The sequence below is a fragment of the Mauremys reevesii genome, unplaced genomic scaffold, assembly GCF_016161935.1.
Source record: "Mauremys reevesii isolate NIE-2019 unplaced genomic scaffold, ASM1616193v1 Contig30, whole genome shotgun sequence".
NCBI lineage: Eukaryota > Metazoa > Chordata > Testudines > Geoemydidae > Mauremys > Mauremys reevesii.
This window is the reverse complement of record NW_024100841.1, coordinates 260,008-331,419: the sequence shown is the minus strand read 5'-3', so window position 1 is coordinate 331,419 and position 71,412 is coordinate 260,008. Positions and strand designations below refer to the sequence as shown.

Genomic DNA, 71,412 nt, shown 5'->3' with positions numbered 1-71,412 from the left:
AGAGGTTGCACCCATAGAAACAAGTGCTCACCCCACCCCCACCAACACACAAATGAGTCGTTTCCTGATATGCACATACAGAGCAGGGAGCAAATGCATGTTTCTGTGGGCCTAATGCTGGGACACTCTGAAACCAACAATGACTCCAAAGATACTTTTTTTTTTAAACAGAAGGGGAGCGGCTGCCTAGCTGGGAAACATTGATTGGTACAGTGTATGAGACATCAGATTTCTTGGGCTCAGAGTTTCCCTTTATCAGGGAACAAACAAGAAAAAAATGGATGATTACAATAAATGTTGCTTAGCTAGAAAAGTTTCTGCTACGACCCTGGAAATGCCTGGGAATCATAGAATTATAGAATATTAGGGTTGGAAGAGACCTCAGGAGGTATCTAGTCCAACTCCCTGCTCAAAGCAGGAATGTAATCATAAGGAAGGTGTCTTTAACATACCTGAACTAGCACACGTCACATTAACTCACCATGCTGACAGACACCGCACCTTCACAAGGAAACCCATTACACTGGTCACTGGAAAGAAACCAAAATATATGCATGACCCTAAGGACCGGTCAACAGACAGGTTTTGTAGTGATTCAACTACACTGGCTTAGAAACCAATATTGTTAACTCAGGGCAAACCCCTTTGTGTGGATGTTGTTACACTGATATAAAGGTGTTTATATTGCGTAGAGTATTTTCGTAAATATGGGAAATCTAAACCAATAGAGTTAAGCAGTACAAAACCTGTGTATACACCAGACTCACTTCACCCAATAATGCAAAACCCTGATACCTGCCCCGGACTCTATCCATGGAGATGTAACACACTGTTGTGGGCTGGATTAAACCTTGTTTTTGTGAGGTGGGCACAGCTGCCACCTGACATGCAAGATAAATGCTTAGAAGTGGCCTTAGCAGTAGCACCAAAGCCATAGACACTGCAGGGTGTGTGTGTGTGTGTGTGTGTGTGTGTGTGTGTGTGTGTGTGTGTGTGTGTGTGTGTGTGTGTGTGTGTGTGTGTGTGTGTGTGTGTGTGTAAAAGAGAAACAACTCCCTTAGCTGGACACTCCCCTGCTTTTCAGAGTTTGTACTGGAAGGTTTTACATGTGAGCAACTTGAACTGTAACCAGAAGGGATTTTGTTTGTTCTAATGTAGAGGCACATAAGGGGAAGTGATGTACGAGCGTCTGTGTGGTTAATTCTCCTGTGGGAGCAGAGCAGGTGAGCAGGGAGATGGAGGAAGGGGCAGAGGGTTGTGGACAGCTGTGGGCAACCTAAGGAAATAACAGAAACGGAGGAGCTCTGAGCCTTCCCTCCATGTGCCCCTTAATGCCCAACCTGAGCAGTAGCCACTAGCTTGCATCCGAAGAAGTGGGTATTCACCCACGAAAGCTCATGTTGCAAAACGTCTGTTAGTCTATAAGGTGCCACAGGATTCTTTGCTGCAGTAGCCACTGGAGCTACCAAGAACGTGCTCCAGTTACCCACCTGCCGTCCATTTCTGTTGGAGCAGCTAAGCTGTCTCAGCAGTGCCCCCTGTGGCAACAATTACTAGTGTTATTACTGTAGCACCCAGGAGCCCCAGTTGTGAACCAGGACCCCATAGTTCTGGGCACGGCACAATTTCAGAATAAAAAGATAATCCCTGCCTAAGGAGTTTATAATCTAAGACAAGAAACAATAGATGGAGACAGACAGGGGAGCACAAGGAAACAATGAGACAACACTGGTCAGCAAGATCAGCTGTGACAACAGGACACCAGCAACCTCACCATAGTCAGGTTACACCTTGGAAGGATTTGAAGGAGGATAATAAGGTAGCTGTGTGGGTGTTTATAGGGGGCTTCTTCCAAGTGTGCGGGGCAGCATGTGGGATGGGAGTTACAGCTGTGGGGTTAGCTGAGAATTCTGAAAGACTCAGCAAGATTTGGACATCGCCTCGATGTGAGAACCTACAGAGAAGTCCGAGTCCAAAATGACACCCAAGTTATGGGCCAAAGTGACAGGCAAGATGCTGGTGTTGTCCAGAGTGATTGAGAAAGGTGGTAGCAGGGAGAAATGGGGACGGGGGTGGGGGTAGATTAGAAGCTGTGTTTTAGCCACATTGATCTTGAGCTGATGACGAGACATCCACAAGGAGACAGACATAGGCCAAGATATTCATCTGGACAGAAGGAGACAGATCACGAGCAGAGGTAGATCTTTGAGTCATCTGCACAGTCTTGGAGCATATCAAGTGCCTCTGCCTTTTCAAAGAAACTCGGGTCACTGCTGGGACAGAGCTGGGCAGTGCCTGGACAAGGGGAGCAGCCCACGGTATGGGATGAAGGGCATGTCTACACCATAGCAGCTACAGGTTTACAGGGGGTTTTCTTTCATTGACCTAGGTGCTTCCATTGGGGGTTAGGTCAGCCTATCTGTCACACAGGCCATGAACGCTTTCAGAAGCTTAGGTTGATCTAAATTTTAGGTGCAGATCAGGCCTCAGAGCAGGTGATTTCCCCGAACTCTGCAGAGAAGCAAGGTGAAAAGGCTGCACCTAGAGCTAAAGGAAGGACAGGTGTTGATGTGGCTACTGCAGACACACAAAGAGACAGAGAGTGAAGATGGAGCTGAGAACTGCCTGGCATCTTGGGTCCATTGCTCCTACCCATATGGACTCTGCCTTAAGCTTCCCTCTGCCACACGAATCTAGGAACCTTCTCTGCTGAATTCCAGTGGATTAATAAATGCTCCCTTGTTCTGAAAAGGCTGCTTTGTGTCACTGCAGAATACTAACTGGGTTCCTAAGAAAGTGGATCCAGAACCTCAAAGGGATTTAGGTGCCTCATTCTCATTGAAATGAACAGGAGCTGGGAGCTGAAACATCACTGAGGATCTGGGTGGTAAAGTCTGCGCAGGAATCTAAACAAAGGTGGACTCGCTGTAGGTGTAAATGGTGGGAAACAGGAGGTGCTGGAAGCCAAAGGCCCAGTCCCAGAGTCATTCAGGCTGCATGGCTGCCCTTGTGGGTCAATGTGAACCCTTGGGGCCTGGCACACTGACAGGTCACTCCCAGGAGCCTGGTTAAAGGCAGAGCAGAGCACAGAGCTTGTCAATCTGTGACAGATGAGCATGTCAGCCCCCTCATCCATCCATATCCTCGTTCACATTCCCCTTCTCTAGAAATACCCCTTCCCCGACCTGCCATCAGAGCCCCCGTGCACTTAACTGTCCCCAAGTGCCCTGCGCTGGGGGAGCCCCTGGAGCGCTGTAACTAGTTCACTGTCTGGGGGGTGGGCAAGGGAGGGCACAGAGCTGTTCACTGCTGCACCCACACAGCGTCCAGCTGCATCACTTCCCCTCCCCCCCATGTTTGGGGGTGGGGGAGCGTATGGAGACCTACATGAGGAGAGTAACTGCCTGCTGAGATGTTCCCACAGCTTCCCTGCCAGTGAACCATCCAGTTCACTGGTTCCTCTCACTGGCCACAGACAGCTCCCCATTCTCCCCATCTTGCAGCCCATGGACCCCTATGTCCCAACGCCCCCCTGCCATGGTGCCGAGCCTGCCTCCCTAGGGCCTTGTCTTTACTAGGAGAAGAGATTTATTCTTGCCATGTGTTACTCAAAACACAGTGACTAACATCTGAGTGCAGGTGAGGTAGGTATCAGTTTAACATGAGTTAGCAGGTAAAGTTAAAGACAAGGCTCCCCACTAGGCTGTACCTCGACCTGTTAACGTGAGTGGAGATTACACATGGCCTTGTCTTCACTAGGATTTTAGTACATGTCCCCTGACACACTGTGAGAAACATCTGTTGTCTAGTGTGGACACACTCTAAACCACAGACTGGCTGTGCTGAGTCAGGCTGAGAGTAGTGGGGGCAAAAGACATACCTGGCTTTAAGACTAAGCTTGATAAGTTTATGGAGGGGATGGTATGATGGGATAGCCTAATTTTGGCAATTAATTTGGCAATTGATCTTTGATTATCAGCAGGTAAGTATGCCCAGTGGTCTGTGATGGGATGGGATCTGAGTTACTACAGAGAATTCTTTCCTGGGTGCTGGCTGGTGAGTCTTGCCCACATGCTCAGACTTTAACTGATCGCCATATTTGGGGTCAGGAAGGAATTTTCCTCCAGGGCAGATTGGCAGAGGCCCTGGAGGTTTTTGACCTTCCTCTGCAGCATGGGGAGCGGGTCACTTACGGGAGGATTCTATGCAGCTTGAGGTCTTCAAACCACAATTTGAGGACTTCAATAACTCAGACATAGGTTAGGGGTTTGTTATTGAAGTGGATGGGTGAGATTCTGTGGCCTGCATTGTGCAGGTCAGACTAGATGATCATAATGGTCCCTTCTGACCTTAAAGTCTATGAGGCTATGAAAGTAGCCAGCCGTGCGATAGCTATTGGTTTCCCTTTGTGTAGAATAATGAATTACTGTCATGGATCAATTTCCCACTAAATCATCCTAATCGTCCCCAAGGCAAATCCCACAGCCTTGCAGACTGAGCTCCAGCCATATCCATCTCCAGCTCAGTCCTGCAGACGGTTTCGCAGGAAGTTCAGTCTGTGTTCTTCACTGGCGATCTTATCAGACCACTGAGGCCTTTGGCCACTCTGTGTAGTGCCATCCCTTTGTAAACACACTTTGGGATTTGTTGGTCCTCTATCCTAATAGATCCATACTAGAAAATGGCTGAAACCAAACCAGTGCTGATGAAAGAGATTGCTGGGATCAGTGTCAAATATTCTCACTGCTGACCTTGGTGGTCACTTAGTACAGAGCAGGTGATGAAGGCAGGTTGCCCCCTTCGTGCTATTTAGCGTCACATTAAAATAAATAAATAAATAAATACAAATCAATGTGGCCAAATTAGGGTTAGAATGAACAAGTGGTTACTAACGTTTCAACCTTGCACCTTTCCCCCAATTCAAAGATGTTAAGGACAGAAGGCTCCATTCTGATCATCTCACCTGGCCTTTGAAAAAGGCTAGGTTAGGAAACTGAGACACGAGGGGATATTTTAAGAAATGATTGGGATTTTAACCCTATATTTAGCCATTTTCTCCCCAGAAAATTCAGCTGCCTTTGAAGTGTTGTTGTGCCAGAGCTGGAGTCTCTGTGTAATGATCACATTGTGGTAGAGAGCAGTGGCGGCTCCAGGCACCAGTGCTCCAAGCATGTGCCTGGGGTGGCAAGCTGCGGGGGGCTCCCTGCCAGTCCCTGCGAGGGCGGCAGGCAGGCTGCCTTCGGCGGCATGTCTGCGGGAGGTCCACCAGTCCCGCGGCTTCGGCAGCAATTTGGCGGCGGGTATGCCGAAGCTGCGGGACCAGGAACCTCCTGCAGGCAAGCCGCTGAAGGCAGCCTGCCTGCCGTGCTTGGGGCGGCGAAATAGCTAGATCCGCCTGTCTCGAAGTGGAACTGTTTTTAATGTTTCCTCTGAATACTGTGTGGGTGCCTCAGTTATGGCTGACCCTCTGTCGCCTGGCAACTAATGGCCTGGGCCCTTCCCCCTGCAAGGGGATGCTAAATGTGTGGGAGAACAAAGGAATCAGGTGACCTCCTGGCCCGGGGGGAAAGAGAAAAAGCCCAGAGAGGAGGGGCTGGAGGGGGCTTGGCAGTTTTGGAAGCTGACTGGAAAATGGAGGGGAGTCCCAACGAGACTGTGGCCTCCCTGGGGCCCCAGATGGACCTAACTAAAGGGGGTCCTGTTGTCTGTACTGGCAAGACCTGTTTTGAACTGTGTTCCTGTCATCTAAATAAACCTCTATTTTACTGGTTGGCTAAGAGTCATGTCTGACTGCAAAGTCGGGGTGCGGGACCCAGTGGCTTCCCCAGGACCCCGCCTGGGCGGACTCGCTGTGGGAAGCGCATGGAGGGGCAGAGGATGCTGAATGCTCCTTGGAGAGACCCAGGAGGTGAAGCCGTGTGAGCTTCTTGCCCTGAAGACAGGCTGCTCCGAGGGAGAGGGGGCTCCCCAAAGTCCTGACTGGCTTGGTGGGGAGCAGTTCCAGAGCATCGCCCGGGGACTCCATGACAACTGGTGGCAGGCCTGGGATCTACTGCACCCCATGGACAGCGCTTCCTGCAGTAAGTGACTGAGGACCAGTAAAACAAAGGGGGATTGACGGGGACCAGGCGTGCTGAAGATTCAGAGAGAGATGGTTTCAGGGGGCAATTAACCCCTGGGAGCGTGTGACCAGAGAGGAGGACTTTTGCAGTAACAGGGTCCCCCGGGGGATTGCAGTGAGCGGTCCCAGGGGCGGAGGAGCTCCTGCAACTGCTCCACTGCTCTGTACAGCTGCACCCAACACGGTAATTCAGGATGCTGGCAGAGCTTGTGTAGAATAACCACCCTCTGCCCCGAAACCCCCCTGCTCGCTGCTTACTCCTCTGCCCCCTCCCCCAATGTCCCACTGCCCACCACTTGCACGTTTTCTCCCCCTTCCCCATTAAGGCCCCGATAAGGCCAAAGAATTTCATCTAATCACTGTTGCATCCAGCTCAATGATTTGTGGTTAAGCAAATCTTTTAAAAAGACTTGTCAGGCTGAAAGTCTCCAAGTGATGGAATCTAAAGACTCCAAGTGATGAAAAATCCACTGCATCCCTAGAGAAGTTGTTCCCATAGTTAAATACCCTAAATAATTATTCCCTGAGATTCAACCCACATTTTCCCTTATTGTCATTGCATTCACCCTCATTACTCATCTCACCCTAATAAAATTCCCCCTAAATTAATTCTTCTCCCTCCATTGTGTTCACAGTTTACAGGTATATAAGAGCCAAATGGGGTAGAGAGGCATCTCCTGTTCAATACCAGACAAAACCAAAACCAGTTTTGTCCCAGTACCAGAGAGGAGAGAAACGGCTCAATAAGAGAACTGTCTGGTTTAATACCAGATGAGTGGCCTTCCTACGTGGTGTTTAAGGTTTGGGTTTTGACATACAAAGCCCTAAATGGCTTGAGACCTTCCTACCTGAGAGACACCTCACTTCACATGCCACAATACCACTCCACTAGAGGTGAATGGAGACACTTGAGCTTTGTGTAAAAGAGGGCCTGCTGACAGGATGTTCCTTGGACTGAAATTATCTGAATCTGTTGAACTTCTGGGCACTTTGCAAAGCCCAACTTTTTGAGCAGGAACTTGTAAACAGCTGAGACAGGTGGATGGCTTCAGTGGGGAGACGCAACAGATGGGGAGATTTTGATTTGTAATGTATGGAGAAGTGGAAAAATGCACTGCTATATTGCTTTGTGCGGATTTTTGCACTGCATTGTCTAACGAATGGTTATGCTGTTTGAGATAAATCCAAATAAATGAATACAATACATGCCCATGACATAATTAAACATCACAACAACTCTCAGTGTATGGTGTTCTAGTGCCGTGACTGCTCTGTCATCCCATTGTTTATCAGTAAGTGTAATTCGTGCCTAAACCCCAGCAGGTTCCAATGCCTATTGTGCCTTTGGGGCTCGATCTGGCAGATGTACTAAGAGCATGCCTAACAGCACAAAATGCCCAGAGGAGGAAGTGACCCCCATAACTTCTGACCCGTTGTCTATGGGATTCACCCAGGATGTAGGAGACCCAGGTTCATTTCCCTCTACTCATAGACTCATAGACTTTAAGGTCAGAAGGGACCATTATGATCATCTAGTCTGACCTCCTGCACAATGCAAGCCACAGAATCTCACCCATCCACTTCTATAACAAACCCCTAACCTATGTCTGAGTTACTGAAGTCCCCAAATTGCGGTTTGAAGACCTCAAGCTGCAGAGAATCCTCCAGCAAGTGACTTGTGCCCCATGCTGCAGAGGAAGGCAAAAAACCTCCAGGGCCTCTGCCAATCTGTCTTGGAGGAAAATTCCTTCCCAACCCCAAATATGGCAATCAGTTAAACCCTGAGCATGTGGGCAAGACTCACCAGCCAGCACCCAGGAAAGAATTCTCTGTAGTAACTCAGATCCCAACCCATCTAACATCCCATCACAGACCACTGGGTATATTTACCTGCTGATAATCAAAGATCAATTGCCAAAATTAGGCTATCCCATCATACCATCCCCTCCATAAATTTATCCAGCTTAGTCTTAAAGCCAGATATGTCTTTTGCCCCCACTATTCCCCTTGGAAGGCTGTTCCAGAACTTCACTCCTCTAATGGTTAGAAACCTTCGTCTAATTTCAAGTCTAAACTTCCTAGTGTCCAGTTTATATCCATTTGTTCTTGTGTCCACATTGGTACTAAGCTTAAATAATTCCTCTCCCTCCCTAATATTAATCCCTCTGATGAGAAGGGATTTGGACAGGGTCTCCTACCAGTCAGGAGAGTGCCCTAATCACTGGGGGGATTGGACTCTGGATCTCCCACCTCCCAGGTGGGTGCCTAAACACAGAACTATACAGTCACTCTCACACTTTTCTTGTCTCACTGTCTATGTAATTATTCATACACAGTGGGACAATTCCAAGAGGAGATTATGAGGGATCCCATCTCAGAATACGATTTTAACAGACTCAGAAAACTGGTGGGTAAGAACCCCTATGGGAAGAACACCCTAAGGGAAAAGGAAGTTCAAGATAACAGGCAGTTTCTTAAGGAGACAATAATAAAGGCACAACTGCAAACTATCCTGATGTGAAGGAATGATAGGAAGAATAGTGAGAGGACAATATGGCCCCATCAGGAGCTCTTTAATGACCTGAAAATCAAAAAGGAATCCCGCAAAAAGTGGAAAGATGGATGAATTGCTAAGGAGGAGTACAAAAGAATAGCACAAGCATATAAGAAAATAAGACAAAACAAGACAGGCAAAAGCACAAAGTGAGTTACACCTCGCAAGGGACAGAAGACAATAAGAAGAGATTATTCAAATACATTAGGAGCAAAAGATGAAGGAAAGTGTAGGTCCTCTAGCAGGGAAGGAGAGCTAATAACTGATGATCTCAAGGAGGCTGAGGTACTCAATGCTTATTTTGCTTCAGCCTTCACTAAAAAGGTTGATGGTGACCAGTACACAACACAATTAATATTAACAAAAAGGGGGAAGGAACACATGCAAAAATAGGGAAAGAACAGGGTAAAGAAAATATTTAGACAAGTTGGATGCATTCAAATCAGCAGGGTCCAATGAAATTCACCATTGGCTACTTAAGGAACTAGCTGTAGCAATCTTGGAATCTTTATCAGTTATCTTTGAGAATTCACAGAGGATGGGTGAGATCCCAGATGACTGGAGAAAGGCAAACATAGCACCTATCTTTAAAAAAGGGCAAAAAAAAAAAAAAAAGCTCCTGGAAATTATAGATTGGTCAACCTAACTTGGATACCTGGTGGAAAAAAACATTAAAGAAGCAATGGGTAAGTACCTAATGAATAATACAGTTATAAGGAATAACCAGCATAAGAGGAAAGGGGAGGCTAAGGCTCTGCACACAGGATGTGGCACACCTCCCTCTGCAGGTGTGCTGGCCCAGGCGCACCACCCCAAAAAGGCAGGCAGTTGCCCCACCCACACTCTGCCCCCAGGGCCTGCTCCTGCTCATCCTTTTCCCCGTGGCCCCACCCAGAGTGCTCCTCTTAAGCCTCCGCTCTGCCTCTTCCCCCAGAGGTCCCATCCTTGCTCCACCTTTTCCCATGAGGACCACCCCATCCGCCACTCACACCTCTCCAGGTGAGCAGGGGGGCCTCGGGGGAGGGGGCTGTGACAGTGCTGCCCATGGGAGCCAGCTGAGGTCACTCAATTAGGGTGAACTGCAAACAAAACGGGGCAGACAAACCCCAAACACTGGTGGATATTTCAATACTTAGTTTACCAAGCCAGCACAGAACAGCTTCTCTAGTACCTCACTGGTTACTCAGAAGTTCAAACAAGGCAGTTACCTTGAAGTACCCAGCCTCAGGCCTCCATCCCAAACACACGTTAGATATGATGATGATTACTGAAAATCTTATCTAATCATATAAAAGAAAAAGTTCTTCCAATCCCAAAGGATCAGCCACATACCCAGGTTCAATTATAACTTAGATCTTACCCAAAATACATGCTTATAACCAGTTCTTATTAACTAAGCTAAAATTTATTAAAAAAGAAAAGAGAGAGTGTGTTGGTTAAAAGATTAATATACTGTGGAAACCAGTAAATAATTAACAAGGTTTTGAAGAGATCTTAATGAATGTTAGTTAGCATGAGTTAGGTTAACTGTGACCCTGGTGACGTGAGGAAGCAAGATAATGTAAGACAGAGTGAATTGTGTGAAAGTTATTACGACCTTGCAATATGCAGTCTTGCAGTCTTGTTTTTCTAGTGAGATAGCAGAAAAGCTTATGTATAAACAAAATGTATTTGTTGCTTTTTACTGTCTGTATTATTGCTAGAAATTGTCTGAAACAACGGTATAAAGGCTTGATGTAATTGTTTACCAGTTGAGAGACCTGTCCAGGACCCTGTGTCCTATGGCACTCTCTCCCTCCATGGTAATTACTGGAGAAATAATAAAGTATTTAATTTTGCTGCACCCAAACAAAAAGCGAGAACTGAGTTTTCTTCGACAATTTGGGGGCTCGTCCGGGATGGCAACGCCCACGGACCCACAGACAACTCCTACGGATCATTCCCCTTCGAACCCCATGGCGCCACATGAGAGGTATGAGACCTTTTGAAATCTCTATTGGGGTATCGGAGGAGGACTGTCCCTGAGGACGTCTGTCTCTCTGTTGGGCTCACGCCATCTGAACTTATTGACTGTGCAGCAGGATCAGATGCAAAGTGGTATTGGGGAGAGGCCCCAATAAGGTTAGTTTATAGCAGTACTGGGAACTGCTGAGTTGGCCAAGGAAATGCATAAGGTAATGCATAAGGTAATGCATAGGTAAATGCATTAGAATGCACCGGTGCTGAGGGGTTTTTACCGCCTCAAGAGGGGTTGTCATACCGCCTCATGGTATTGGTCCGGACCAGGTAAAGATGCATCATGGTTAAAAAAAAAAAAAAAAAAAAAAAGATAAAAAGTTGAAAAAGGGTTAAAGAAAAAGAAAAAGAAAAAGGAAGAAAAAGAGGCCTTGGTGTGTGTGTGTGTACACCAGTGTGAGTGGCTGTTACCGGGTTAGCCCGGTAACTAGTGGATCTTTAGGAGATCCGACCCACGGTGGGCTGACTCAGCCTGGCATAGTCCGGCAAGGAAGCTGCCTGGGTCTAGGGGTGTGTGAACCCATCTTCCCTCCCCTTTCCCTTCCGTGTGGGCTACTGACAGTCTGATCATCTCCTTGGTTTTTGAGCCGCTAGCACGGACAGGACACCCTCTCTGTGTGTGTAAGTGGAAAATGGGTAAGGGACAGTCTAAATATTCCACCTTACCCCCTAAGGGTGCCCCAGCATATTACATGTACGTACATTATGGTCCTAAAACCTGCAGGTATTTAAATGATTGGAATCTGTATACGCGTGAAAATTCATTTAAACAATGCCCATTAGAAGGTACCTTCAATCTAGATAAGATCATATATCTCAGTGGAGCTTTAATCACAGAGAAAAACCTCTGACACAGTGTGAGCAATTTGTCTAGGAACGGGTTAATTTGAAATTCGGCTTAGCCCTGAGATAAAGGAGAAGTTGTTTTGTCTTCAAGGTCATGAATTAGTGCGGACTATGCTAAGTGCAAAGAAAAACTGCTTTCAGCCCCAGCTGCTTGTGGAAAATAGAGGCAAACCAACAGCAGGAGTTACAGAATTGGAATTATATTTGCAAAGCTTAACTTCCCAGTGAGACATGTGTGAGTATTAAAGTGGTTTAAGGCTTGGGGCATTCATATTTTTCCCGAGTGATGTGGGAGCATTCCCAACACTCTCCATTGTTGTTTTATTATTTTAATGAAGCTTTAAAATTTGATTATATGCTCTGTCAGTCTGATCACCTGACATGAGGGATAAATTAGTAACAGGAATTTGTCACAGTTTGGTGAGCAATTGCAGAATTTACACCATCTATCTGTTTTACCCTTGTTAGTTTATGTTTGCTTTGTTTGGTACTGTTGGTGTTTTGTGTTAAGAATAGCTTGATTATAGGTGAGATCTAATAGAATAAGGAGACACTATTTGGTTTTGGTGCACTATTTAGCTTTGGCTCTGTTTTGTTTAACCGGTTACTGATGTTTTTCTGCTCTGTTCATATGGGCGTTAGGTGTGTGAGCGGAACTGAACTTCTCGTTCGTAATTCCTCAGGGTGGAAGCCATGTGTGCGATGAAGCTCTGAGGTTGTCCTGAGATTTTTACAGTCCCGCCCCCCCGTAGCGGACAATATAATAGAAGTAGAAAAATTTGGCTTAGACTGTAATTTTCTTTGCTTTTTGTGTAATTTTCTTTTCTGTTTAAGTGTCAGCAGACAAATGGGTGGGTCTCTGGGTAGACCCCCAAAGGGGTTTGGATTATGTGTTAAGTGAATGGCCATGTATTTTTGCCCAGGTGGCAAGCCTTACTAGGAAGGACTCAGGTAGTCTTGTGAGTAGAAATGTTTTGGGAACAAGACCAGAAGGGTGGGGGCTAGTTGTGAAGCCCACCATCCTAGCTAAGAACTGGTTGTGGAACAAGCTCGTGTCCATGGACGGGACGATTCAGTGAGGAAAAAAGGATCGGGCCCAAGTGGGAAGGCAACAGACAAAGAGATTTGGAAAACAGGTTGGAAACTTTTGAGGGTGTAGTGGGAAGAAGGAGTAAGTAAATATAAGCATGAGGATTTCCAATACTCAGAAGGATATTTGGAATGGTGATTTGCATTGGTAAAGTGGTGTTGGAAGGAAAAAAGCAATTGATTTTTAAGGGAAAATGAAAAATTGACTCTGTGTTTGCTGGGGGGAACAGCACTTGAACTTTGTGAAAAAGCTAAAGAGAACAGTTTTTTGGTGTCTTTGACATGTTTGTGAATGAATTCAGGCAAAGAAATTATTAGATTGCACTCATTTGGCTATGAAGGATTTTGTTAAATCAGTTGAAGAATGTATACAGTGCTATGTAATGAAATTTTATTAGGCCCTACAGGCACTATACGTGGGGATGTTTTCTTTCAGTGTTTAAAAGCAGGAGTTAACAGTAAAAAAAAAAAGCAAGCCGGAGAGCATCTGTGTTAATGCAAATTAACTAACTGATAAGGTAGAGGCCGCTGAACCAGGGCTGTCTAAGAAGCACATACGAGAAAATATGGGGTAATTCCTCTGTTTTGCCTAGAATCAACAAGAGTATTTGTATATTTTAAGTATTTAACTGCCCCGAAGGGGTGGACCTCTGTTTTTGTCTTTCAGATAATCAAAGAACATTAATGCCAGCTGCACAGCATTCAATGTACTATGATTTACTGGCAGTCACAATTATGTTGTGTGTTCTATGTTCTGTTTTGTGGTGTTTTGTCTCGTGGAAAAAAAAGGAATTGTTGTGTTTAATATTTTCATGAGATGGTCTGATTTGATATCAAGCGGAAATGTTGGATTGAGATGCAGATACTTGTTTTGTTCAATTTAGAATACAAAGTGTTTGGTTACATCAGAAAATGTGATATACTAAAGTCTAATACATTTTCTTCAGTAAGAGAAAGAAACTACATTGGCCAAATCTTTTAATTGAGAATTGTTGTTAAAATTTGCATACTGACAGTCTTTGGAAGCAAGGACATGAAAAGTTAACCCACTCCCCATATTGTACGAGGGATCCTTCTGGCTACCTCAGACTTTTAGCCAGAGGGCTGGGGATGGTGGATAGCTATTGGACTAGAAGTTATATTAAGTGAACTTCTCAAAGTGGGTGTGCTTGTCCTGGCTTGTTCTTCCAAAGTTCTGTAATAAGGTTATTTTAGTGAAAGGGTATATGTGGCATACATTGAATGATAATACTTCTGTACTGTATAACAGTACTGTTTATGTGTTCATGGTATGAAAAAGGTGTATAATTGAGGAGTAAAAGTTTCCTTTGTAGGTTAAATGGAAAAAAACAACCAGAGAATGGCTAACATGCGCTGGCCTCAGTCAAGGACACCGCTTGGCTGCCTACCAAGGGAAGTGGGGGGGGGGGAATGGTTGCTGCAATTACACGAGATTGGTTTGCAGCGGCCAGCCCACTCTCCTCCTTGGGGACCTTTTGTAGATATTCAGATTGATTTTATTTAAATCTCTACATTTTGTGGTTATGGATATGTATTAGTTTTAGTTGATGTATTTACCATTTGGGTTGAAGCTTTTCCCTGCAGGGAAGCAGGTGTCAGGACTGTTGTGACATTTTGCTTAAAGATTTTGTGCCACGTTTTGCCATCCCTGTGGGTATCAACAGTGATCGTGGAATTCATTTTTACTGGACAGATTGTAAAGGAGTTATGTGCAACTCACTGCCCTCACCACCCACAGTTGGGACAGTGGAACGCCAGAACGGGATTTTAAAGAATAAATTGGCCCAGATTTGTGCTGAAACGAACTTAAGGTGGCCGGATGCCCTTCTTTTGGCACTGAGGTGTATGAGAGCCATTCCCAATCGAACGACTGGACTCAGCCCTCATGAAATTTGACAGGACACCCAATGCTGACTACCAACTGCACCCCCACTAACCCATGCTCAGATGGACATTCATTTGCTGGATAACATAACGCTTAAATATTGTCAGGCACTAATGAAATGTGTTAAGTCTTTTTATACACAGGTGATGGAAGCACTACTAAAGGATCCTGTGCAACCTTGCCACTCGTTGGAACCAGGAGCCTGGGTCTACATAAAGATCCATCAGCGAAAGACTGCCTTGGCTCCATGCTGGAAAGGCCCTTTCCAAGTCCTGCTGACTACCGACACCGCTGTGAAGTGCCACAGACTGACTGCTTGGACCCAGGATTCTCACTGCAAAAAGACCCCTCCACATCAGAAGAATTTTCCTATTGATGATTAGCCTATTCTTTCTTCTAGTTCTACTGTGCTTCTGGACAGCAGGGAAAAAGCTCCCTTGTCCACTGACAGACCAACTGTGCCTTTAGACTTTTCTAGAAAAAAGCACAGCTATTACAGGGTGATATGTGCTGGGAACCTCTCCCCTGTAGGATGCTAAACCTCGATTGTTTTGGGAAAGAAGAAGACACACTCACTCCACTGACATTGCCAAAGTCCAGGAATTCCTGACTGAACAGGACATTGAGAACTGACCCTGGTGAAGAAACAAAGAATTGTACACTGGCAGGAGGAAATTTGTGGGACCCATGCTTGGGACTGTGGTATTAATTGGATTTTGGGGTTTATTCTACAGGCTGCGCCCTGTGTTTTGGATAAATCCTTCAGTATGTATTGCCCTCCCTAGTTGGATTTTACCTGACATTGCCCTTATCCAGTTTTCTACATACCCAGATTGCTCACAAGGGGCTACCATTAGATTAGCACAACAAAAAGGCCTGGGTTATTTCCTCTGGACAAAAAGGGAATTGACCAGATCCCTGTGGGCTGGGGCCAATAGTGTAGTAGCCATTTGGACTATTCTTAAAGGCCAAGAATATGATAAGAAATTGGGGCAACTAGAAAAGGCCACTAGTCTTATTTTTGAAGCTCAGCTATCTTCAAGTATCAGAGGGGTGGCCGTGTTAGTCTGGTTCTGTAGAAGCAGCAAAGAATCCTGTGGCACCTTATAGACTAACAGATGTTTTGCAGCATGAGCTTTCGTGGGTGAATACCCACTTCTTCGGATGCAAGCATCTGTTAGTCTATAAGGTGCCACAGGATTCTTTGCAGCTATCTTCAGTACAGGCTGGTGTTGCTGAGTTACATGTAATTTCCACCCTTAGTTCTATGACCCAGAAGTTATTGACAGAGATGGTATTGAATATCACTGAGGCTGGGAAGGCATTGCAGTGGGATCTAGACTAGACTTGGCCCACTGCCCTTCCAGACATGTCAGGAGTACCATCTGATCTGTGGTCATGAAGACATACTTGGACACTTTCTGGATGGAAGTGTGGACATTCACAGTGCTCCTTCCAAGCATATGGACCGGTTAGGGTGGTTGTGGGCTCCCACATACCGAATCCTGCTGGGTCCATGGGGAGGATGCCTGTGGGACTGTAATTGTTTACCGAGACATCTGGGGAAATTAGACCACCTGGTATCTCCAACTGATTTCTAGACAGTACCCCTAGAATGACACCTGACATTTTGGATAAGAATAGAGAGTCAATGGACATTTTGGCCGTTAGAACCACCACAGCTCAGTGTATCTATAAACTGAAGCTAGGGGAAGTTGTCACTGTTTATGACAATATTTGTTGAGAGGGTGGAGGTCAAGGAACTACCCTGACGGGACACCCATTTTTTTCAAGCTAATGATAGCTGTGTGTGCGTTAATGCCACCACTATACAAGATATACATATTGATCTTACTACTGCTGCAGGCAATCCTATCATTTCCTGGCCTGCAGATAGAATGTTACATGTAGCTCTTAGATTTTAGGTATATTTTGATTGGACTAGAATAATGCCTGATCAGTTTCAAAATTTGCTTTCATTGTTACCAAAGGTTCAAAGAATCTCTGAATTGCAAGGGCAAATTCCCATGCTTTAGAATATATATCAAGATGGAAGGAATGCCTTTCATACAGCTTATAGAGTGTTTCCTTTATGTACTAGGTATGATGTTTGTGCTTTGTGTTCGCAATTGTACAACAGCCCCATTATATTATATTATTCCTATGGGATTGTTATTGTTTGTGGTATTGTTAGTTAGTTTAGGATTATGTTCTTGTTGTTGTAAAGGATATAATGCTAGTAATGATACCTTTCATGTTCGTGCTGAGCATGCATTGTCATTACATCCCATGAAAACCCTAAGATTGACATATTTGCTGTAGAATCTGACATCCATGGTTTGATGCAAATTGGGATTTGAAATGTTTGTTGTACTAGAAGTACAAAAGGGGGGAGTGTGGAAGCCAGTAAATAATTAACAAGGTTTTGAAGAGATCTTAATGAATGTTAGTTAGCATGAGTTAGGTTAACTGTGATCCTGGTGACGTGAGGAAGCAAGATAATGTAAGACAGAGTGAATTGTGTGAAAGTTATTACGACCTTGCAATATGCAGTCTTGCAGTCTTGTTTTTCTAGTGAGATAGCAGAAAAGCTTATGTATAAACAAAATGTATTTGTTGCTTTTTACTGTCTGTATTATTGCTAGAAATTGTCTGAAACAACGGTATAAAGGCTTGATGTAATTGTTTACCAGTTGAGAGACCTGTCCAGGACCCTGTGTCCTATGGCACTCTCTCCCTCCATGGTAATTACTGGAGAAATAATAAAGTATTTAATTTTGCTGCACCCAAACAAAAAGCGAGAACTGAGTTTTCTTCGACAATACATACAGACTTGAATACAGACCACTGGGCATATTTACCTGCTGATAATCAAAGATCAATTGCCAAAATTAGGCTATCCCATCATACCATCCCCTCCATAAATTTATCCAGCTTAGTTTTAAAGCCAGATATGTCTTTTGCCCCCACTATTCCCCTTGGAAGGCTGTTCCAGAACTTCACTCCTCTAATGGTTAGAAACCTTCGTCTAATTTCAAGTCTAAACTTCCTAGTGTCCAGTTTATATCCATTTGTTCTTGTGTCCACATTGGTACTAAGCTTAAATAATTCCTCTCCCTCCCTAATATTAATCCCTCTGATGAGAAGGGATTTGGACAGGGTCTCCTACCAGTCAGGAGAGTGTCCTAATCACTGGGGGATTGGACTCTGGATCTCCCACCTCCCAGGTGGGTGCCTAAACACAGAACTATACAGTCACTCTCACACTTTTCTTGTCTCACTGTCTATGTAATTATTCATACACAGTGGGACAATTCCAAGAGGAGATTATGAGGGATCCCATCTCAGAATACGATTTTAACAGACTCAGAAAACAGTTGGGTAAGGTCCTATGGGAAGAACACCCTAAGGGAAAAGGAAGTTCAAGATAACAGGCAGTTTCTTAAGGAGACAATAATAAAGGCACAACTGCAAACTATCCTGATGTGAAGGAATGATAGGAAGAATAGTGAGAGGACAATATGGCCCCATCAGGAGCTCTTTAATGACCTGAAAATCAAAAAGGAATCCCGCAAAAAGTGGAAAGATGGATGAATTGCTAAGGAGGAGTACAAAAGAATAGCACAAGCATATAAGAAAATAAGACAAAACAAGACAGGCAAAAGCACAAAGTGAGTTACACCTCGCAAGGGACAGAAGACAATAAGAAGAGATTATTCAAATACATTAGGAGCAAAAGATGAAGGAAAGTGTAGGTCCTCTAGCAGGGAAGGAGAGCTAATAACTGATGATCTCAAGGAGGCTGAGGTACTCAATGCTTATTTTGCTTTAGCCTTCACTAAAAAGGTTGATGGTGACCAGTACACAACACAATTAATATTAACAAAAAGGGGGAAGGAACACATGCAAAAATAGGGAAAGAACAGGGTAAAGAAAATATTTAGACAAGTTGGATGCATTCAAATCAGCAGGGTCCAATGAAATTCACCATTGGCTACTTAAGGAACTAGCTGTAGCAATCTTGGAATCTTTATCAGTTATCTCTGAGAAGTCACAGAGGATGGGTGAGATCCCAGATGACTGGAGAAAGGCAAACATAGCACCTATCTTTAAAAAAGGGCAAAAAAAAAAAAGCTCCTGGAAATTATAGATTGGTCAACCTAACTTGGATACCTGGTGGAAAAAAACATTAAAGAAGCAATGGGTAAGTACCTAATGAATAATACAGTTATAAGGAATAACCAGCATAAGAGGAAAGGGGAGGCTAAGGCTCTGCACACAGGATGTGGCACACCTCCCTCTGCAGGTGTGCTGGCCCAGGCGCACCACCCCAAAAAGGCAGGCAGTTGCCCCACCCACACTCTGCCCCCAGGGCCTGCTCCTGCTCATCCTTTTCCCCGTGGCCCCACCCAGAGTGCTCCTCTTCAAGCCTCCGCTCTGCCTCTTCCCCCAGAGGTCCCATCCTTGCTCCACCTTTTCCCATGAGGACCACCCCATCCGCCACTCACACCTCTCCAGGTGAGCAGGGGGGCCTCGGGGGAGGGGGCTGTGACAGTGCTGCCCATGGGAGCCAGCTGAGGTCACTCAATTAGGGTGAACTGCAAACAAAACAGGGCAGACAAACCCCAAACACTGGTGGATATTTCAATACTTAGTTTACCAAGCCAGCACAGAACAGCTTCCATAGTACCTCACTGGTTACTCAGAAGTTCAAACAAGGCAGTTACCTTGAAGTACCCAGCCTCAGGCCTCCATCCCAAACATACGTTAGATATGATGATGATTACTGAAAATCTTATCTAATCATATAAAAGAAAAAGTTCTTCCAATCCCAAAGGATCAGCCACATACCCAGGTTCAATTATAACTTAGATCTTACCCAAAATACATGCTTATAACCAGTTCTTATTAACTAAGCTAAAATTTATTAAAAAAGAAAAGAGAGAGTGTGTTGGTTAAAAGATTAATATACATACAGACTTGAATTCAATTCTTGAGGTTCAGATACATAGCAGAGATGAGCTTGTAGTTGCCAAAAGTCCTTTCAGAAATAGTTCATAGATTATAGTCCAATGTCCATATTCAGGGTGACTCCAGTCAGTGACTGGGGATCTCAATCCTTATGGCTTAAGGTTTCCCCCTCTTGAAACCCAAAGCAGATCTGAGATGAAGAAGGATCCTGTCCCAGGGTTCTTCATTTCCAGCAGCCTTTTGGCCTGAGAAAACAATAGGCTTAACTCTCCTTCTCCCAAACATCCTGGCAATTAGCACAGGGTAATTTAACCATTAAACAGTTCAGGTACAGGTTAACACAACCTTCAAAAAGACATATCGACAATAATACTATTTCACTCAAATGTCTTCCTAAATGTTAATACCCCTTTTTTGATCTTTGAATCAAAGCTATTGTGATAGACAAGACTTGTTTGCTTACATCACAAGACCTGAGCAAACATCTACCCTTCTACCTCCAACAATGCAGACTTGCATTTCAAAGCTGTATTCATTTACATATCTTCCTAACCAGTTTCTAAAGTTCGGCCATGGGTTAGGTCAGTCTGTGAGTTAATTAACTCTTTCTAACCCTGTCACCTTTCAATGAGATAGGTTAGGGTTTAAGCTGGATCTCAAGAAAGCCATTCTTGGTGCTTAATCCTTTTAATTGCTCTTTTACTATCTAGCAACAGCCTGATTTTCCAGGTGTGTTTTCTTTCTTTCTTTAATTTATTTATTTAATAACATTTACTGTTTTTAAGAACATGCTTAGATTTCTGTGTCTTAAGAGGTCTGTGCACATGTTTTTCAATTAGCTGGTGGCAACAGCTTATTTCTTTTTATTTCCTTCTCTCAGCTCTTCCCCTGGGGGGGGTGGGGGGTGAAAGAGTTTGGGGGTCCCCCACAGGAAGGAATTCCCAAGTGCTCCTTCCTGGGCTCTCAAAGGGGTTCTGCACTAGGGTGGTGGCAGCATTTACCAATCCAAGGCCAGGGAGATCTGTAAGAGACAGTTACTCACCGTAGTAACTGTTGTTCTTCGAGATGTGTTGCTCCTATCCATTCCAGTCAGGTGTGCGCGCCGCGCGTGCACGGCATCTCAGAACTTTTTACCCTAGCAACCCCGGCGGGCCGGCTGGCGCCCCCTGGAGTGGCGCCGCTATGGCGCTAAATATATACCTCAGCCGGCCCGTCCGCTCCTCAGTTCCTTCTTGCCGGCTACTCCGACAGTGGGGAAGGAGGGCGGGTCTGGAATGGATTGGAGCAACACATCTCGAAGAACAACAGTTACTACGGTGAGTAACCGTTTCTTCTTCTTCGAGTGATTGCTCCTATGCATTCAGTCAGGTGATTCCCAAGCCTTACCTAGGCGGTGGGGTCAGAGTGAGACGTGGCGGAGTGTAATACCGTGGAGCCGAAGGCTGCGTCGTCTCGAGACTGCTGCACCAACGCGTAGTGGGAGGCGAAGGTGTGGACCGAAGACCAGGTGGCCGCTCTACAGATGTCCTGGATGGGAACATGGGCCAGGAAGGCGGCAGACGAGGCCTGCGCTCTCGTCGAGTGAGCGGTGAGGCGGCATGGTGGCACGCGAGCAAGCTCGTAGCATGTCCGGATACACGCAGTGACCCAGGAGGAAATCCTTTGAGAGGAGACCGGCTCGCCCTTCATGCGGTCAGCAACCGCTACGAACAGCTGGGGCGAACGCCGGAAGGGCTTCGTCCACTCGATGTAAAAAGCGAGGGCCCTGCGGACGTCGAGGGTGTGAAGCTGTTGCTCCTGAGGCGAGGCATGCGGCTTCGGGAAGAAGACCGGGAGGAAGATCTCCTGGTTGAGGTGGAAGGCTGACACCACCTTGGGGAGGGAGGCCGGATGTGGTCGAAGCTGCACCTTGTCTCGATGGAAGACGGTGTATGGTGGACCAACCGTTAGAGCACGGAGCTCAGAGACTCGTCTCGCTGATGTAATTGCGACGAGGAAGGCTGTCTTCCAGGAGAGGTAGAGCAGGGAGCACGTGGCCAAGGGCCCAAAGGGGGGACCCATCAGCTTGGCCAGGACGAGGTTCAAATCCCAGGTCGGAGCAGGACGCCGCACCAGCGGGTACAAACGGTCCAGGCCTCTAAGGAAGCGGGAAACCAGCTGGTTGGAGAAGATGGAGCGACCTTCCACAGATGGGCGAAAGTCGGACAGTGCTGCCAGGTGCACCCTCAAGGAGGAGACCGCAAGACCTTGCTCCTTAAGGTACCAGAGGTAGTCCAGGACGGTAGGGACAGGGACTACGAATGGATTGAGTTCTCGTTGGTCACACCAGAGCGCGAACCGCTTCCATTTTGCAAGGTAGGTGGAGCGAGTGGAAGGCTTTCTGCTCTCTAGCAGGACTTGCTGTACTGCTGCCGAACAGCCCCTCTCTGCGTGGGTCAGCCACTCAGGTACCAAGCTGTAAGATGGAGGGACTTCAGGTTCGGATGGCGGAGTCTGCCGAAGTCCTGTGTGATGAGGTCCGGCCATAACGGAAGGGGGATGGGATCCCGAATGGAGAGCTCGAGCAGCAGGGTGTACCAATGCTGCCTCGGCCAGGCCGGAGCCACGAGTATGACGCTGGCTCTGTCCCTCCGAAGCTTCTGTAGTACTCTGTGCACGAGCGGGAACGGAGGGAAGGCATAGAGGAGGTGAGTCTTCCAGGAATACAGGAAGGCGTCCGACAGGGAATCCGGCGAGTGGCCCCGGAACGAGCAAAACAGGTGGCACTTCCTGTTCGCCTTGGAGGCGAATAGGTCTATCCGGAGAAACCCCCACCTCCGGAAGATTGTGTGCACGACGTCGGGACGGAGAGACCACTCGTGGGAGAGGAACGACCTGCTGAGATGGTCGGCCAGCGTGTTCTGCATTCCTGGAAGAAAGGACGCTTCCAGGTGAATCGAGTGGGTTACACAGAAGTCCCATAGGAGCATAGCTTCCTTGCAGAGGAGGGTGGAGCGGGCCCCATCCTGCTTGTTCACGTAGAACATTGCCGTTGTGTTGTCCGTGAACACTGTCACGCAGCGGCCTTGCAGGCGGGTGCGGAAGGTGTGACACGCCAAATGGATCGCTCACAGCTCGCGGACATTGATGTGGAGAGCGAGCTCTTGGGGCGACCAAAGGCCTTGGGTGTGAAGGTCGCCGAGGTGAGCTCCCTAACCGAGCGCTGAGGCATCCGTGGTCAGAGTGGCGGATGGGCGAGGAGGGTGGAACGGGACTCCCGCACACACGACCTCCGGGTCGAGCCACCAGCGGAGGGACTCGAGGGTCGGCTTGGTGACCGTGACCACCATGTCGATGGGATCTCGATGCGGCCAGTACACCGACATGAGCCAAGACTGGAACGGGCGGAGGTGGAGCCGCGCATGACATACGTGCATGATGCCATGTGGCCCAGGAGGCGGAGGCAGGAGCGCACCGTCGTGGTCGGGAAGGTGACGAGGTCCCGGATGATGGAGACCATCGTCTGATGCCGAGATTGCGGTAGGCAGGCTCGGGCCAACGAGGAGCTGAGGACCGCTCCAATGAACTCCACCCGCTGCGACGGAATCAAGGTGGACTTCTCTGCGTTGATGAGAAGACCGAGTCGCTGAAAGAGGGACAGGATTTCTGTCATCTGGCCCATTACCAGCTGTCGAGACTGTCCGCGAACCAGCCAGTCGTCGAGATATGGGTAGACGTGTATATGACAACGGTGGAGGGCTGCGGCAACCACTGCCATGCATTTGGTAAACACCCTCGGTGCGGTGGAGAGCCCGAATGGTAACACGGCAAACTGGTAGTGGGCGTTGTTGACCACAAAACGGAGGTAACGTTGATGAGGAGGGTAGATCGCGACATGGAAGTAGGCGGCCTTCATGTCGAGGGTGGCAAACCAGTCTCCCGGATCCAGAGAGGGAATGATGGTCCCCAGGGTGACCATGCAAAACTTGGGCTTGAGCAGGTACTTGTTCAGCTCGCGAAGGTCCAGGATAGGACGTAGCCCTCCTTTCGCTTTGGGGATGAGAAAGTATCGGGAATAGAATCCCCTGCCCCGCCTGTCTTGAGGCACTGCCTCTATGGCACCCACGCTCAACAGAGTCTGGACCTCTTGTAAGAGGAATTGCTCGTGAGAGGGGTCCCTGAAGAAGGACAGGGAGGGTGGGTGGGAAGGTGGGGGCAAAACAAATTGGAGGCGGTATCCCGACTGGACTGTTTGAAGCACCCAGTTGTCCATTGTTATTTGGGACCACGACGAAAAGAAACGGGAGAGGCGGTTGTAAAAGAGAAGGGCAGGATCCGGTAGGGAGAGTGATGGGCCGTCCTCGGGCGTCCCATCAAAAGGCCTGCTTGGAGCCCTGAGGGGCCTTGGAAGGGGCCTGGGCCTGGTTGCGCCTGTTGCCGGACGGTCGACGGCGATTTAGGCCCGGTCGCCTGCTGCTGTACGGGCGGTACCGTTGTTGAGGGAAAGACCGGGAGGGTTGCTGCCGGAAGGACCTGCGCTGCGGTGCCGGTGTGTGCATGCCGAGGGTGCGGATGGCAATGCGACCGTCCTTCAGGGTCTGGATCCTGGAATCAGTTTTCTCAGAGAAAAGACCCTGGGTGTCAAAGGGCAGGTCCTGCAATGTATATTGCATCTCCGGTGGCAGGGTGGAGGACTGCAGCCAGGAGATGCGCCGCATCGTCACCCCTGAGGCCAAGGTCCGAGCTCCTGAGTCCGCGGAGTCAAGGGCGGCCTGGATGGAGGACCTGGAAGCTTTCTTCCCCTCCTCCAACAATGCCGAGAACTCCTGGCGGGAGGCTGTTGGTAGGAGCTCTGTAAATTTCGCCAGGGACGCCATGATGTCATACACGTACCTGGCGAGGAGGACCATCTGGTTGGCAATGCGAAGTTGCAGGCCGCCGGCCGAGAAGACCTTGCGGCCCAACAGGTCCATTCGCCGCGCGTCCTTTGACTTTGGTGCAGGGGCAGGTTGACCATGCCTCTCCCTGTCGTTGACCGACTGAACGACCAACGAGTCCGGGGTTGGGTGAGTATACAGATACTCGTAGCCCGTGGGGGGGACTGAGTACTTGCGCTCAACGCCACGGGCCGTAGGAGGGATGGACGCAGGCGTCTGCCAGAGTGTGGTGGCGTTCTTTTGTATCGTCTGAACGAACGGTAATGCCACACGCACTGGAGCCTCCGCTCCAACGACATTTGTTATGGGGTCCTCGTCCTCCTGGACCTCTGCCACGGGGAGATCTATGGCCTTCGCCACGCGGCGAAGCAGATCTTGGTGCGCCCTTAGGTCTATCGGAGGAGGATCCTTGGCAGATGCTCCGGCCACCGCCTCGTCTGGTGACGACGACGAGGACAAGACCTGGACGACCACCTCCGTCGATGGACCTGCTGACTGCTCGTCGGCTGTGTTGGGCTGCGTGTGCCTCTGGGGGTCAGGCGGTATGGAAACCGAGCCCGGTGGTGAAGGGGGCGGTCGACTGACGGTCGCCTCTGGTACCCTGCGCTCGGAGGCAGGGGCTCTTGGAGGGAACGGCACCCCCAGAGTCTCACACTGGGCCCAGGGAACCCAGAAGCCCCACTGCTGTGCCCCATGAGGTTGGCCTTGTGGGGTAGGTGGCAGGTGCCCGTTGCTGTCCGCCCCGGAAGCGACCGACGCGGGGCGGGATGGCCATGGGGGTGCCGAGGCGCTGACGGATTGCACCGTCGAGTGAGGCAGTCTGGCCCCAGATGGTGCCGAGGATCGGTGCCGGTCTTCACGGTACCGGGATGGTGACCGAGACCAACGTCCGCCGCGGTGCCGGGAGCTCGACCGGGATCCGGACGTGCGGTGCCGGGAGCGGCTACGTGAGTCACGGTGCCGGGAACGGTGCCGGGAAGCAGACCTCCGTCGGTGCCGACGCGAAGGTGATCGGGACCTGGAGCGACGCCGGGGGTGCGACCGGTACCGCGATGTTGAACGATACTGGGACTGCGACCGGTGTCGAGATGGTGACCGGTACCGCGATGGTGAGCGGTGCCGAGATCTCGAGCGACGGGACGGTGACCTGCGGCGGGACCGGGAACGTGACCGGGACCGGGAGCGTCGTCCGTGCCGTCTGTCCGGAGAGGGCGGCCGGATCATCATGGCTGGCTTTCCCGCCGATACGACAGCCCGCACCGGCGGTGCCAGGGGCCGGAGGCTCGGTGCCTCTGTGAGCTCTATGAGCTCGCGCGCCGTGGAGAAAGTCTCCGGCGTCGATGGCAGCTGGAGCTCAACCGCGGTCGGTGCCGGGGAGCATGGCGGTGCCGGACTCGATGGCCCTTGCGGCGCCGGAGTCAATGGCCCAGTGCACGTCCTGTGCACGGCCACAGCGGGGACCGCAGGTGGCGCAATTGTCTTGGCTGCTGTGCCCTCAGCGTCAGACTTGGCAGCCGCCTTCGCCGGCTTGCGCCTCTTTGATGGTGACAGGGAGCGGTGCCGGGTCTTCGGTGCCGCTGGCTGAGGTCGCGGAGCCTCGGTGCCGGAGCGGCTCGGGGCCGCCGATGCGCTCTGCACCGATGAAGCCTTCGGCGCCGGCGCGGACGGTGCCGGGGGCCGGAGCGACGCCTCCATTAGGAGCTGCTTTAACCTAATGTCCCGTTCCTTACGCGTCTGGGGTTTAAAAGAGGAACAGATAGGGCACTTATCTGTCCTGTGACCCTCTCCGAGGCAACGGAGGCAGGAGTCGTGCGGATCCCCGACCGGCATAGGCCGCTGGCAAGATGCGCAGGCTTAAAGCCCGGTGCCTTGGGCGTGAACCCGCACCGGGGGAGGAAAGGGAGGGGGAACCCCCCCCTTTAACCTTATCCTAAAACCTAACTAACTAACTATCAGAAAACTATCTATACTAAATACTAAACGAACTATATACACGAAAAAGTAGCGAGAGCTAGGGTTGTGGAGGACAGAGAGCACTCCACAGTTCCAACTGGCCGTCACGGGCGGTAAGAAGGAACTGAGGAGCGGACGGGCCGGCTGGGGTATATAACAGGCACCACAGCGGCGCCACTCCAGGGGGCGCCAGCCGGCCCACCGGAGTTGCTAGGGTAAAAATCTTCCGAAGAGCCGTGCACGTGCGGCGCGCACACCTAACTGGAATGGATAGGAGCAATCACTCGAAGAAGAACCTTGAGTTTAATACAAGGCTGGAGTGGCCAGTATTAATTTTTAGAGTCCTTGTGGACTCCCACCTTCTACACTCGAAGTGCCAGAGTGGGGAATCAGTCCTGACAGCATCCCAGATGGGGAAGTTTCCCATTAGCCTGGCTCCCCAGACCAGGAGAGACCGGCCCAGGACAGTATCCAAACCCCAGCGACTGTACTGCATCATGGGGCAAACTTCACAGGCTCCAGAGCCTTGGTACCTCCTCTCCCCCCAAGAGGAGGAGACTAACCAAAAATAGTTCCCAGACATGATGTAAACAGCCCAGTGACATGCAAAATAAAGGAAAATACAGGGGTTAGGTCATGGTTATCTCCTGTGCTTAGAGCAGGGGGCTGGAGCCAGGACTCCTGGGTTCTATCCCTATAGTTGCTGCTTCACTGGCAAATCACTTTCCTCTTCTTGTGCCTCTCTAACCAGCCACAGACTGGGGGTGCCGATGCTGTAGAAGTGCCAGGGATTATGGTGGTATCACTCACGGCAAAGGGAGAGTGGGAGGAAGGGCTTAATTAGTTAAATTCATACAGGGCTTAAAGTTCCTAGCCTGACAGGCAAGTTACTGAGCTCCATGAAGGCATCGTGGCAAGGTTTCAGGCCTGGGGGCTGCGGGAGGTCAGACTAGGGTGCTAGGGCGCTGCTGGGACAGTGGGGGGTGGGTGGGTGACGAAAGCCCCTGACCTGAACTGTAACCCCTTCATCTAATCATAGGCACCAAGTTATATGGGCTCCAGGTGCCCCAGTGCCAGGAATATTCAGGGCTGTGGGCTGTGCTCCACCAATATCTGGAGCTGGGTTTCTCCCCTGGCCCTGCCTGGAGCAGGCAATGCCAACCACTCCCAGCCAGGAGGTGCTGTAGCCAGTTCCAGCCCCAGATGCATGTAACAACTAACTGCATAGAAGAGGGGCCGGAGACGGGCGGAGCTAATCGCTGCTCTGTTAATTAAAGCCCCGAGGCCAATTTCTCCGAGGCGCCAACTCTCACCCTGTCCCCCCAACCCCCCAGCTCAGAGTTTCGCTTCGCTTCGCCTTCCCCAACCTGCCAAGACGGGTTCTGCCCAGCGACCGGTGACGCAGGCGGGTCCGTGCGTCGCTATTGGTGGGCTGTTCCCCGCTCAGCCAATCCCCGCAGCGCAGAGGTTCCGCGGCCGGTGGCGGGGTCTCGGGCGCCGGCAGCGCAGCGAGGTTCCCGGGGCCGGGCCGGGTCCATGGGCCGAGTCCTGCCGCGCTGCGGGGCGGCGCTGGGCCTGGCGCTGCTGCTGGGGGCTGTAGCCCTGCGGGGGGGCCACTCCCGTGAGTATCGGGGGGAGACCCCGGGCCGGGGGGGCAGCCGGGCCGGGGAGTGCGGGGAGACCCCGGGCCGGGGGCAGCCGGGCCGGGAGGTGCGGGGAGCTGGGTGTCGGGGGCAGCCGGGCCGGGGCGCTGGGTGACGGGGGCAGACGGGGGTGCGGGAGGAGACCCCGGGCCGGGGAGCTGGGAGCCGGGCCGGGGTGCGGGAGGGGAGCTGGGTGTCGGGGGCAGCCGGGCCGGGGGTGCGGGAGGGGAGCTGGGTGTCGGGGGCGGCTGGGCCGGGGTGCGGGGAGGGGGAGCTGGGTGTTGGGGAGCCGGGCCGGGGTGCAGGAGGGGAGCTGGGTGTCGGGGGCAGCCGGGCCGGGGGTGCGGGGAGGGGAGCTGGGTGTCGGGGGCAGCCGGGCCGGGGTGCGGGAGGGGAGCTGGGTGTCGGGGGCAGCCGGGTCGGGGGTGCAGGAAGGGAGCTGGGTGTCGGGAGCCGGGCCGGGGTGCGGGAGGGGGAGCTGGGTGTCGGGGGCAGCCGGGCCGGGGTGCGGGGAGGGGAGCTGGGTGTCGGGGGCAGCCGGGCCGGGGGTGCAGGGAGGGGAGCTGGGTGTCGGGGGCAGCCGGGCCGGGGGTGCGGGGAGGGGAGCTGGGTGTTGGGGGCAGCCGGGCCGGGGTGCGGGAGGGGAGCTGGGTGTCGGGGAGCCGGGCCGGGGGTGCGGGAGGGGGAGCTGGGTGTCGGGGGCAGCCGGGCCGGGGTGCGGGAGGGGGAGCTGGGTGTCGGGGCGGCTGGGCCGGGGTTGCGGGAGGGGAGCTGGGTGTCGGGGAGCCGGGGGTGCAGGAGGAGCTGGGTGTCGGGGCGGCTGGGCCGGGGTGCAGGAGGGAGCTGGGTGTCGGGGGCGGCTGGGCCGGGGTGCAGGGAGGGGGAGCTGGGTGTCGGGGGCAGCCGGGCCGGGGTGCGGGAGGGGAGCTGGGTGTCGGGGGCAGCCGGGCCGGGGTGTGGGGAGGGGAGCTGGGTGTCGGGGCGGCTGGGCCGGGGTGCAGGGAGGGGAGCTGGGTGTCGGGGGCAGCTGGGCCGGGGTGCGGGAGGGGAGCTGGGTGTCGGGGGCAGCCGGGCCGGGGTGCGGGAGGGGAGCTGGGTGTCGGGGGCAGCCGGGTCGGGGGTGCAGGAAGGGGAGCTGGGTGTCGGGGGCAGCCGGGCCGGGGTGCGGGAGGGGAGCTGGGTGTCGGGGCAGCCGGGCCGGGGTGCGGGAGGGGAGCTGGGTGTCGGGGTCAGTTCTGGGCTCTGCGTTCAGAGGTGTGCGGATAATCACACCGCCCCCCCCATCACTGAGCGAACAGTGACGTTGCTATAGTGACAGGGGCGGGGTCCTGCCAGGGGCGCTGCTGGGACAATGTGTGTAGTGGGGGGGGCTGAGAGCCCCTGACCCGAACTGTGACCCCGTCAGCTAATGCCACCGCCCCTAGCCAGGGGGTTTGGCACCTTTAGCTGACAAGCTAGATACAGCCCTGTGAGGCTCCCAGGCTGCGGGGAAATCCCTAGTTCCAGGAACTGCCCAGGCTGTTTCATTCCCAGCGTCTCAGGGCAAGGTGGGGATTTCAGACACGATTCCTGTGTGCAGAGCTCAGGCTGATGGTTAGTGGAGGGAGTAAATTACCCTCCCCCCTTCCTAGCTCAGGGTTAAATGAACGGTTCTTGGATCTCTGACCTTTAATGGCTCCCAGAACGTTCTTCACGCTGTTGCCAAGAAGGCTAATGGCATTTTGGGTTGTATAAGTAGGGGCATTGCCAGCAGATCGAGGGACGTGATCATTCCCCTCTACTCAGCACTGGTGAGGCCTCATCTGGAGACTGTGTCCAGTTTTGGGCCCCACACTACAAGAAGGATGTGGATAAATTGGAGAGAGTCCAGCAGAGGGCAACAAAAATGATTAGGGGGCTGGAACCAGGGTCGGCTCCAGACCCCAGCGCGGCAAGCACGCGCGTGGGGTGGCATTTGCCGGCAGGGGCGGCAGGCTGGGCTGGTGGACCTGCCGCAGTCATGCCTGCGGGAGGTCCACCGGAGCCCCGGGACGACCGGACCTCCCACAGGCATGACTGCGGAGGGTGCGCTCCTCCCGCGGCTCCAGTGGACCTCCCACAGGCATGACTGCGGAAGCTCTACTGGAGCCGCCGGACCAGCCAACTGTCCGCAGCTGCGGGAGGTCCAGCCAAGCCGCACGACCAGCGGACCCTCCGCAGTCATTCCCGCGGGAGGTCCGCTGCTCCCGGGGCTCCGGGGTGTCTCCCGCGCATGACTGCTTGGGGCGGCTGAATATGTAGAGCCGCCCCTGGCTGGAGCACATGACTTATGAGGAGAGGCTGAGGGAACTGGGATTATTTAGCCTGCAGAAGAGAAGAATGAGGGGGGATTTGATAGCTGCTTTCAACTACCTGAAAGGGGTTCCAAAGAGGATGGATCTAGACTGTTCTCAGTGGTAGAAGATGACAGAACAAGGAGTAATGGTCTCAAGTTGCAGAAGGGGAGGTTTAGGTTGGATATTAGGAAAACCTTTTTCACTAGTAGAGTGGTGAAGAACTGGAATGGGTTCCCTAGGGAGGTGGTGGAATCTCCTTCCTTAGAGGTTTTTAAGGTCAGGCTTGACAAAGCCCTGGCTGGGATGATTTAGTTGGGTTTGGTCCTGCTTTGAACAGGGGTTGGACTAAATGACCTCCTGAGGTCCCTCCCAACCCTGAGATTCTATGATCTCCTGAGTGTGGCTTCTCCTTGGCTACCTACGGCTAAATTGTGTCAGCACCAGTCTAGTTCCACCCACAGTCAGCAGTGGCAATGGGTTATATCTGTAGCAGAAGCACATCTTTAGAGGTGTCATCCTAGGCAGGGGATGTGAACCCCCTCTCTGTCTCTGGCGGTGTGTTGGCGCCCCAGGGGAAAGGGAGAGTTTGAGTCCCTGGATATGTACATTAAGCAGGTCTTAGTTTGGGTGTGAGCTCCCATTGCAGAGCAGAGAACAGTTGCTTCCTTTGTGCTGTTAGGATCTTCTTTAACTGCTGGATAAAGAGCTTCCAGATCCCAGTAGGATGGGGTGAGGAGAGGGGAAGGCACATCCTGCTTTTCCTAATGTGGACTTGAATCTTCCTTGTTCCCCATGAGGCTGCAGGTCAGACCCTGGGGAGCTCAGCAGCCCGTACTGAGCTGGGTGAGGCTGCAGGGTGGGTTTGGGGTTTGTTTGAAGTGGTTTAAGGTGACTTGGTGTCCTTGTGTCACCTCAGTAACAGGCTTGGTTTGACCTAAACAGGGTTAGGCCCCAGTGCAGCCTGACCCTACAGAGTCATAGAATCATAGAATATCAGGGTTGGAAGGGACCTCAGGAAGTATCTAGTCCAATCTCCTGCTCAAAGCAGGACCAACACCAACTAAATCATCCCAGCCAGGGCTTTGTCAAGCCAGGCCTTAAAAACCTCTAAGGATGGAGATTCCACCACCTCCCTAGGGAACCCATTCCAGTGCCTCACCACCCTCCTAGTGAAATAGTTTTTCCTAATATCCAACCTAGACCTCCCCCACTGCAACTTGAGACTATTGCTCCTTGTTCTGTCATCTGCCACCCTTGAGAACAGCCGAGCTCCATCCTCTTTGGAACCCCCTTCAGGTAGTTGAAGGCTGCTATCAAATCCCCCCTCATTCTTCTCTTCTGCAGACTAAACAATCCCAGTTCCCTCAGTCTCTCCTCATAGGTCATGTGCTCCAGCCCCCAATCATTTTTGTTGCCCTCCGCTGGACTCTTTCCAATTTTTCCACACCTTCTTGTAGTGTGGGGCCCAAAACTGGACACAGTACTCCAGATGAGGCCTCACCAATGCCGAATAAAGGGGAATGATCACATCCCTCGATTCGCTGGCAATGCCCCTAGTTATACAGCCCAAAATGCCGTTAGCAGGTTTAAAACAAAGGGAAGTATTTCTTCACACAGTGCACAATCAGCCTGTGGAACTCCTTGCCAGAGGATGTTGTGAAGGCCAAGCTGATAACAGGGTTCAAAAAAGAACTAGATAAGTCCATGGAGGACAGGTCCATCAAATGGCTATTAGCCAGGATGGGCAGGGATGGTGTCCCGAGCCTCTGTTTGCCAGAAGCTGGGAGTGGGCGACAGAGGATGGATCACTTGATGATTCCCTGTTCTGTTCATTGCATCTGGGGCACCGGGTATAGGCCAATGTTAGAAGACAGGATACTGGGCTAGATGGACCTTTGGTCTGACCCAGTGTGACCGTTCTTATGTTCTTAATAAATTATGGTAAATTGTGTGCACAGCCAGTGTCCTGGCTCCCACCCGCAGCTTGGACACATTCCCCCTGCCTCCCCTTTGTAGTCTCAGTTTCAGATCCTGCATCTCCTACAGCCCCAGCCCTTCTCCTGCTCCACCCTCCCCCATAATATCCCCATCCAGCTCTGCCCTTCCTCCTGGACCCCTTTTCGTTCTTCATACTCCCCTTCAGCCCCCGTACCCCAATACACTCTCCCCGTCTGCTCCCCTGCTCCTCACACTCTCCAGTCCTCCTCCCATCTCCCCCTCATGCCCCCCCTCCATCCTTGCCCTCCTTCTCCTACCCCAACCTCTTTCTCCTTGGTCAGGCTGTTCTGTGGGCCATTCCGCAGGTCTCCCTCCCACAGGAGCGCTCCTGAGGGCCAGGGCTGCCTCTCGTGTATTGCCAGGGGCTCCCTGGCAGGGTTGGGGCCGGTCTGACCTCCCCACCCCAATCTTTCCCACCAGGCCTGCACTCTTGGCGCATATTCCACACGGTGGTGTCGCAGTCCAGCCCAGGACTGCCTTGGCACAGGTATGTTGGCTACGTGGATGATCAGGTCATCTTTGAATACAGCAGCGAGAAGCAGAGGGTGGAGCCCCGCACAGCGTGGATGACGCAGAACGAGGGTCTGGAGTTCTGGGACCATCAGATCTTTTGGGCACGGCGCTGGGAGGCCTGGTTCAGGGCGAGTCTGAACACCCTGCGTGAGCTTTACAACCGGACCGAGGGTGAGTGCGGGACATGGCCCGACCTAGGGCCATGGGGACACAGGGATGGAGTGGAGGGTGGTGGTATCAGTGTGAGTTGGGGGAGGGGACGGAGGGGCCCGCAGGGGCATTTTCTCACAGGAGTCAGTGTGAACGTGGGAGACAGAGGGATTGTGTGGGGGTGGGGGCTGCAGGAGGGAGGGGGCATGCGAAAGACATTTTTGACACCCTCCAAAATGGTACTGTCATGCTGTGGTCATTTTCTAGGCAGAGCAGCAGAGGTGCATAGGCCAGAAGGTCCCATCAGGCCTGGCTAGTCCGGCCTCCTGGTCACCCAGGCGAGAGAATCACAGCCGGGGATTCCTGCACGGAGGGGTTTCTTCCTCCCGGCTACGACGGTGATGCTGTCAGACCCTATAGGTAGAGCAGGGCTCTGAGACTTCTTGTCTCAATTCCCACACACCGAGTGTTGAGGAATCCCAGTATCGACAGCCCCAAGTGTTCAGACATCACAAGTCTGGTCCCAAAAATCCTGAGTTTGGCTTAAATGTCATGAGTATTTTGGGGATAATATTGGAGTTTATTTTTATTTGCCCTCTGTTTTGAGCCTTTGGGGAACAAATTTCCAGGGTTTTCCCTGCTGCTAGAAGGACTAGAAGTTACTGCTGTAAGAAAAGAGAGCTGAGACTCTCCCCTAATCTCATGAGTCCAGGAACTGGGGATTTAATAAAGCCACCCGCTATTGTGAGACACAGTAAAGTCACAAGAGCAGGCAGTGCTGCATTCACCCCAGCCCTCGGGAGAAGCTGCTCACCGGTGAGCCTCCTTCATTGTTCGCTTTGTCTTACTTCCGAAGTGAGTTTATCTAAGATCAGATTCCTCTTCACTCCACAGAGAGAGAGTCTGACATTGACTTGGACTGGAGAGTTAGTGAGAGAATCCACCCCTGTAACATGCAGAGACTTCCGGGCTTCCTTACTCCTGGCAGCACAACCTCAGCATGTGTCTCCTGGTTGGAGCCTCCGGGGTCAGGCAGGTTCCCCTGCCCACTATCGATAGATGTAAAAAGAGCCATTCTTCCTGCTCAGTCCCCAGTGTGTGGGGCTGTAGCCACCTGGCCAGGCCCCCAATTGTGCTGTCTCACTTAGCTCAGTGATGATCCATAAGCATTCAGTGCCTGGCACTGCTGAACTGTCCCTGGCAGGTGAGGGTCTCTCTGATGTAATTGCTCTGCCCTTCCTGATAGGGGACTGGCGAGTGACAATCCCTGATTCCCCCATGTCAGTGGTACTGGCCTGTCGCATTGGCCCGAACCCAGGAGTGTCCCCAGCCCATTGTTGTAACACACCCCTCCCCACCCCAATCCCTCTTGTCTCAGTGCTGCGAGCCAGCAGCAATGAGAACTAATTCCTGTCTAAAGTGCTTGGATGAGACTCCTATTGCAGATCGCTATCAGCTCTGCCACCAGTTCAGTCCACATAAGAAAAAGGACAGGGAGGCCAGGCTGAAGTTGTGACGGGTTCAGTCACAGAGAATCCCCTCAAGACTGTCACTTGATGTGCTGGGATACCACTGAGAACAACCCTCCTGCCAGAACGGGCGCCCCTCCACTCCTGTCGTGCTGAGCCAGACGCTCCACTCAGCTCCAGCACAGACCCAGAGGTTGGGCCACACACCCCTGCAGGTCACAGAAACTGAGATTCACTCAGCCGCAGGGCTTCTCAGTTAACAGGGACTTTCCCAGCACCCAGTGTTCAGCCTTTCTGGGAGCCTGAACCCCAACTACATCCGTTTTACTCTGTATAAAGCTTATACAGGGTAAATTCACTAATTATCCACACTCTATAACACTGATAAGAGAGAGATGCAAAGCTGTCTGCTCCCTCAGGTATTAATCACTTACTCTGGGTTTATTAATAAACAGACGTGATTTTATTAAGTATAGAAAGTAGGATTTAAGTGGTTTCAAGTAATGACAGACAGAACAAAGTAAGTCACAAAAGCAAAATAAAACAAACTCGCAAGTCTAAGCCTAATACGTTAAGTAACTGATTACAGGAAATATCTCACCCTCAAAGATGTTCCAATAAGTTTCTTTCACAGACTAGAATCCTTCCTAGTCTGGGCCCAATCCTTTCCCTTGGTACGGTCTTCGTTAGATCCAGCAGAAATCTCAGGTGGTAAGCAGGGGTTTTCTCATGACTGGCTTCCCCTTTTGTCCTGCTCCACCGCCTTTTATAGTTTTGGCACAAGGTGGGAATCTTTTGTCTCTCTGGGTCCCCACCCCTCCTGTTAAATAGAAAAGTACCAGATTTAAGATGGATTTCATTACCAGGTGACATGGTCACATCACTGTAAGACCCCTAATCTCCATTCTTCCTTGGTTGTCCCACACGTGCACAGGAAGGCTTGCAGGTATACGGAGCCATTCACAGTTCATTGACTCTGAAGCACTCTTAATGGCTTCAACTTAATATATTTACATCAGTGATACAAGTTTATATCTTATTCTCCTAACTCCAGACATAGAAATAATACATGCAAACAAATGAGATGAACACACTTAGTAGATTACAAGCTTTCTAATGACACCATACAAGAGACCTTTTGCATAAAGCATATTCCAGTTGCATCATATTCACATTCATAAGCATATTTCCATAAAACATATGGAGTGCAATGTCACAGAAGTCCCTCCTGATGGAATCAGTGCTCAAACCTTCTTCAGAGCTGAGCCAGTCAAACTTGGCACCATGTACCTCAGTGTTGGTATGAAGAGCTCCTCCAGAGAGAGTCCATACGGGACTCCTGGCCCCGTTCCCCATCACCAGTGCCAAGAAAGAAACATAAGAAGCATTGTCTGAGAGGTTTCCTATCTCTAAGAATGGACAATCATGGAGAGTGCAGGGGAATGTGACCAGCATCTGTCCACTTCTCTGTCCCTGCTCCGCAGGCGTTACCGTCAACTCCACCCTGTCCACAGACTCTGAGTCCAGTACCCAACCAGCTGCCAGCACAAGAGGGGCAGTGAGGCACCAGCAGGGTTGTGGTGCCATCCATCCCGGAGGTGTTTGTGGTGGCCAGGGACTTGCTGGCATGTTCGTTACCACCATTGCTGGCAGTACATAAGTTGGTGCCAGCATTGCGGGCAAGCAGAAGGGAGCATGTTGCACCGAGCTCCCATTTCGTACCAGGCCCCTTGCTCTCTGCTTATGCTGAATCAGGCTTCCCCATCTCAGCACCGATCCCCAGATCCTCAGCACCGTCCCTTGGAGCTGACGAGTACCACACCCCCCTCGTCCCCACAAGATGACTCCTCACCCAAGTTGGAGTTTGACTCTTGCACCCAGCTGAGGGACTGGTACCAGTACCCCACCAATCAGCCCTATGCAATGGTGGATCCCGGGGTGGGGGTTCCTCCGAGTGCCTGGCCCAGTGGGCAATGACCCTTGCAGATACAATGGTCTTTTTGGAACCCCTGGGGTTTTCTGTTGCCTGGCCCCCCATCTACGCACTCCTACTCAGTGGTGTCTGAGAGAAGGATTGCTTTGTCACACCGAACAGCAGCTGACCTGGACTACAATACCGAGCCAGGTGCCGACTCTCAGAACCTGGAGCTACGGGATCTGGTTGGTGCAGAAGGAGAGGATGAAGATCCCATGCTGGTGCAGGCTGTCTCCTCCTCGCCAGAAGAGGCAGGGATAGGTGTTTTGACGCCCCAGGACACTTCAAGACTCACCAGGAGTTATGGAAGAAGGTGGCCTCGAACTTAGGTCTGAAAGTGGAGGTAGTTAAAAACTCCTCCAACAGACTGGTCAACATCTGGGCTGTGGTGGCCCCATCAGAGATAGCTCTGCCTCTCAATGAGGCCATCATAGGTCCAGTTAAAACCCTGTGGCAGACCCTTTCCTCACTGCTCCCCGCATCAAAGAAGGCAGAAAGAAAGTACACCGGACCCTCGCTAGAATGCATGTCTATATAGCGCAAATTCGCATATAACGTGGTCGCGGCCATGGATCCCAAATTTAATTATTTTAATTGCAATTCATTTTAACGCGGTCCCTGCGTTAACGCAGTACCGCGCATGGATCTCAAATCCCGTGTTCTAGTGAGGGTCCGGTGTACTATGTCTCCACCAAAGGGTAGGAGTGCTTATGTTCCCATCCCCCTCCTGGATCCTTGGTGGCCTTGGCAGCCAATGAGAGGGAAAGGCCAGGGTTGTAAGGGGCAAGCCCTAAGTCAGAAGACTCAAAAAAGCAAGACCATTTTTGTAGGAAAATGAATTCTACCAATAGTCTATAGCGCCACATCTCCAACAGGCACTGCTGTGCTGATATGACTTTCACTTCATGTTGAAATTTAGACTTGATTCCCCAAGAATCCAGGCAGGAGATTGTTGCTCTGGTGGAAGAAGGGAAGGCGGTGGCCAGGGCTTCCCTACAAGCCACTCTTGACTCATAGACTTTAAGGTCAGAAGGGACCATTGTGATCATCTAGTCTGACCTCCTGCACAATGCAGGCCACAGAATCTCACCCACCCACTCCTGTAACAAACCTCTAACCAATGTCTGAGTTATTGAAGTCTTCAAATTGTGGTTTGAAGACCTCAAGCTGCAGAGAATCTTCCCACAAGTGACCCATGCCCCACACTGCAGAGGAAGGCGAAAAACCTCCAGGGCCTCTGCCAATCTGCCCTGGAGGAAAATTCCTTCCCGACCCCAAATATGGTGATCAGTTAAACCCTGAGCATGTGGGCAAGACTCACCCGCCAGCACCCAGGAAAGAATTCTCTGTAGTAACTCAGATCCCATCCCATCACAGACCACTGGGCATACTTACCTGTTGATAATCAAAGATCAATTGCCAAAATTAATTGCCAAAATTAGGCTATTCCCATCATACCATCCCTTCCATAAACTTATCAAGCTTAGTCTTAAAGCCAGATATGTCTTTTGCCCCCACTACTCCCCTTGGACAGCGGATGTGGTGGCTGGTGTCACAGTAAAATAACCCCATAAAAATGTCCCAATCACAGTAGAATTGCCCCCCCCATGGGGTCCCCTGAGTAGGCACCAGCATTGTATATCGCTGACGCCTATATAGGCATATACATGGGGAAAGGATTTTGGGAGGGGTTGAAGATGTGAATGTGGAGCGAAAGATTCGTTTGCAGGTTGCGAGAGGCCGAAGGGGGAGGAAGGGAGAAAGAAACAGGTTAACTCAACACTCCAGCTAGGTGCACAGATAAAAAGCTGACTCCAGCCGCACAAGGCCAATGCACCCAAGCAAACTCTCTGACGCCAAAAAAGGTGGGAGCCTGAATTCCAACCCCGACCTGCTGTGAAAAAGGAAAATTAAGCTGAACAAGAACTACAGGGACTGCAAAAACTAGTAAGACGGCGAAGGTCAGCTAGTGGGGGGCGGGGGGGGAAACAGTCTTGCGTCCCTGAAGCCGGTGTGTTTTGGGAAAGCTAAGGACGCCGCAAAAAGCCGGTTTGGACTGGTACAAAGAGCACTGGGGATAAAGGTCCCTAAACAAAACACCTCTCAAAAAACCCAGGGCTTAAAAATCCTCCCAAAAGCCAAAGCAAGTCGGAGATCAACAGCAGACCCTGGACGGGCTGTGCACAGGACAGAACTCTTGTCCACCCTTCCCCCTCTTCTTCTTACATTGCACCCAGGCTTGGCCAGCCTTGGGCTGTGCGAGTGTAAGTATGAAAGTGGGTTAGGGCGCGCGCACTAACGCTTTCTTTTTCCCCAAAGTAACGTGGGGAGCACCTAGCACTCACCAATGTTATTTTATTAATAAAGCTTTAAAATTTAGTCATTTGGCGTGCTCCTTCATCTCCTCCCCTAACAATCCTGCAGCCTCAACCTGATCACCTAACACCTCAGGTTGATTGGTAACATAAATCTGTCACACCGGGGCTATGGCATCAGCAGTGGCTGTGCAAACGGTCTCCTGGCTTCAGTCCTCTGGCCTACAGGCAGAGGTCCAGCAGTCTCTTCAAGACCTTCCATTTGAAGGGACTTGGCTCTTCTCAGAGCAAACAGACGCCAAACTGCACAGCCTGAAGGCCTCCAGGGCCACCCTCAAGTCCTTGAATCTCTCTGCCCCATTGCCTTAAAGGAAACATTTCAAACCCCAACAGCCTGCCCGCTTCCCGCCTTGTCAGGACCTGTTCAAAAAGCAGAACAGAAGTTATAGGCATAGACAGCCACCCCATCAGCCTCACTGCCTGGCCCTCATGGATACTCGGGGCTCCAAGGATAACTATTGATGGGGCACCCGAGGGCATTACACCAGTTCCCGTAGTGGATCTTGCCCCCCTTTTGTTTTTGGACCATCTCTCCCGCTTCAGCTCAGCAGGTCCCTTTTCACCACAGACCATTGGATGCTGAGTACGGTGGAGGAGGGTTATACGCTTCACTTTGTTTCCACGCCTCCCTCCTACCCCCCAATCCTGTCCCTCTTCAGGGACCCTTCTCATGAGCAACTTTTAGCCCAGAAGGTGCAAAGTCTTCTCCGGGTAGGAGCCATGGAGGAAGTGCCTCGGAACTTAAGAGGGAAAGGGTTTTACTCCTGTTATTTCCTAATCCCAAAGGGCATCTCTGACCCATTCTAGATCTGCAACGCCTCAACTGTTACCTCCAAAAGGTTGAAGTTCCGCATGGTCTCCCTGGCCTCCATCATTCCTTCCCTGGATGCAGGGGTCTGGTATGCCACCCTCGGTTTGAAAGATGCCTATTTCCACATCTCCATTTTCCGAGGCCACAGAAGGTTTCTCGTGATCATTGTGAACCAGGCTCATTTCCAATTTACCTTCCTCCCATTCAGCCTGTCAGCAGCCAAATGGGTCTTTATGTAATGCATGGCAGTCGTGGCAGCCTTCCTGAGAAGGTGAGGGTTGCAGGTGTATCCGTACCTCAATGACTGGCTGGTCAAGGGCCAGTCCAAGTCCCAGGTGAAAGCCAGCGTCACCTCGTCCAAGCAACCTTTCGAGCACTGAGTCTGCTGATAAAGGAGCAGAAGTCAACACTCCTCCCGGCTCAGAGGCTAGAGTTTATCAGAGTGGTGCTCGATTCTACTCAGGCCAGGGCGTTCCTCCCAGAAGCCCACTTCCAGTCACTGTCGTCAGAGGTCAAGGCCCACTCAGGCTGTTGGGTCACATGGCCTCCTGTATATATGTGGTGTGATATGCGAGGCTGCACCACAGACCCCTTCATGCTTGGCCGGCCTCAGTGTACCAGCCAAACAGCCATCATTTGGACTCGGTGCTCACAGTGCCTGTCCCAGTCCTTGCCTCCCTCGACTAGTGGACAGATCCCTGGTTGGTAGGCTTGGCCGTTCCCTTCGTCAGGCCCCAACCCTCGGTATCCATAATGTTAGATGTATCCAAGCTCGGTTGGGGGCCCATCTCAGGCACCTCAGGACACAAGGTCAGTGGTCCCAGCAGGAACTCTTGCTACAGATAAACATCAGAGCGCTCAGCCTAGCACGTCAGGTGTTGTTACCCCACATTGCAAGCAAGATGGTGCGAGGTCTTAGAGACAATATGGCAGCCATATTTTACATCAAAAGGCAGGGTGCGTCCCGCTCTTATCCCCCTGTGTCAGGAGGCCATTTGCTTGTGGGAGCTCTGCATAAAGCACTTGATCCACCTTGAAGCTTCTCACCTTTCAGGAGCCCAGAACAAGCTGGCAGATCAGCTCTTCTCACCGCGAATGGTCCCTATGCCCCGACATAGCAAGGACCATTTTCCAGTGGTGGGGTGCTCCCCTCGTAGACCAGTTCACAACCAGACAGAACAGGAAGTGTCAGCAGTTCTGCTGTCTGTGTGACTGCAACCCAGGCTTGCTCCCAGATGCCTTCTTACTCCCTTGGAGAAAACATGTGTTCTGCGCCTTTCTCTCCATTCCTTTTGTGCAGAAGGTCTTGCTGAAGGTCAAGGGCGAAGGTTATTCTCATAGCCTCAGCCTGGCCACATCACCACTAGTTTGGCTTATTTCTAGACCTGTCAGTAGCAACTCCAACGCCGTTCCCTCTCCTTCCGGACCTGATCTTCCAAGATCACGGCCAAATGCTCTGTCTGCCTGACAGCTCCATGGTTAAACCTGCAGAACTGGCCTGTTTGGAGCAGGTTTGCTAGGTCTTGCTAGGCAGTAGGGAACCATCTACCCCAGAGCTACTTACCTGGCCAAGTGGAAGCGTTTCTCCATCTGGTCTATCCAGTCTAACCTCCCTATGAGTGGGGAGCCACTGGTGCTGAAACTGACTCCGCCTCTTCCTCTGGTGCCCCCACCCACTCCACCTCTTCTCCTGAGGCTCCACGCGCCGCGCCCCACCTGCTGCTGAAGTGGCAGGGCCATGGCCCCTTGGTCCCCCTGTTCCGGCACCGCTGCCTCTCACCCACTGAGTCATCTCTCAGATGAAGCGATTTCATCTGTTCAGGCACACACAGCCGCGATCTCCGCATTCTACCCTCTGTTGGGTGGTCGATCAGTTTTTTCACGTGAAATGTCCAATCACTTCCTCAAGGGCTTTGAAAGGCTCTACCCGCAAATCTGGGAACCCATCCCCCTGGAGGACTTACATCTTGTCCTGTCAGAGCTCACGGGGCCTCCCTTTGAGCCATTGGCATTGTGCCCTCTGTTGTACCTTTCCTGGAAGGTCGCCTTTCTGGTAGCAGTTACCTCAGTCAGGAGGGTCTCGGGGATTAGAGCTCTTATGTCAAAACCTCCATATACAGTGTTCTTTAAAGACAAAGCACAATGTCGCCCCCACCTCGTGTTCCTCCCAAAGGTAGTCTCTCAGTTTCATAGTAATCAGGCTATTTTCCTGCCCATTTTCTTCCTGAAGCCACAGAAGAATAGGGAGGAATGACATCTCCACACTCTGGATGTTAGGCAGTGTGTCCTAGTGTTCTATATAGAAAGGACTGTATAGAAAGTCTATCTGTAGATCCACGCTGCTCTTTGTAGCAGTAGCTGATAGGATGAAAGGCTCAGAGAATTCCATCCTGGATCACATTGTGCATTCACATGTGCTACGAGCAGGCAGTTGTCCCACCACCTGCCTTCCTGACAGCTCATTCTGTGAGAGCACAAGCTTCCTCAGTGGTGTTCATGGCCCAGGCCCGATCCAGGGACATTTGCAGAGCTGTGACTTGGGCACCAGTACATACTTTTTCTTCCAACTACGCCATCACCTAGCAAGCTAGAAATGACACTGGGTTTGGTTGGGCAGTGTTGTAATCTATATGTCCATGAACTCAGAGCCCACCTCTTACGGTACTGCTTGGGAATCACTGAACATGGAACGGACGTATGCAAGCAGTTGAAGAAAAAATGGTTACTAACCTTTCTGTAACTGTTGTTCTTTGAGACGGGTTGCACACGTCCATTCCACGAGCCACTGTCCTACCCCTCTGTTGGAGTTGCACCTTCTCTGTTCCTTCTTGCCCGCGGGGTCGACTGGTCCCCTTATATCGTGACATGAGAGCACTGCACCGGAGGATGTTAGAGCCAGCATGAGGGGTATCATTGATGGAAAAATTTCTGGCAACTGTGTGCGGGGCACGCACACCTAGCATGGAATGGATGTGTGCAACACATCTCTAAGAACAACCGTTACAGGGAGGTTAATAACTGGTTTTTGGCCAAACCTGTGGCATAGCTCAGGGACACAGCTTAGTGGGCTTGGCTCTCACCTATGGCTGTGACAACAAATTGTATTTTAATCCCTTGGCCTACATTTTTCCAGAAGTGATTAGTGATATTTTGGGTGTCTGATATTCACAGGCAGGTGCTCCCACTTTCTGATCAGGGCCCTTTAAAAAGTCTCAGTTGGGCACCCAAAATCACTAGTGATTGCTGAAAATCTAGGCATTTACCTCAATGTATCTAATGCAGGATGGGGAAGGGGTGAAAATATTTGGGACCCTGTGTGGGTTATTTTTGTGCCCCCATATTCTGCCCCGTTTGCCAAGCTAGAGGTCTGATCCGTTCCCCACACATTTCAATCTTCCTCGTGATCCCCACAGTGTTCTCTGTTCACCACAGCATCCCTCCCTCTCCTCTGAATTCTCTTTCCTGTCCCCATCCCCCTCCCTGCCTCCTGTCAGCCCAGGGATGGCTATATTAACTGAATCTGCTCTTGGTTGTGTGTGAGATGGGGGCCGTTGTTGTGACAGTTAGCCTGGCTGGAGGAAAATGGCAGCCAGCTGAACTGTGGTCCGTCAATGGCCTGATCCTTTCAGAGAATCACCTTGAGACAGTGGCCATGTGAAAAAGAGGCCAAGCATCCAAAGTTGGTTCTTTGCTGTTCCTAGATTGAGTTGAGGGCACGGGGAAGATGGAGCAGGGAAACAGAGTGAGCCTTTAAATGAGCCTGAGGTCATTTAAACCAGAGCAGAGGATAGTGTGGGGGACAGACTGTACCCCCTCCCCACAGGGACATGGGGGTTCTGTGAATGGAGGAGGTGGGGGATCAAGTGACCTTTTAGGACCCTGCAAAATTAATACAACCAGAGCAGGAGAGAGTGGCATACAGACCCTCTGCACTCCCTCTCTTCTCTAAAATGACCCTGACTACCAGAAGTGGGATCCTCAGAGAGCAGAAGAGAGCTGGAGGGGACAGACCCCTGCAGTATCCAGAGTGCTCCCTTTAGGGTCGTGCCGCCCTGCACCCCCTTCAGGGAGCATACAAGAACAAGTAGCAATGAGGTACTCCTAGAAGGTTGTGAACTCTCTGCAGTGTGGGGGGGTCTTTAGTGTACAAAGACCCCACAGATGTAGAGGGCGCCCCCTGCGGGTTTGGGTTACTCATAGACTTTAAGGTCAGAAGGGACCATTATGATCATCTAGTCTGACCTCCTGCACAATGCAGGCCACAGAATCTCACCCACCCACTCCTGGAACAAACCCCTAGCCTATGTCTGAGTTACTGAAGTCCCCAAATTGCGGTTTGAAGACCTCAAGCTGCAGAGAATCCTCCAGCAAGTGACCCGTGACCCGTGCCCCATGCTGCAGAGGAAGGCGAAAAACCTCCAGGGCCTCTGCCAATCTGCCCTGGAGGAAAATTCCTTCCCGACCCCAAATATGGCGATCAGTTAAACCCTGAGCATGTGAGCAAGACTCACCAGCCAGCACCCAGGAAAGAATTCTCTGTAGTAACTCAGATCCCAACCCATCTAACATCCCATCACAGGCGACTGGGCATATTTACCTGCTGATAATCAAAGATCAATTGCCAAAATTAGGCTATCCCATCATACCATCCCCTCCATAAATTTATCAAGCTTAGTCTTAAAGCCAGATATGTCGTTTGCTCCCACTACTCCCCTTGGAAGGCTGTTCCAGAACTTCACTCCTCTGATGGTTAGAAACCTTCGTCTAATTTCAAGTCTAAACTTCCTAGTGTCCAGTTTATATCCATTTGTTCTTGTGTCCACATTGGTACTAAGCTTAAATAATTCCTCTCCCTCCCTAATATTTATCCCTCTGATATATTTATAAAGAGCAATCATATCCCCCCTCAACCTTCTTTTGGTTAGGCTAAACAAGCCAAGCTCTTTGAGTCTCCTTTCATAAGACAGGTTTTCCATTCCTCGGATCATCCTAGTAGCCCATCTCTGAACCTGTTCCAGTTTGAATTCATCCTTCTTAAACATGGGAGACCAGAACTGCACACAGTATTGCAGATGAGCTCTCAGCAGTGCTTTGTATAACGGTACTAACACCTCCTCATCTCTACTGGCAATAACTCGCCTGATGCATCCCAAGACCGTATTAGCTTTGATCAACCAATACTCTGAGGTCCTTCTCCTCCTCCGTTACTTCTAGCTGATGTGTCCCCAATTTATGACTAAAATTCTTGTTATTAATCTAAATGCATGACCTTGCACTTTTCACTATTAAATTTCATCCTATTACTATTACTCCAGTTTACAAGGTCATCCAGATCTTCCTGTAAGATATTCTCTGTGTTAGCAATACCTCCCAGCTTTGTGTCATCCGCAAACTTTATTAGCACATTCCCACACTTTTTGTGCCAAGATCAGTAATAAAAAGATTAAATTAGATTGATCCCCAAACTGACCCCATAGGAACTCCACTAGTAACCTCCTTCCAGCCTGACAGTTCACCTTTCAGTACGACCTGTTGTAGTCTCCCCTTTAACCAGTTCCTTATCCACCTTTCAGTTTTCATATTGATCCCCATCTTTTCCAAATTAATTAATAATTCCCCATGTGGAACCGTGTCAGATCCCTTACTGAAATAGAGATAAATTAGATCCACTGCGTTTCCTTTGTCTAAAAAATCTGTTTCCTTCTTGAGAAGGATATCAGGTTGGTTTGGCGTGATCTACCTGTTGTAAAACCATGTTTTTCCCAATTACCATTGACCTCAATGTCCTTAACTACTTTCTCCTTCAAAAATTTTTCAAAGACCTTACATCCTACACATGTCAAACTAACAGGCCTATAGTTACTCGGATCACTTATTTTCCCTTTCTTAAAAATAGGTACTATGTTAGCAATACTCCAGTCGTACAGTGCCCCTGAGTTTACTGATTCATTAAAAATTCTTGCTAATGGGCTTGCAATTTCCTGTGCCAGTTCCTTTAATATTCTTGGATGAAGATTATCTGGCCCCCCCGATTTTTGTCCCATTAAGATGTTCAATTTTTGCTTCTACCTCGGATGTGGTAATATCTACCTCCATAGCCTCATTCCCATTTGTCATCCTACCATTATCCTTAAATTCGTCATTAGCCTCATTAAAGACTGAGGCAAAGTATTTGTTTAGATATTGGGCCATGCCTGGATTATCCTTAACCTCCATTCCATCCTCAGTGTTTAGCGGTCCCACTTCTTCTGTCTTTGTTTTCTTCTTATTTATATGGCTATAGAACCTTTTACTATGGGTTTTAATTCCCTTTGCAAGGTCCAACTCTACATGGCTTTTGGCCTTTCTCACTTTATCCCTGCATGATCTGACCTCAATAAGGTAGCTTTCCTTGCTAATCCTTCCCATCTTCCAACCCTTGTATGCTTTCTGCTTTTTCTTAATCATCTCTCTGAGATGCTTGCTCATCCAGCTTGGTCTATAACTCCTGCCTATGATTTTTGTCCCCTTTCTTGGGATGCAGGCTTCTGATAGTTTCTCCAACTTTGACTTGAAGTAATTCCAGGCATCCTCCACCTTTACATCGACACGTTCTTCAGTCCAATCCACTTCCCTAACTAATTTCCTTAATTCTTTAAAGTTAGCCCTTTTGAAATCAACAAACCCTAGTCCCAGATCTATTTTTGTTTATCCTTCCATCTAGTTTGAACTGAATTAGCTCATGATCACTCGAACCATGGTTGGCCCTAACAACTATTTCTTCTATGAGGTCCTGACTTCTCACCAAAACCAAATCTAAAATGGCATCCCCTCTTGTTGATTCTTCAACTACTTGGTGAAGACATCTATAGCTATCACATCAAGAAAAATCTGAACCCTATTATTATTACTGTTCCCTCCTTAAAGGAACTGGGAAGGTGTAGGACCCAACAGCATAAGTGTGAACCCCATTTCTCAGGGGAGGGAGGGTCCAGTAGCAAGGGGAGGACCCACTGGGCTACCTGCGGTGGGGTCTTGATGAGATTCTCATAGAGAGGCTGCTGCTGACCCTCAGCTGTGTTTCAGACTTTCACATTATCCAGATGATACTTGGCTGTGATCTCCAGGAAGACAACACCACTTGGGGGTTTTACCAGGATTCATATAACGAACGAGACTTTCTTACCTTCGATAAGGAGACCATGTCTTGGGTAGCAGCAGATATTGGGGCTCAGATCACCAAAAGGAGATGGGATGCTGAAGTATTTGACAACCAGCGATGGAAACATTACCTGGAGGAGGAATGTATTCCCTGGCTAAGGAGTTCTCTAGAGTACGGGAAGGAGACTCTGCAGAGGAAAGGTAAGGCGGGGGACAAGCCCCACCCAGGAGGTTACTACTAGTTACACCTCCATTCCCCAATCCTAGTTCCAAAATGGAGCAGGGAGGTAAGGGTCCGTTCAGCTAACCGTGCACCAGGGATGGGTGGGTAAACACCCTCATCCCCCCCCCCCCCCCCCCAGCTCTGCTGGAAAACAAGATAAGAAATTGAAAATGTTAAAAGCAGTTCACTGTAGAGAAGCTGACCAAATGAACCCAAATTTGCAGAGCAAATTCTGCCTCTTCCCCTGGTGTGACACAGTAGTTATCAAGGTAATCTGCCTATGCATGTGCATTTTAGAGCTTAGTTTTGCATTTGCATATTGCATTTTGCTTAATTATGGAAGTGCCACCACTTCTATGGACACCACCTTCATTCGTCATGTAATTCTTCCTCATTCACTTTCTGTACCATCATATTTGTTGTGTTAACCCCGGCCCATGTCCCACCAATGATGATATTTTGTTCTTGTCGTGTCTTTGTCCAAACTTCTCTCACAGTCATCTATGTATTGCCCTCCACACACTAATCTGGAAGAAGGCTCCCCTTGTCCTTAAAGTTTCCCCCCTCAAGACCTACCTTTGCTGCAACACTTTCTTACTTATTCCTTGATTCTTTTATTAAGAAGACATCAGATAATCACACTCAGATTTATTACCAAAGCTTTTTAGTTAAAGATTAATCAGCACAAACATAGAAGGGGAAGAGGTTAAATGCTTTAACACTCCGACTCAGGAGGACAGTTGCAGCGCAGTCTGCTTCAAAATGTTAACTCACTATTACCCATGTATGTACCTTGTTACCATGGACACAAATTTCCCAAATTAGTTAGCATCATTACACACCCTAATTTTTCCCTTCCCAAACAGTTTGCGCTTGCTGTTCAAGGTTACTTGAAATTTGTACCCAGTTTTTTGCAACATACTAGTTGCTTATTTCTCTCTCAAATCTCAGCAGAACATTATCTTGACCTTTGCCATCTTTACAAATGCCAAGAAGAAAATGCCGTACACAGCAGTGTAATGTGTATTTTGGTGCCAAGGGGCTGGGAAACTGATTTTTCAACATAAGGGTAAATCCTTTTGAAATCCATAATATTGGGTAAATAGATTTGGTAACAATCTACAAGAAATTAGCCAAATAATATTAGCTAGTTTGAGGGGCAGTTTAGCTCTGTGTGTCACTTTTTGTTAATTGGACCCTTTCCATCTCTAAATGGTCAGTTTATCCAGTCCATTTTTTGCTCCCTGGCCAGGGACTGAAAGGAGATGGGCCCAAACCTAGCATGTGATTGACACCTGTATCTGGAGCTTAGTGAAGCCTTTCAAGGTACTTGTGTCACTGTGGCTGAGAGCAGAGTCCAGGTCAGGGACCTGGATTTAGGATTCACTGTTGCTGATGCTGTGAATTTGGCACAGAAATCCTCTAACATTCCATCTCATGGACTCTCATCCTCTCCCACTGCCGGGGTCTCGGAATTTCATGCTGCAAAGCTCCAGCAAAGGCTGCCTGGATTAGAGCTTGAAAACAACTAACTTCAATTTCTTCTTTTTCCCAGTGCGCCCAACAGCTAGAGTGAGTGACAGGTCATCTCATGACGGCCTCACCACCCTCTCCTGTAAGGTCAGTGGGTTCTACCCCCGGGACATCACCGTTACCTGGCTGAAAAATGGGGAAAGCAGACAGCAGGAGACCTATTCTGAAGGCATCCTACCCAGTGGGGACGGGACCTACCAGACCTGGGTGACAATGGAGATTAATCCCAAGATCAAAGCCCATTATTCATGTCACGTGGAGCATGAAAGCCTGTTAGAGCCACTCTCTGTCTCCTGGGGTAAGGAGTTTGTGTGTTTGTCTGTTTTCCAGTGGGAGAGGGGGAATCCATTAAACTCAACCCCTGAAAAATTCTCATTCGGATTTATAGGCTGAAGCTGGAATTTCCTGAGGGTCTGTGAGTCCCTGTCCCCTTTGGCCCTGTCCCTCTGCAGTCAAGTTCTAGTGCTAGAGTTGGGACCCACAGTGCCTGGGGCTCATGTCTTGCTCTCCAGTTTGCTGCCTCTGGGGCTGTTGGATACATCCGAGCAATACAGTGTCTCTGAAGGGAGAAGATTAACAATGAGACATTAAGACCTGAAAGGACCATTCTAATAATCTGATCTGAGCTCCTGCATAGCCCAGGGCAGGGGGGAATCACACCAGGGACCCCAGCATCTAGTCTGGTCATGTGGGGGCAAACGAGATCTGATCCTTCAGAAAGAGATGCCCATTCCAGATGTAAAGTCTCCAAGGGATGGAGAATTTACCACATCCCAGGGGAAGTTTAAATCTGCCCCTTATTTCCAGACAGACAGAATTGGTCTTGCTTCAGCTTGCAACCCGGTCTCAACTTCATGCGCTCGTGGTCCTGCCATGAGTGCAGGGGACGGGACTAGATGACCTCTCGAGGTCCCTTCCAGTCCTATGATCCAGCAGGTTCTCAGAAACTTGGCTCTACGGGCCCTTCATTCTTGTCCATGTGGCCAGAGAGAGAAGTTTAATGTTGGGAGCAGCTTGTTTCTGTGCGCAGTGATGCTGGAAGGGAGGGTGTGGCCTTGGAATGGAGCGAGGAGGCAGCTTAGAGTCCTGCATCAGGGAGGAGAGTCTCCGATGCCCCTAGCACAAGGAAGTCAAGGAAGAATTTTTTACACCTGGAGCTGCCTTCCAGCCATCTTTTTGCTTGGTTAATCGGGGTGTGCAAAAATGCAGCATTTGGAAGTGCAAACAATTTCTAAAAGGGCAGCCTGCACTGGAAATCTAGTCAGCAGATGGTTTCACATCATAATGCTGCTACCACGTCCCCTGCCAATTTTTGTGTCATAAACCACATTTCCTTATTCTCTTTAGAAATATTTTTCTTTTTGCTGTATTATTATGTGGCTCTTTCAGACATCAGGAGAAGCTGATTAGTGAAACTGAATGTGTATAGAGAACTCGGGGTTTAACAGGTGTATATAAACCAAGAACAGTATTAAAATATCTCTATCATCCCCTCTTCACTTCCTTCCCCCTCAAAAAACATGCATTGTGTCTGTAATGCCATTCATGGCTGGGAAATCCAGAGCTTTGAGGTCAGTTTCCAGTTTGTCACCAGACTCCCACAATGGGATTGTGTTACATTAGTCACAAAAGTCATCGTGGTCAAAGGCGGGTTAGGGGCTGAGAGCCAGGACTCCAGGGTTCTGTCCTTGGCTCTAGAAGGGGAGTGAGTTCTTGTAGGTTAGAGCAGGAGGGGCTGGAAATCAGGATTCCTAGGGTCTGTTCCTGGCTCTTGCACTGACTCACTGTGTGATCTTCAACAAGTCTTCCCCCTTTCGGGATGATACTGACATCCATGCTCTCCCATAGTTAGGTGTATGAAGATTGATTAATGTTATAAAAGTCTTCTATTTTAAGCGCTACATATTTATTATGAATTGAACTGGTAGAGGCTGTGTCCAGGGCTTTCTGTTGTGGGGTGCAATGCATGGTGGGTGCATGGTGGCTGCACTGGAAGGGGTGGAGGGTTGCAGGACCAGCCGTAACCTGAGGAGCTGACTGACTGATCCCTGCTGTGGGATGAAAGGGAGGTTTTAGTGAGTGAGGGTTCCCCATCGATCATTCTCTCCATTCCATTTCAGAACCAAATAACAACCTGATTCCCACTGTGGCTGGAGTTATCACTGCAGTTGTCCTGATTGGTGTTATAATTGGAGTAGTCGTCTGGAAAAAGAAACACTCAGGTAAAGAGCCTGGGATGGGGGGATTCCCTGGACTTGCCGGGCACTGCACATAGCCCTAAGGACAACAGCAGTACAGGAGCCAGTGTCAGTGCGGTGTAACTGCCCCATTGCAGGACTGAGCTGATGACACCCAATGGGAGCTGCTGGAGGGCCAGACCCAGAAACTGGTTGTTGGGTTACAGTTTATATGGGGTTAGGTTTTCCAAAGAGCTCAGCAGCCCGTGCACTGAGGTCTTTGGAAACTGTCTCGTTGTGTCTTTCTCTCCTGCCAGTTGTGAGCGCCTGGGACCTTGAGTCCATTACTGAGCGCCAGGGGTCTGTGCTGGGCCAGGAACCACGTTTCTAGCTGTGGACACAGATTGGAGTCAGTTCCTGCCTTGGGAGCTGCATTCACTGAAATTTGCCTTTTCTCTGCAGGGAGGAATGGAGACGGCTACGTTGTAGCTCAGGGTAAGTGACAGGAGACTCATCACCTCTTTTCAAGTGGCCACCTCTGAACAATCGTCAGGTATTTGCTTGTGTATTTTAGCCTAGAGGCACTGACAGGATATCCTCACTCCCACTCATAGGCCTTGTCTACTGTCATAGGTCTCACCTCCACTCTGAACTTTACGGTACAGATGTGGGGACCTGCATGAACACCTAAGCTTAACTACCAGCTTAGATCTGGTCTCGCTGCCACCATCCAGATTTCTGAGTTATCTGGAAAACTCTTCCCCTCCAAAAACCTTCCCATCCCTGGTTAGCCTTGAGAGACTCCTCCACCAATTCCCTGGTGAGTCCAGATCCAGTTTCCTTGGAAAAAATCAATCAGGTTTTTAAAAAGAAGGCTTTTAATTAAAGAAAAGAAAGGTAAAAGAAAAAAACCTCTGGGAGACAGCATATAAGCTGATCTCACAAACAGCAGATTTAAAACACAGGATGTTCCCCTGGGAAAAACCTTAGTACTCACAGGAATACCCAATTTGATAATTCCCCTAATTGCACAAAGGCAAGTTACAGAAAAAATAAACATAAACCTATTTATTCCTTTCTAAAACTTACTACTCTGATAAGAGGCTGGGTCCTTGATCTTTTCCACTCCGGCTGAAACTGAAAACTCTAAACAAAGGAAACTTCCCTCCTTCCTTTTGAAACGTCTTGTTTCCCCCATTGGTTCCTCAGGTCAGGTGTCAGCTAGACTAGGTGAACTTCTTAACCCTTTACAGGTAAAAGAGGCATTAACCCTTAACTATCTGTTTATGACATCTACACTGAGGATTTTAGGGAAATCTCCAACTAATTCTCTAGTACCACAGAATCGTAGGACTGGAAGAGACCTCGAAAAGGACACCTACTCCAGTTCCCTGCACTCATGGCAGGGCTAGATATTATCTAGGCCAGGGGTGGCCTGAGAAGGAGCCCAGATTTACCAATGTACATTGCCAACGAGCCATAGTAATACGTCAACAGCCTCCCCATGCCTCCCGCCTGCTGCGATCAGCTGTTTCTTGTGCGCAGGAGGCTCTGGGGATAGGAGGTTTGAGGACATGGTAGGCTTGGGGAAAGGGGTGGAGTAGGGGGCACGGCCTGGGGCAGAGCAGGGGGTTGAGCAGTGAGCACCCCCCACCCCCTGCACACTGGAAACTTAGCGTCTATAGCTCCAGCCCCAGAGTCAGTGCCTATGCAAGCAGCTGCATATAAACCTCTGAAGAGCCACCCACAATCTAGACCATCCCTGACTAACCTGCTCTTAAAAACTTCTAATGGGGGAGATTCCACAACTTTTCTAGGCAATTTATTTCAGTGCTTAACCACCCTGACATGATTTTTTTCCCTAACATCCAACCTAAGCCTCCCTTGCTGCAATTTAAGCCCGTTGCTTCTTGTTCTGTCCTCAGAGGTTGATGAAAACCATTTTTTCCCTCCTCCTTGTAACAACCTTTTATGTACTTGAAAACTGTTATCACATCTTCTCCTCAGTTCTCTCTTCTGTGACTGAAAGAATTGGTTTGTTTAATCTTCCCTCATAGGTCATGTTTTCTAGATCTTTAATCATTCTTGTTGCTCTCCTGTGGACTTTCTCCAGTTGGTCCAAATCCTTCCTGGACACAATACTCCAGTTGAGGCTGTATCAGCACAAAGTAGAGCGGAAGAATTACTTCTCATATCTTGCTTACGACACTCCAGCTAATACATCCCAGAATGATGTTTGCTTTTTTTGCAACAGTGTTACACTGCTGAGTCATATTTAGCTTGTGGTCCACTATGACCCCTAGATCCCTTTCTGCCATACTCCTTCCTAGGCCATCATTTCCCAATTCAGTTGCACACATAAAGGTTGTTTCTTCCTAAGTGGGGTCATTTACATTTGTCCTTACTGAATTTCATCCTATTTACTTCAGACCGTTTCTCCAGTTTGTCCAGATCATTTTGAATTTTAATCCTATCCTCCAAAGCACTTGCAACCCTTCCCACCTTAATATCATCCACAAACTTCATGAGTGTACTCTCTATGCCATCATCTAAACCATTGATGAAGACATTGAACAGAACCAGACCCAGAACTGATCCGTGAGGGACCCCACTCGTTATGCCCTTTCAACATGACGGAACTATTGATAACTGCTCCCTGGGAACGGTTTTCCAACCAATTCTGCACCAACCTTGTAGTAGCACCATCTACACTGTATTTCCCTAGTTTGCTAATGAGAAGGTCCTGTGAGACAGTACTAAAAGACTTACTAAAGTCAAGATATACCACATCTACCATTTCCCCCATATACACAAGGGTTGTTACCCTGTCAAAGAAAGCTATCAGGTTGCTTTGACACAATTTGTTCTTGACAAATCCATGCTGACTGTTACTTATCTTATTATCTTCTAGGTGTTGCAAATTGCTTAATTATTTGCCCCATTATCTTTCTGGACACTGAAGTTAAACTGACAGGTCTGTAATTCCCTGGGTTGTCCCTAATCCCCTTTTTATAGATTGGCACTATATTTCCTCTCTTCCAGTCCTCTTTCCCATCTTCCATGACTTTTCAGAGATATTGGCTCAGATATCTCCTCTGTCAGTTCCTTGAGTATTCTAGGATGCATTTCATCAGGCCTTGGTGACTTGAAGACATCTAATTTGTCTAAATAATTTTTAACTTGTTCTTTCCCTATTTTAGCCTCAGATTCTACCTCAATTTCACTGGTGTTCACAATGTTAGACGTCCAATCGCTATGAAACGTTTGGGTGAAAACTGAAACATAAAACATTTAGCCCTTTTCCCATTTTCATATGGTCTGTTGTTGTCTTTCCTTCCTCATTGGCTAATGGGCCCACCCTGTCCTGGGTCTTCCTCTTGCTTCTAATGTATTTGTAGAATGTTTTCTTGTTACCCTTTATGTGTCTAGCTAGATTGATCTCATTTTGCACCTTGGCCTTTCTAATTTTGCCCCTACATACTTGTGTTATTTGTTTACAGTTATCCTTCGTCATTTGACCTAGTTTCCACTTTGTTGTAGGACTCTCTTTTGATTTTTAGATCATTGAAGATCTCCTGGTTAAGAGAGTCCTACACAAAGTGGCTTCAGTGTCGTCTCTTTCCAGCCTTCATTTGTTTCCTGTGCAGTGGTTTAGTTTGCACTTATGCTCTTGATAATGTTTCCTTGAGAACTTTCCAACTCTCCTGAACTGTTTTTGCCCTTAGACTTGGTTCCTATGGGATCTTACCTAGCAATTCCCTGAGTTTGCTAAAATCTCTGCCTTATTAAAATCCATTATTTTATTCTGTTTTCCCTCCTACAATTCCTTAGATTAACGAACTCTCTCATTTCATGATCACTTTCACCCAAGCTACCTTCCACTTTCAAATTCTCAACCAGTTCCTTCCTCTTTGTCAAAGTCAAATCTAGAGCAGCCTCTTCCCTAGTAGCTTTCTCCACCTTCTGAAAGAAAAATTGTCTCCAGTACATCCCAAGAACTTGTTGGATAATCTGTGCCCTGCGGTGTTATTTTCCCAACAGATGTCTTCTTCGGTAGTGTAGAGTGGCTGTAGACACATGTTCTATAACTTTGCTCAGAAGAAGTTTAGATGATAGTGGTTAAAAACACCTGAACCCCATCTTCTCAATTACTCCACCTTTGCTATCACTGGTGGAATTGCATTGCTTGCGGGTATGGGTCCCAATTTTGCTCGTGTAGACAAGGCGATAGGAATGCATACGGTGGTTTGGGGCTGAATTATTATCCCCCTAGAGCTGTGCTGTGTATGTCTGAGTGTGACCCTGAAGGTGTCTGACCTGCTTTTAATGTTACACTTCTTTTGACTTACCTGAAAGTTGGTTTGGTGCTTGTGAAATCTGGGCCTGATCCAAAGCCTGTTGAAGCCAATGGGAGTCTTTCCATTGACTTCGGATCAGCACCACTCTGTCACCTCGATGCCAAGTAGTTCAGATCCCCTCCTCAATTGTCTCCTGCAATTAGCTTTAGGAACAGACCAAGACTGAAACTATGGGAAATATTTACATAAATTATCGACTGCATCTGAGGCCACCTAATGCCTGGCAGCAAGAGTTGGTATAAATTGCACAGATCTGCCGGGCCTTGCTAGGGTGTAGGAGTCCAGCTCTCTCTTTACCCTCTCAGGGCTGCTTCCAGCGGGTAATGGACAGCGTTTGAGAAGTGCCAACAAAACCTCCTCAGAGCACCACCCTTCCTCCTATAGTTGGCCCTCAGTCATGCCTCCCTCTTTCCTCCTCATTACTTGAGAATAATGGAAATTCACATGCAAAAACCTTGTTAACGTGGAGTTAAGGTTGCAGGTGCTCAACCCTGCCCCGGGCTCCCTGTATCCTTTCAGAATGGGAGTGTTTAATTCCCAGAAGTCAAAGGTTGGCAAACCAGGATATGCAGAGGTATCATGGCCAAATTCACAGCCACAAAAAACACATCACGGACCATGAAATCTGTACAGATTTCACAGGGGAGATTTCAGACTGGGGGTCCTGACCCAAAAGAAGGTTGGGGGGCATTGCAAGGTTGTTGTAGGGGATCACAGCATTGCCACCCTTATTTCTGTGCTGCCTTCAGAGCTGGGTAGCCAGAGAACGGTGGCTGCTGGCCGGGCACCCAGCCCTGAAGGCAGTGCCCCACCAGCAGCAGTGCAATGAATTTAGGTGTGAAAGACTCTAGTGAGAGGGATTTCTCTGTGGCTGCTGATACAGCATTGGCTGAGATCAGCTTTTGTAATGATAAACCCAGCTGCTTCAGAGAACAGTCTCCAATGAAACTGCAGGGAGGAAGCAGGAGGGACAGAGTCCAGCACCTGAGGCTACAGGAACACAGGGTCTCTGACGCTTGAGCTAAGAGCTTTGTCAGCAGTGTTAGAGATTTTTGTCCACTGAACACTGCAGCCACTAGGGGGACCATCCCACAGCAGAGTGCACTGTCATTGCAAAACATTATGGCAGGTTCCCTTTAATAGACATTGCCTGTGTTTAACTTCTGCAGCTTAACAGAGCCTGTTGGAGTCTGTGCCACAACCTGAGGGGATCCCAGAGAGGAAGATTGATGAGCTCTAGTCTGTCTCCCTTCAAGAACCAATCAACCTCTCCCTAGCTTTTCTTTGGCACTTGGAGCGTCCCATGTGGGATTTCTAGGCTCATCTATCTGCTCACTGAACCAATTTTTACTTTTCAGATGTAATAGTTTTCTGTAAAAATGTTTTATTTGCACAAAATAATTTCCAAAATTTTAATGGATAAAAACTTTTTTAGTAAGATTTTAGTATTTGCTACATTTAGTGCGTGCACTCAGTGCTCTGTGCCGTGCAGTACTGTTTGCACACCCTGTACCATATGCGAGATATGTGAGCAGTAACTGCTTGTGTGTATATGGTGGGGGATGTGGGGTTTTTTCAGTAGAATTTAATGATTATAACATGGTCAGTTTCCTGGTCTGCTCACAGCTGGTAGCACTGTTGCCATCATCAGTCGAGAGAGGCTGTTGGACAGGAATAAGTGTCTGCGTTTAGTTTATAAGTGCCTCTAATGTCCTTTTCACCATTCACAGAGCCATAGACATGCTGGGCTAGAAGGGACCTCAAGATGTCATCAAGTCCCGCCTCTGATCTCGGGCAGCACCAAGTAAACCTAGACCAGTCCTGACAGGTGTTTGTCCAGCCTGTTCTTAAAAACCTCCAATGACAGGGATTCCACATCGTCTCTAGGCAACCTGAAGTTGGGCATTTTTCTAATGTTGTGTTTGTAGACTGTGCCTCAGTTTCCCCCATGTGCTGCATGTCTAACCAAGGTGGGAGGGGACCAGTGTACCAATGTTGCAGAGAACCAGGTGTGACCCAGTCTAGCAGCCTGGACCCCAGACCATGGCCTGGACACTTCGTAACTTAGCGACTAATGACCCAAAGGCCCATCCCAACTTGGAGCCAGCCAGTTATGGGCAGCAGAGAGAACAAAGAGCTGAAGAGAGGGTCACCTGGAGATCGGTTTGCCCGGGAAAGAAGACAAAGGATGGAGGTGGGGCCTTGGAGGTGACACAGGGTGGGCTGCAGAAACTGCACTTCTGGGCTGGGAACAAAGAGCAGCCTGAGCCCACCTGGACGGGGACAGACCCAGATGGACGCCCCAGAGAACGTCTTGTGCTGTGCTCCAGACATACAATAAACACTTCTGTGTTGCGCTGGCTGAGAATCACTGCAGGCTAGAGAGAGGCCGGCGTGCTGGAGGCTCAGACGTGTGGTACTGGGAGGCGGAGGAGAAGCCTACAGCTTAAACCCCGAGCAAAGAGTGTGACCTTACGTAGGGTCAGTACTCTGAAGTATGGTTCCTCCCAGGGGCCATATGGAGCCAAGAGAGCACTGGCCTGTGAGTCTGTGACAACCTGTTCCACAGCTAACTGTCATTATAGCTAGAAAGGTTTTCCTAATGTCTAACCTAAATTCCCCCTTCTACTACCATCAGTGCACCTGGAGAACAATTGGTCACTGTCCTCTTCATAGCAGCCCTTAATCCTGGGGTAGCTAATTATTTTTTGTCAAGGTCAAAATTTCTTGGTCCAGATATAGTCACAGTCCAGACTTAAGTGAAACATTTTTTACACCACAAGTGCCCCTGTTCAAAGAACACATACACTGCTGTGAAATATACCCAGGGCCTATATTGTTTATATTCTTAGTGCATTAAATGAAAAATAAAATCAAACCACTGTATAGCCTAAAATAACCTCCAAGAAAAATGTAATTTATCTGAAACTTTGAGAAAGTATTTAGAACAATGGCAAATAGATGCAAATAGTAGCATTAAAAATACTTTTAGGCAACATTAAGTTTTGTATGAGTTTTGTCAAATTCAGTTATTGTAGGCATATCTGCATACAGATAGATAAACATATTCAAAACGTTTTCAGCTTTTTGTGGTTTATTTAACATAAGTATCAGAGTTTGAAAGAAACACTTAGTACACCTGAACTCTATGATTCAAGCCTTTCCAATAACAAACACTCACCCACCACCAGTTCTGCTGCCAAGCCAGTTTTCCTCATTCTGTATTTGTGTATTTGGTTTTTCTTCCCTATGTGGCGCACCTCACATTCGTCTTCGTTCACCGGGGGAAGGAGACCAAAGCCCCGAGGTAAGTGGGGAAGTGGGATATCGGGAGAAAGCACAAGTAGGTGAGTGCAAGAGGGGAGGGCTCCTGCCCCATACTGGGACACCAGGACGATCAGCGAGTTATCTTAAGTGCCTATACACAAATGCAAGAAGCCTGGGGAACAAGCAGGGAGAACTAGAAGTCCTGGCACAGTCAAGGAATTATGATGTAATTGGAATAACAGAGACTTGGTGGGATAACTCCCATGATTGGAGTACTGTCATGGATGGATATAAACGGTTCAGGAAGGATAGGCAGGGCAGAAAAGGTGGGGGAGTTGCATTGTATGTAAGAGAGCAGTATGACTGCTCAGAGCTCCAGTATGAAACTGCAGAAAAACCTGAGAGTCTCTGGATTAAATTTAGAAGTATGAACAACAAGGGTAATGTCATGGTGGGAGTCTGCTACAGACCACCAGACCAGGGGGACGAGGTGGACGAGGCTTTCTTCCAGCAACTAACAGAAGTTGCTAGATCACAGGCCCTGGTTCTCATGGGTGACTTTAATCACCCTGATATCTGCTGGGAGAGCAATACAGCAGTGAACAGACAATCCAGGAAGTTTCTGGAAAGTGTAGGGGACAATTTCCTGGTGCAAGTGCTGGAGGAACCAACTAGGGGAAAAGCTCTTCTTGACCTGCTGCTCACAAACAGGGAAGAAATAGTAGAGGAAGCAATAGTGGATGGGAACCTGGGAGGCAGTGACCATGAGATGGTCGAGTTCAGGATCCTGACACAAGGAAGAAAGGAGAGCAGTAGAACAGAGACCCTGGACTTCAGAAAAGCAGACTTCGACTCCCTCAGGGAACTGATGGGCAAGGTCCCCTGGGAGAATAACATGACAGGGAAAGGAGTCGAGGAAAGCTGGCTGTATTTTAAAGAATCCTTATTGAGGTTGCAGGAACAAACCATCCCGATGTGTAGGAAGAAAAGTAAATATGGCAGGCGACCAGCTTGGCTTAACAGTGAAATCCTTGCTCGTCTTAACCACAAAAAAACCGCTTACAAGAAGTGGAAGATTGGACAAATAACCAGGGAGGAGTATAAAAGTATTGCTCAGGCATGCAGGAGTGAAATTAGAAAGGCCAAATCACACTTGGAGTTGCAGCTAGCCGGAGATGTTAGGAGTAACAAGAAGGGTTTCTTCAGGTATGTTAGCAACAAGAAGAAAGTCAAGGAAAATGTGGACCCCTTACTGAATGAGGGAGGGAACCTAGTGACAGAGGATGTGGAGAAAGCTAGTGTACTCAATGCTTTTTTTGACTCTGTCTTCACAGACAAGGTCAGCTCCCAGACAGCTGCACTCTGCAGCACGGTAAGGGGAGGAGGTGACCAGCTCTTTGTGGAGAAAGAAGTAGTTCGGGACTATTTAGAAAAGCTGGATGAGCACAAGTCCATGGGGCCGGATGCGCTGCATCCGAGGGTGCTAAAGGAGTTGGCCTATGAGATTGCAGAGCCATTGGCCGTTATCTTTGAAAAATCATGGCGATCGGGGGAGGTCCCGGCTGACTGGAAAAAAGCTAATGTAGTGCCCATCTTTAAAAAAGGGAAGAAGGAAGATCCAGGGAACTACAGGCCAGTCAGTCTCACCTCAGTCCCTGGAAAAATCACGGAGCAGGTCCTCAACGAATCAATTTTGAACCACTTAAAGGAGGGGAAAGTGATCAGGAACAGTCAGCATGGATTCACCAAGGGCAAGTCATGCCTGACTAACCAAATTGCCTTCTATGACGAGATAACCAGCTCTGTGGATGAGTGGAAAGCAGTGGATGTGCTATTTTTGGACTTTAGCAAAGCTTTTGATACGGTCTCCCACAGTATTCTTGCCAGCAAGTTAAAGAAGTCTGGGCTGGATGAATGGATGGTAAGGTGGATAGAAAACTGGCTAGATGGTCGGGCTCAACGGGTAGTGATCAATGGTTCCATGTCTAGTTGGCAGCTGGTATCAAGTGGAGTGCCCCAAGGGTTGGTGCTGGGGCCGGTTTTGTTCAATATCTTCATTAACAATCTGGAGGATGGTGTGGACTGCACCCTCAGCAAGTTTGCAGATGACACTAAACTGGGAGAAGTGGTTGATACGCTGGAGGGTAGGGATAGGATACAGAGGGACCTAGACAAATTAGAGGATTGGGCCAAAAGAAATATGATGAGGTTCAACAAGGACAAGTGCAGAGTCCTGCACTTAGGACGGCAGAATCCCACGCACTGCTACAGACTAAGGACCGAATGGCTGGGCAGCAGTTCTGCAGAAAAGGACCTAGGGGTTACGGTGGACGAAAAGCTGAATATGAGTCAACAGTGTGCCCTTGTTGCCAAGAAGGCTAATGGCATTTTGAGTTGTATAAATAGGGGCATTTCCAGCAGATCGAGGGATGTGATCATTCCCCTCTATTCAGCACTGGTGAGGCCTCATTTGGAGTACTGTATCCAGTTTTGGGCCCCACACTACAAGAACGATGTGGATAAATTGGAGAGAGTCCAATGGAGGGCAACAAAAATGATTAGGGGGCTGGAGCACATGACTTATGAGGAGAGGCTGAGGGAACTGGGATTGTTTAGCCTGCAGAAGAGAGGAATGAGGGGGGATTTGATAGCTGCTTTCAACTACCTGAAAGGGGGTTCCAAAGAGGATGGATCTAGACTGTTCTCAGTGGTAGAAGATGACAGAACAAGGAGTAATGGTCTCAAGTTGCAGAGGGGGAGGTTTAGGTTGGATATTAGGAAAAACCTTTTCACTAGGAGGGTGGTGAAGAACTGGAATGGGTTACCTAGGGAGGTGGTGGAATCTCCTTCCTTAGAGGTTTTTAAGGTCAGGCTTGACAAAGCCCTGGCTGGGATGATTTAGTTGGGTTTGGTCCTGCTTTGAGCAGGGGGTTGGACTAGATACCTCCTGAGGTCCCTTCCAATCCTGAGATTCTATGATTCGTTGAATTTCATTTTGTTGTCTATTGCCCAGTTCTTCAGTTTATCCAGATCCTTCTGAATATTAGCTCTATCCTCCGAAGTGTTAACTACCTCCTTCCCCCCGCAGCTTGTGTCATCTGGAGCATTGGTAAGTATGCTCTCTATACCTACATCCAGGTCATTAATAAAGATGTTTAGCACAGGACTCAGAACTGATTCCTGTGGAATCCCACTTAAGACCTCCTCTATTACCCTCACAATTTACAGCTCTCTCCTCCCCATGCGGGTGCAATGACCCTCCACCTCTGGGTGCAATGGGTTCACAGGACCTTTTTCCAGTGAAAGAGCCTTTTTCACACAGTGAATATTCTAAACATGTACATGTACATGTATTTTTGATGGGTTCAGTCACAGTGACCCCCTTGGAGACTGTCACTCGATGTGATTGGGTACCACTGAGAATCACACTCCTGCCAGAACGGGCGCCCCTCCATTCCTGTCGTGCTGAGCCAGTCTAGTCAGCTCTAGCACAGACTCAGAGGTTGCGCCATGCCCTTCTGCAGTTCACAGAAACAGATTCACTCAGCCCAGGGGCTTCTCGGTTAACAGGGACTTTCCCAGCACCCAGTGTTCAGTCTCTCTGGGAGCCTGAACCCCAAATAAATCCGTCTTACTCTGTATAAAACGTATACAGGGTAAATTAATAAAATATCTGCCCTCTAGATCACTAATAGAGAGATATGTACAGCTGTTTACCTCCCCCAGGTACCAATTACTTACTCTGGGCTTATTATTAAGCAAAACTGATTTTATTAAGTATTAAAAGTAGGATGTAAGTGGTTTCAAGTAATAACAGAGAACAAAGTAAGTCACAAAGCAAAATAAAAATGAGCAAGGCTAAGCTGATTATACTAAGAAATCAGTTACAAATGTTAACTTCTCACCCAGGTTGTTACTTGAGATAAAATCCTTCTCAGGTCAGATCCCTTTTGTGACCTGTGTCCAACCTGTTCTCACCCACCTCTGTGGTTACAGTCCTTTTGTTTCCAGGTGCTTGCAAGCATTTTTGTGGGGTGGGGAGGCCATCTCTTAAGCCAGCTGAAGACTCCTGTTGTTTGCTTCCCCCACTTTATATAGAACTTCCCTAAGGCTGGAAACCTTTGTTTGAAATCCCACCCCTCTCTGGAAAAGCACCAGCTTCAAGATGAATTTCAGTATCAGCTGACAGGGTCACATATTTCTGTAAGACCCCAGCCTCCATTCTTCCTGGGTTAGCCCACAGATACACAGGAAGGCTTTCAGGTACGGGGTCATTGTTTCTGAAGCACCCTTAATGACTTCCACTTAATATGTTTACATCAGTAATACAAGTTTATATCTTATATTTCTAACTTTAGATATAAGAATGATACATGCATACAAATAGGAAAATCAAATTCAGTACATTACTTTTTCAGTGATATGTTACAAGAGACCTTTTGCATAAAGCATATTCCAGTTATGTCATTTTCACATTTATAAGCATATGGAGTGCAATGTATTTATTAGTAATCAAATATTGATTAGCAGAATACACACACCAAGCATCTGATGCTCACCACTCCCAATAAAGCAGACAGACATCTTCTAATGGCCAGTCAGTGTTGTACCATCTGGGGCTCTGGCTTCTTTACAGTCTGGTCGTGCAAGGGTTAAAAATCCTAGCAGATCTGGTCTTGAGCTGTATCCCTGAGTTAAGTTCCAATGAGCTTGTTTTCTCACCCCCATTATATAGTTAAAATGAGATTTCTTATATCTTCACCAGTTGTTTTACCCTACATCTAACCAATCATAACCCCTAATGGGCTAAAACAATTTATAGACTCAAGTATCAGAGGGGTAGCCGTGTTAGTCTGGTTCTGTAGAAGCAGCAAAGAATCCTGTGGCACCTTATAGACTAACAGATGTTTTGCAGCATGAGCTTCGGATGCATGAATACTTGCATCCGAAGAAGTGGGTATTCACCCACGAAAGCTCATGCTGCAAAACATCTGTTAGTCTATAAGGTGCCACAGGATTCTTTGCTGCTTTTATAGACTCATAGACTCATAGACTTTAAGGTCAGAAGGGACCATTATGATCATCTAGTCTGACCTCCTGCACAATGCAGGCCACAGAATCTCACCCATCCACTTCTATAACAAACCCCTAACCTATGTCTGAGTTACTGAAGTCCCCAAATTGCGGTTTGAAGACCTCAAGCTGCAGAGAAGCCTCCAGCAAGTGACCTGTGACCCGTGCCCCATGCTGCAGAGGAAGGCGAAAAACCTCCAGGGCCTTTGCCAATCTGCCCTGGAGGAAAATTCCTTCCCGACCCCAAATATGGCGATCAGCTAAACCCTGAGCATGTGGGCAAGACTCACCAGGCAGACACCCAGAAAAGAATTCTCTGTAGTAACTCAGATCCCAACCCATCTAACATCCCATCACAGACCACTGGGCATACTTACCTGCTGATAATCAAAGATCAATTGCCAAAATTAGGCTATCCCATCATACCATCCCCTCCATAAATTTATCAAGCTTAGTCTTAAAGCCAGATATGTCTTTTGCCCCCACTACTCCCCTTGGAAGGCTGTTCCAGAACTTCACTCCTCTGATGGTTAAAAACCTTCGTCTAATTTCAAGTCTAAACTTCCTAGTGTCCAGTTTATATCCATTTGTTCTTGTGTCCACATTGGTACTACGCTTAAATAATTCTTCTCCCTCCCTAATATTAATCCCTCTGATATATTTATAAAGAGCAATCATATCCCCCCTCAACCTTCTTTTGGTTAGGCTAAACAAGCCAAGCTCTTTCAGTCTCCTTTCATAATTTCTCTAGCAACAGCAAAACATTGTAATTTTACTTATCAGCAAAAGCAACTTTTAACAAAAGCTCACACAGGCTCCCAGTAAGAAACTTGCAGAAACTCAAGGTTAGCTTTTCCATAATTCTTTCCATTCCAGTGAATCTGTGATTTTACTGGATCTATTCCTGTTATTAATGCTGCAGCTAATACTTTTCTATCTGTCTAAGGCCTGGTCTACACTACGGGGTTATGTCGAATTTAGCTGCATTAGGTCGATTTTAAAATGAATATGTCCACACAACCAACCCCGTTCCGTCAACTTAAAGGGCTCTTAAAATCAACTTCTGTACTCCTCCCTGGCAAGCAGAGTAGTGCTAAAATTGACCTTGCTGGGTCGAATTTGGGATAGTGTGGACACAAATCAACAGTACTGGCCTCCGGGAGCTATCCCAGAGTGCTCATTGTGACTGCTCTGGACAGCACTTTGAACTCCGATGCAGTAGCCAGGTACACAGGAAAAGCCCTGGGAACTTTTGAATTGCATTTTCTGTTTGGTCAGCGTGGCGAACTCAGCAGCACAGGTGATCATGCAGGCCCCCCAGAATTGCAAACGACCTCCAGCATGGACCGAAAGGGAGACACTGGATCTGATTGCTGTATGGGGAGAAGCATCTGTGCAGGCAGAACTCAAAAAGAAGAAATGCAAATATATTTGCCAAAATCTCACAGGGTATGTTGGAGAGAGGCTACACCAGGGACACACTGCAGTGCCACATGAAAGTTAAGGAGCTGAGGCAAGCCTACCAAAAGACAAAGGAAGCAAATGGTTGCTCCAGGTCGGAGCCCCGTACATGCCTCTTCTATGATCAGCTGCATGGTATTCCAGGAAGGGACCCTACCACTACCCCATCACTGTCCGTGGACACCTGCAAGGGGGGAGACTCACGCAACAGGGAGGAGGATTTTGTGGATGAGGAAGAGGAGGAGGAGAATGCGCAACAGGCAAGCGGAGAATCCATTCTCCCCGGCAGCCAGGACCTTTTCATCACCCTGGAGCCAATACCTTCCCAAGGTGGGAACCCGACCCTGAAGCTGGAGAAGGCCCCTCTGTTGAGTGCACATTTGTAACTGCAGTAAAGGGTTTAAAAGCAATAGTGTTTAATGTTTGATTTGCCCTGAAGACTTCGGTTGCATTCACAGCCAGTACAGCTACTGGAAAAGTCTGTTCACATAGACTCATAGACTTTAAGGTCAGAAGGGACCATTATGATCATCTAGTCTGACCTCCTGCACAATGTAGGCCACAGAATCTCACCCATCCACTTCAATAACAAACCCCTAACCTATGTCTGAGTTACTGAAGTCCTCAAATTGTGGTTTGAAGACCTCAAGCTGCAGAGATGGGGGCTAATTTAGCTACAACGAGTCAGGAAAAAGATCTTGGCATCATTGTGGATAGTTCTCTAAAGATGTCCACGCAGTGTGCAGAGGCGGTCAAAAAAGCAAACAGGATGTTAGGAATCATTAAAAAGGGGATAGAGAATAAGACTGAGAATATATTATTGCCCTTATATAAATCCATGGTACGCCCACATCTCGAATACTGTGTACAGATGTGGTCTCCTCACCTCAAAAAAGATATTCTAGCACTAGAAAAGGTTCAGAAAAGAGCAACTAAAATGATTAGGGGTTTAGAGAGGGTCCCATATGAGGAAAGATTAAAGAGGCTAGGACTCTTCAGTTTGGAAAAGAGAAGACTAAAGGGGGACATGATAGAGGTATATAAAATCATGAGTGATGTTGAGAAAGTGGATAAGGAAAAGTTATTTACTTATTCCCATAATACAAGAACTAGGGGTCACCAAATGAAATTAATAGGCAGCAGGTTTAAAACAAATCAAAGGAAGTTCTTCTTCACGCAGCGCACAGTCAACTTGTGGAACTCCTTACCTGAGGAGGTTGTGAAGGCTAGGACTATAACAATGTTTAAAAGGGGACTGGATAAATTAATGGTGGCTAAGTCCATAAATGGCTATTAGCCAGGATGGGTAAGAATGGTGTCCCTAGCCTCTGTTTGTCAGAGGATGGAGATGGATGGCAGGAGAGAGATCACTTGATCATTGCCTGTTAGGTTCACTCCCTCAGGGGCACCTGGCATTGGCCACTGTCGGTAGACAGATACTGGGCTAGATGGACCTTTGTTCTGACCCGGTACGGCCTTTCTTATGTTAGAATCCTCCCACAAGTGACCCGTGCCTCATGCTGCAGAGGAAGGCGAAAAACCTCCAGGGCCTCTGCCAATCTGCCCTGGAGGAAAATTCCTTCCCGACCCCAAATATGGCGATCAGTTAAACCCTGAGCATGTGGGCAAGACTCACCAGCCAGCACCCAGGAAAGAATTCTCTGTAGTAACTCAGATCCCAACCCATCTAACATCCCATCACAGACCACTGGGCATACTTACCTGTTGATAATCAAAGATCAATTGCCAAATTAATTGCCAAAATTAGGCTATCCCATCATACCATCCCCTCCATAAACTTATCAAGCTTAGTCTTAAAGCCAGATATGTCTTTTGCCCCAACTACTCCCCTTGGAAGGCTGTTCCAAAACTACACTCCTCTAATGGTTAGAAACCTTCGTCTAATTTCAAGTCTAAACTTCCTAGTGTCCAGTTTATATCCATTTGTTCTTGTGTCCACATTGGTACTAAGCTTAAATAATTCCTCTCCCTCCCTAATATTTATCCCTCTGATATATTTATAGAGAGCAATCATATCTCCCCTCAGCCTTCTTTTGGTTAGGCTAAACAAGCCAAGCTCTTTGAGTCTCCTTTCATAAAACAGGTTTTCCATTCCTCGGATCATCCTAGTAGCCCATCTCTGAACCTGTTCATTTGAATTCATCCTTCTTAAACATGGCAGACCAGAACTGCACACATTATTCCAGATATGGTCTCAATTTTCATATTGATCCCCATCTTTTCCAATTTAGCTAATAATTCCCCATGTGTAACCGTATCAAATGCCTTACTGAAATCGAAGTAAATTAGATCCACTGCGTTTCCTTTGTCTAAAAAATCTGTTACCTTCTCAAATAAGGAGATCAGGTTGTTGTAAAACCAGGTTGTATTTTGTGCCAATTACCATTGACCTCAATGTCTTTAACTACTTTCTCCTTCAAAAATTTTTCAAAGACCTTACATCCTACAGATGTCAAACTAACAGGCCTGTAGTTACTCGGATCACTTATTTTCCCTTTCTTAAAAATAGGAACTATGTTAGCAATTCTCCAGGTGTACGGTACAACCCCTGAGTTTACTGATTGATTAAAAATTCTTGCTAATGGGCTTGCAATTTCATGTGCCAGGTTTTTTTAATATTCTTGGATGAAGATTATCTGGGCCCCCCGTTTTTGTCCCATTAAACTGTTAGAGTTTGGCTTGTACCTCGGATGTGGTAATATCTACCTCCATAGCCTCATTCCCATTTGGCATTCTACCATTATCTGTAAGCTCCTCATTAGCCTTATTAAAGACTGAGGCAAAGTATTTGTTTAGATATTGGGCTATGCCTAGATTATCCTTAACCTTCATTCCATCCTCAGTGTTTAGCGGTCCCACTTCTTCTTTCTTTGTTTTCTTCTTATTTATATGGCTATAGAACCTTTTACTATTGGTTTTAATTCCCTTTGCAAGGTCCAACTCTACACGGCTTTTGGTCTTTCTCACTTCATCCCTACATGTTCTGACCTCAATAAGGTAGCTTTCCTTGCTAATCCCGCCCATCTTCCACTCCTTGTAGGCTTTCTGCTTTTTCTTAATCACCTCTCTGAGATGCTTGCTCATCCAGCTTGATCTACAACTCCTCCCTTTGATTTTTTCCCCTTTCTTGGGATGCAGGCTTCTGATAGTTTCTGCAACTTTGACTTGAAGTAATTCCAGGCCTCCTCCGCCTTTAGATCCACACGTTCTTCAGTCCAATCCACTTGCCTAACTAATTTCCTTAATTCTTTAAAGTTAGCCCTTTTGAAATCAACAAACCCTAGTCCCAGATCTATTTTTGTTTATCCATCCATCTAGTTTGAACTGAATTAGCCCATGATCACTCGAACCAAGGTTGTCCCCTACAACCATTTCTTCTATGAGGTCCTCACTACTCACCAAAACCAAATCTAAAATGACATCCCCTCTTGTTGGTTCTTCAACTACTTGGTGAAGGACTCTATCAGCTATCGCATCCAGAAAAATCTGAGCCCTATTATTGTTACTAGCACTTGTCCTCCAGTCTATATCTGGGAAGTTAAAGTCTCCCATGATCACACAATTCCCATTAGTGTTTACTTCATTACAAACATTAAAGAGGTCTCTATCCATATCTAAATCAGATCCCGGTGGTCTGGTGCACACCCCAAGCACTATCGCAGGGGAGGCTCTAGTAGCTTTCCTTCCCAATGTGATTTTTGCCCAGACAGACTCTGTCTTATCCATTCCAGCACTTCTTATTGCTTTACAGTTAACCTCATCATTGATATACAGTGCTACTCCACCACCTTTGCCTTTATTTCTGTCTTTCCTAAACAGCACCTAGCCTTCAATACCTGTACTCCAGTCATGACTACTATTCCACCATGTTTCTGTTATCCTTATAATATCCGGTTTCACTTCCTGCACCAGTAGCTCTAGTTCCTCCATTTTGTTACCTAGGCTCCTCGCATTAGTGTACAAACATCTTAATTTTTGCCGTTTGGCTTCACTGACATTCTTTACCCAGTTAGGCACAGACATTCTGCCACCAGTATCACCTAATAGACTGGTATCTACACTACCCTTCTTATGTCCATTCTTCTGCCCATGGCTGTATCCTCTCTTACTTTCTTTTCTTCCCTCTCAATGTTGAATTCCGGCGTGGAGATTACCTGGACATCTCCCAATTATCTCCCCCGAATTCCTAGTTTAAAGCTCTCTTAATCAGTTGTGCCAGCCTCCATCCTAGAAGTCTGTTTCCCTCCTTACTCAGGTGAAGTCCATCCTGAGAGAACAGTTCTCTGTCCATGAATGCTTCCCGGTGGCCAGACATCCCAAAGCCCTCCTTATAGCACCACTGCCTGAGCCATCTGTTGATCGCCATAATCTTGTCACACCTTTGTTGCCCTTCTCTAGGAACAGGCAGAATCCCACTGAAGATCACAAAAAGAACAGGAGTACTTGTGGCACCTTAGAGACTAACAAATTTATTTCAGCATAAGCTTTCGTGGGCTACAGCTCACTTCTTCGGATGCATAGAATGGAACACAGAGACAGGAGATATTTATACACCTTTTCATGTTCTCAGTATGTATAAATATCTCCTGTCTGTGTGTTCCATTCTATGCATCCAAAGAAGTGAGTTGTAGCCCACGAAAGCTTATGCTGAAATAAATTTGTTAGTCTCCAAGGTGCCACAGGGACTCCTGTTCTTTTTGCGGATACAGACTAACATGGCTGCTACTCTGAAAACTGAAGATCACCTGAGCCTCGATTTCCTTAAGCATCTTCCGCAGTCTGGCATAGTTTCCCTTGATACGTTCCAGTGAGAATCTAGCTGTATCGTTCATTCCCACATGAAGGACAATCAGTGGATTCTTTCCTGCTCCCGTTAGGATCCTTTTCAGCCTCAGGTCCACATCCTGTATCTTAGCACCTGGCAGACAGCACACCCTTCTGTTCTCTGAATCAGCTCTGATTACAGACCTGTCTATTCTTCTCAGTAAGGAGTCCCCAATCACGCAGACCTGCCTTTTCCTGGTGATGGTGTGATTCTCTGGTCTGTCCCCTGCTCCCACTGGCTGCAAGTCCTCTCGATTCCTATTTGCCCTTGCAATCCTCTGCAACCCTTCCCGTATCCTCCTGGGGCTCATATTTGGTGTTGTCTCCATTGACTCTTCCCCTCTTCCTGTAGGGCTAGCTGCTCTTCTCTTTTTCCTTGACCTCTCACCTTCAGCGACCACCTGCTGTGTCCCTTCTTCATTTTCCAACTCTGCAAACATGTCCCTGAGCTCTATTTCTCCTTCACTGGCCCGTCTTTTCCTCTGCCTGGTTCTCTTAGTCACATGCTTCCACCGTCCACTTTCCTCACCCAGCTGTCTCCCCTCAGAATTCTTTGGTCCTGCTTCCATCTGCGAGTCTGAGCTTTTTCCTTCAGCTTCCTCAGGTCTTTGCTCCATCATCTGCTCAAACCCCCCTTCTAAACTCAGCCAGAGTTTCCACCTGCATCTCCAGTCCTCAGATCTTTTCTTCTATTAGCTCTATCAGGCGGCACTTCAAGCAGACGAAACTCTTTTCAGGTACCCCCTCCAGGATCATGTACATGCCGCAGCTTCCACATCCAGTCATCCTCATTGTGTCTTCCACCGCTTGGGTCACTATCACTGCTGCCTCTGTATTGGTCATAGCCTTCCCACCTAAAACCTGTTAGTCCAGGAAACACAACCAAACCACCACCACCCACAGCAAAACAAACCCACAACAGGCACCAGAACACTGGCAGAACACCACCCACTCCCTTCACTAGCCTGTCTGTTCCTCTGCCTAGCTCTCTTAGTCTCCCCCCGCAAACTTCCACTGAAACTCCCCTGTTTACAGCTCTGTTTGCTGGCTCCTGTGCTGCTGCAGCTGTCTGTTATTGCTATTGGCTGTCAGAATTCTTCACCTAATTTGTTCAGTACCTTTGGGTGAATAACATCTGGCCCTGCTGATTTGAGTTAATTCAAATTGGTCAGAAGATCTCTGATGTGTCCTTTACTTATCCCAATCTGCATCTGTTCCCCTTTATTGTCTATGGTAACTTCGCTAATTGTCCAGTGTGCCCAGGAGCATTGCAGGGGAGCTGCCTTGTTCCTTCCCCCATAGTGAGGCTGCATGGACCCACCATAGGCTGGTGAGGGCTCCAGGTGAGAGACAGAGATGGCCTTGTACCCTTACCTACTCCTATTTCTCCAGAGTTCAAAGGTAAAAATCCCCCTCAAATCCTCCTTTACATTAAGAGATGAATAGTGTCTGAGCTGTGTGGACAGTGATTTGCACTAGTCAGTGTGGGGATAGGGGGGCTCGGGGTTGGGGAGCTCCCTGTGCATATCCCCCATCCCAGAACCCACTCCAGTGTCTCTGTGTGAGGAAGCGGCTGACGGGATGTTTTGATCTAGAACAGGAGTTTTCAAACTTCATTGCACCATGATCCCTTCTGACAACAAAAATTGCTACATGTCCCCAGGAGGGGGGGACCGAAGTCCAAGCCCACCTGAGCCCCACTGCTCTAGGTTGG

General features: G+C 48.7%; 1 protein-coding gene across 3 annotated transcripts; it reads left to right on the top strand.

Moving 5' to 3' along the window:
• The first annotated feature begins 27,834 nt into the window (after positions 1-27,834).
• LOC120393792 (class I histocompatibility antigen, F10 alpha chain-like) lies at positions 27,835-57,123 on the top strand. Of its 3 annotated transcripts, none has more exons than XR_005592124.1 (7): positions 27,835-27,993; positions 32,749-33,012; positions 46,687-46,962; positions 48,540-48,815; positions 50,638-50,739; positions 51,157-51,247; positions 56,783-57,123. XR_005592124.1 is itself a non-coding variant. In XM_039518282.1 (7 exons), the coding sequence occupies exons 1-7, from the start codon at positions 27,909-27,911 to the stop codon at positions 56,788-56,790; spliced, it is 1,044 nt and encodes a 347-aa protein (XP_039374216.1). In that variant the 5' UTR covers positions 27,836-27,908; the 3' UTR covers positions 56,791-57,123. The 3 variants fall into 3 exon arrangements, 2 of the variants coding, with proteins under 2 accessions (XP_039374216.1, XP_039374217.1); XM_039518282.1 differs by having other exon boundaries at positions 27,836-27,993; positions 51,157-51,189; XM_039518283.1 differs by having other exon boundaries at positions 27,836-27,993; positions 51,157-51,189; positions 56,222-57,123.
• Positions 57,124-71,412: the final 14,289 nt, after the last annotated feature.

Coding starts and splice junctions, on each gene's coding strand:
- LOC120393792 (XM_039518282.1), top strand. CDS start 27,909: ATGGGCCGAGTCCTGCCGCGCTGCGGGGCGGCGCTGGGCCTGGCGCTG. Junction 27,994..32,748: donor CCTGCGGGGGGGCCACTCCC/GTGAGTATCGGG, acceptor CTTTCCCACCAG/GCCTGCACTCTTGGCGCATA. Junction 48,816..50,637: donor GCCACTCTCTGTCTCCTGGG/GTAAGGAGTTTG, acceptor ATTCCATTTCAG/AACCAAATAACAACCTGATT.